Below are 72,089 nucleotides of genomic sequence, written 5' to 3' on the forward strand. Positions count from 1 at the left end.
CCTGGAATGGTTGTGAGCCTCCATTTGGCTGCTGAGAACTAACCTGGATCCTCAGTAAGACTAGCTAGCCCTTTCAGCCACTGAGCCCTCTCTCTAGCTCCTGTTTTAATTATTTAAATGAACCATTTCTCCATAGTTTTAGTGCCCCATGTGCTAATCAGAGATATACTGGAACATGTTCTGATTTCCAATCTAGGGGGCCTTCTGTAACCACAGACAATGCTTCTACACAGTTGACCATGGAAAATATCCAGAAGAAAAGCATTGTGTTGCTGATACACGCTGTGAAGTTTGGGCCACAGTGTTTGTGTCTGTGTGAGTGTGTGTGGCCTGCTCTTCTTGTGATTATCTCCTCAGACTGTGTGGCAGCTATGTACATAGCATTCCCATCGTGTTAGCTACTGTATGCAATCTGGAGATGCACAGCACCCCATCATGTTAGCTATTGTACAATCTAGAGATGACTGGATACTGGAGGGTGTGCTTAGGCTGTAAGCAAACACTGTGGCATTGCATAAGGGAACTTGAATATTCATCTCTGAGTTCTGGTACCCAAGGAGGCAGTTCCCAGAAACAATGTATCATGGCGTTCAGAGCCAACCATATTGTATCTGTGCTGCCTTTTGACAGACAATGTGATAGACCTGTGTTGAAATAGGAGCGGCGGAGCTGCGTCCCCAACACCCCGGCCGCTTGGCTAGCTTATGCCAAAAATAACAACACACAAACTGTATTCATTTAACTGCTTGACCCATTTCTATCTAGCCTCTTCTAGGCTAACTCTTGCACCTGGACTAGCCCATTTCTAGTAATGTGTGTAAGCACCCCAAGGTGCGCTTACCGGGAAGATTCTAGCCTAAGTCCATCATGGGTTGCAGCTGCCTGGGAGAGCAGAGCATGGCGTCTATGCTCCAGAGAGCAGAGCTGTCGGGTCTGTCCAGGAGCAGAGCAGAGTCTGACCTTACTTCCTCTTCCGCCCAGAATTCTATTCTGTTTACTCCTCCCATCTATGTTCTAAGCTATGAGGCCAAGCAGTTGGTTTATTATAATTAACCAATGACCTTCCTCCATCAGACCTGGTCAAGATATGTAGACGTCTGTCTTTGTATGGGTCAGCTGAAGCTGTGTAACAGCTTCAGAATCAGCTTCATACAGTGATCACCATTTGTTTCTTGAGTTTCTGGGTCCACCGAGAAGCTTTGTCTCATGTGATAGGGTTGAGTTGAGTGGCTCCAATCCATGTGGCTCTCTTCCACTCTTGGTAGGAGCAACCAAGTGTGGTTTAACTCTTGGTTAAAAAAGAAAAGGAGCCGGAGAATAAACTTGAGTATGAACCCATGTTGTGATGTGGGACGTCCTTCTGTATATGTATTGCTTTTATTGGTTGACAAATAAAGTTCTTTGGCCAATGGCTTAGCAGATTAAAGCCAGGTGGGAAATCCAAAGAGAGAGAGAGAGAGAGAGAGAGAGAGAGAGAGAGAAGATGGAGTTAGAGAGATGCCAAGTAACTTGCTGAAGGAGAAGGACACCATAACTTTATTGGTAAGCCACAGCCTCATGGCGATAACCCAGATTAAGAAAAATGGGTTAATTTAAGATATAAGAGTTAGTTAGGAATACTCCTAAGTAATTAACCAAATAGTGTTGCAATAATTCTGGTCTGGACAGCTGGGAAATGGAATGAGCAGTCTCAGCTTACAATGTTCATTCCTCACTAAAGCCACATGGCTAAGCAGAAGGTCTAGGGTTGAAGAGGTCCAATCATCTTTGAGGTCCTTCAGTCACCCCCAGAAATTGCTAAATCTGGCACCTCGTGGCTCAGTTACTGCAGTTTTAAAATGGTGTGTTTGTGTTGGTGAGCGTCGGCACACGTGAGGAGCCCAGAGGACAACCCTGTAGAGCCGGCTCTCCCTTCACCTTCGTGCAGATGGCTGTGTCAGTGGCAGACAGTGTGGCAGACAGTGCGTGGTGACCACTGCCGCTTGACGAAGTTCCAGTACTGCGGCAGTGCCGACCACCCTTCTCCAGTACTTTTATTCTTATTTTTAATGATTCTCAATATTAGTGCCTTTCCTCTTGGGAAGTTTTGTGTGGGCTTTGGTAAAGGATAAAAATGTGTACAGTGGTAGCCTCTCTAAACAAAATAATTCTCTGGAAAAAAAAAAAAACTCCCACCACCGCGGACCCAGAAATTCCACTGTGCCCTCCTAACCACACCGAGAACAGGAACGTTAGAGATTTACTAGACACACCTGGTCCCAAGGATGAAATGCCTATTCTGCCAAAAGGGAACTTATGGTCCTTCCCTAACATATGGCCATAGTGACTTAGAACTTTTTAAGGGCAATGCTAGCCTCTAGGCTCCCCCGTCCCCCTCCCCGTCCCCATTTTGCCCTTGGACCTTTTTCATGCCTTCGCAGGAGACAGCATTAACAGCTGGGTACAAACTCGTTCTATTTTTAACCTCAGAATGACTCTTTATTAGCTTCAATTCAAAATCACTATTTTTTTAAGGCGAAACCTGACAGAATGTAAAGTTTTAGTCTTATGAAAGCTGCTAACTTATTATAGACTGCTAGTAAATACAAGATAGTTAGTAATCCTTAAAGTACTATATTACAGGGATATTAATTACAGGGATAAGCCTTGTTTAGTTCCCTGTATATGTTTTCAAAGTCAAACTTAAAACAAGTAACAAGAGACAAACTTTGTCTAATCAGATAAACCTAGACAGGCCTCATACTTCCGAGATCTGCAGAATATGCATTTAGAATAATGATTAAAAAGCTTATTAAATTAGACAGAGAGTCCGAGATCCTAGCAGTAACCCAAGGTCTTCAAAGAAGATTATGGGACACCATGATGTCTCTACCTGGATTACAACGACGCTGACCACGGGGGGAGGCGCCCGAGTGCAGCACCTGCTGCCAGGATCTGGACCAGACTGTGGGCAAACAGCAGGACACTGGGGAACTGATTGCACCACTTTTCCTAGACAGAATAAGGTCAGCCTTTTCCATGGGGAAAAATCACCTTACGGGCCTGGCTAAGACTGTAAGACTGCTGTTCTGGATACTTCTGCCTCCAATGCTATGGAGACCTGGGTATGACTAACTGTATATGGACTCTGGTCCCTGTCATTTTTAATAGATTTGGAAACTACTATATATATATATATGTGTATATATATATATATATATATATATATATATATATATATCAAGCCTTGCTTTTCCTAAAGCTACTAGGTTTCTTGACTAAAAAAATGTTTTTAAGATATATAAATGTCTGAGGATATAAAAGTTAATAAGCTTTGAGGGTTTAAAAAAGTGATTTAAGATGTAAATACATCTTAAGATATGGAAACTGTTTCTGATCTCTTTCCCCATCTGTGATATAGTTCTGATAAGCTGATAGAGCAATGACTACTTACCGATGGGACATAAGGTCACGATTTTGGATTTATTCTGGTTGCCATTTAAATACAAACTTAAAGGTGTTTCTCGTTAGGCCAAAGACATCTCTGTCCAATCCATACCTGGCTTTCTGGACATCAGAAAAATATACATGCTTCTAACCAAAATCTGTAGTTTTTTTGTTTGTTTGTTTTTGTTTTTTCGAGACAGGGTTTCTCTGTGGCTTTGGAGCCTGTCCTGGAACTAGCTCTTGTAGACCAGGCTGGCCTCGAACTCACAGAGATCCGCCTGCCTCTGCCTCCCGAGTGCTGGGATTAAAGGCGTGCGCCACCACCGCCCGGCTGTAGTTTTTGCTAGGACTCAAAAGTTATGAGTCTATGCCTGCGTTTACTGATACTCATTATCGGCTTTTATCATCTATGATATGGATTTTATACGGGCCTGAAAGTTTCAAATGTATTATTTTTCCTTAAGTACATAAATTTTAACTTCTGTTCCTAGTTTAAACTTATCTCAGTAGGCTTCCACTTGGCTGGCAGACACATCTAAGCGTCGGTTGCTGGCTACAACCTGCTCCGAATGACTGTGAGCCCTGGACTTGCTGACAGCTGATGTGGACCAGTCCAGCTGATGCGAATGCTCCCTGTCTCTTCAACAGGGTCTGTGAACTAGATGCTTCTGATGAGTGCCCCATGGCCTGAACTCCCTCCTTACCTTTGGCCAGCCTTTCAGCCTGCTTGGGCCCTGATGACAACGCCCCAATGTCAGCTTGAAGTAGCTGCAGGAAGAAACACGTTGTCCCATGCTCCCTGCCCAGGATAGGTTGAAGTGCTGAGACAAGGGAAACTCCCTGACGTGGGGGACAGGCTAACTACCAATAGTGCCTATTGATAACCCAGAAAAATAGGCCCAGAGCTGTCAATTAATGGATTTATAACTAAAATGGTCCAGAGATCACAAATCTACAGACCCCTTAGGACTGAAGATACTTTGATACTTATGAGTTAACTGTCAGGAACCCATGATTGGGTTACTAGAACATATAGTCACTACAGGGCGGGTAATGAAGAACCAAAGTTCCTCCATTTTCCTCTCCGCCTCCATCTGCATCTTGTGTAAGCTATTTCCCATAAAACATTCCAGTCCTCACAAAAGGCTAGGGGCAAAAGTAACAGGGGAGCCGCCCGGAGAGTACAGATAACAACCACAGAATGTCCCCACCTGAGGGTCAGGAGATAAGAAAACCTGACGAGCAACAGGTGAGGTTTGAAAGTTTCTGAAAAGTCCCTAGACGTGAGCCAATCAGGATTGGACACATCACCCCATATCCTGCTAATGTAAGTTTTCTGTTTTTTTGTTTTTTGTTTTGTCTTTAAAGAATGCTCTCTAGAAGGGCGGGTACCTCCTCTCACTGCTGGCGAGGTCCCTGCCAGCTTGTAACATGCACCCAATAAATCTTGCTTCTGCATTTTAGTGAATCAATCTCCCTGGAGGTCTTTTGGGGTCCCTATGGACTGGGTATAACATGCTGTGTCCACACCCAGGCCAATGCAGGATAACATGTTGGGGTAGCTTCTGTATTAGCTACTTTTTTTGTCACTGGAACAAAATACTGTCAAGCAGCAACTTAAATGGAGGTAGAAGTTGGGGGGATGGGGTGGTAGTGGGGGTCGGATCTTAGCTTACAGCTTGAGAGGAGGCAAGGAGGTGAGGGTTACACGTTGCACCCACAGTCTGAAAACAGTGGAGAATGTGGCTGGTCAGCTAGCTAGCTTTCTCCTTTGTGGATGGGACCGCAGCCCACGGGAGGTACCACTCACACTTTAGGATGGGTCTTCCTGCCTCCATAAAGCCTGTCTAGATCCTCCTCACAGACACAGGCTTGTGGTTCTGTGTCCTCTATGTCCTCTCAGGCTGACAACAACAGACTATAAAATGGAAGGAAGGGACAACCCTTCCCATGTCCCTGAAAAATTTTTGCGCCCCATAAAACCTCTCCACTGATGCAGTAATTCAAATCAGACCAAATTAAACCAAATTAGGAAAAAGCCCAGGTTTAATGGATACTAATGCTCCCAGGTGGCCTTCTAGCCCCCAGAGAGGAAATGGGGAAGGAAGACCAGAAAAACCAGTGTTTGTGCTCTGTTTAAATAGCCTGTGGGAGTGGTCTTGAGCATCTCTGGGGAGGGGTCATTGTTTTGCGAGCTTTCTCGGGGTGGAGTCTGGACTGAGGCAATTCACAGGGGAAGGGGCTTGGGATGGAAATTTCCACTAAAACATTCTTTGGGTATATGGATGCCAGGGGCTGGGGTGAAGCCTTAACCCAAACAGTCCCCATTTTTGGTCTGGTGTCAAACCTTCCCGCCTCCCCAGTCCTGGCTGCTCCAAGGCTGTGGGATGACTTCTGCTCAGGAGATGGTCCGTCATACCCATGGGCCCTTTCAGTTTGAAGAGAAGGAACTGGAACGCCAATTAAACCAAACATCATTTATACATTTTATTTTTCTAGATCCCATTTTTCCTAGGAACCCTTTTTGGGGTCATAAGATTGCTAAATTTCAAACCAGGACAAATGACTGAGGTGTCTATTTAGCATACCAAAACAGACCTGGCCTCCGGGTTCTCCCAGCACCCCTCAGTCCTTCCCTGCCCTCTACCCAGAACTCTCCAGCCCAGGGGCTGTCCTTCCAGACATTTTGGACCTTTGGTGTCCCAGCTGCTGAACCTGATTTGCTCTCTCTTCATTTCCATCCCCTGCTTCTCTCCCCTCCTGGCCTAACTCAGTCAGGTCACGCCCACTCAGGACTCACCCGGATGTGCCCCTTCCTCTGGCTCTGCTCTTCCTAGGTGAGCCGCGTCCTTTCCTTCCCTTTTTATTTCTTTTTTAAATCATCAGGTGTTCTCTAAACTACTCATAAAGGCGGAGACCTTGTTGATTCTTACTCGGTTTAGGTTGGATTATGTAAATGCATTTAGTTAATAAAACATTCATACTATATACTATATGCAGTTATATTATATATTACAACTTATATGTCATATACAACATATACAATAACTCATATAACATATATCACGAGTTATTGTATATGTTATATATAATTAAATATAACACATACATGATATTATATGTGTGTTATATTAAATGTAGCATAATATATACCTTATATTTAAATATATGTTATATTTAATTAATAAAAATTTAAAATTTTATTAATTCTACTAAAAATAACTGAAAGTAATTTTACTAAAAAAATCCATATGACTTAGTTCTGACAATGACGGTATGTGTACCAGAATCACACTATAAATGTAGCTTAACACGTCCACAGATTACAAAGCCACATTGAACCGTCTAAAGACTGGGCTCCTCTGTGGGCAGGTACACCTTAGGCTCCATAATCTCCGCCATGCTTCTCATCCAGGATGGAAAGTTCAGGCTCCAGCGGAGAACAAACCAAACCAAGAGGGTGAGGTGGGCAGACTTGCCACCCAGTGCCAATCAGTGCGGATCTTCCTGTGCTGCTGGGGTGCCCATGGTCTGTGACCTTTGGGCTCTCAGCCTGGTCCAAGGCTGTGCTCCAGGAACCCAGGAAGTGGCAGACCACGTTGAGTACTTGCAGAGCTGATGTGTGCTCCGTGTGGGTGAATGGAGCTGGAAAGGAAAGGGCGAGACACCTCAGGCCCCTGCTACCTGCGAGTTTGACCAGGCTTTGAGGACAGGCGGGCCATGGGACAGACCCACTTTCCCAGCCAGCTCAGGACCCCAGGGAGCGAAGGTAGGTCAGGGCCATCTGTATTCACAACGGGGCTGGAACAGTTCTTTCCCTGCAGGTGATGACGCAGAGGGAAGCGGAGCAGACGCGGACGTTATTTTAGGACTTTCTCAAATTGTTCTTACATTTGGGAATTGTTTCTAAAGAGAGTGTTGACGCTGAGACGCATATGTCTACATAATACACACATAGTTAATTTTTGAAATTAAAATATAATTTCATTATTTCTACTCTTTTTGCCCTCAACCCTACAAATGTGCAACCCATCCTTGCGCTCTCTCAAATTTATGGCTTCTTTAGCTGATGCTACATATACACCCCTAAATGTGTAAATACAGCCTGCTTGAATGTATAATGATTTCAGGGTTGAGATATTTGAATATGTCTTAGATTTGTCTGACTCAACAGCTCTCTATGTGATAGGAGGTTGTAAAAATTCATTCTGGACTTGCCAGAGAAAGGGGCCCTAGGCTTTGTAGAAATTCTGAAGAGATTCTTTTCAAAGCTTGGCGATGTTTTTTACATTATCTTTCTGGTTCACGTAAAGACACGGGCTGTTTAGTCTTTCTGAGTAAGGGGCTGTTGTACCCTCCCCCACCATCCCTAACCCCACGCTATGGAAACTGCCCACCTTCCCTTTTACTGAGCCCTGTCTGCTAGGACCTCCCCTCCAGACACTGCTTGCACCCCTGGGCCCCAGCTTTCTGTTCCCATGGAAATCGCAGAGTGGGGGAAGTGGGAAGGTAGAAGGGTAATCATCTTGTTTCTTTTTCTCTCCCTATAACAAATATTACAGACAATGTCATTATGAAGAAGAATATTTCATTGCTTATAATCAAGAGGCCAGCCTTTCGACCTCTCTTCTCCCTTGTTTTGAGGCAGGGCCTTGCTCTCTAGTCCGGGTACTAGGAATCACTCTCTAGTTGGCCTGGTACTTCCAGGCTGGCCTTGAACTTGTGGCAGTTCCTGAGTGCTGGGAGTCTAGGCACAAATCAGCACGTTAGGGCACATCTCCTCATTCAATTCTCTCCGGAGCTTTGCCGGTTTCCTGCTAGGACCTGACCCATCGCCTTCCTGAGCCGTGTGTTCCTGGACACGGTCCAGTTTTCTTCTCCAGCATCCAGCTCCATGCAAGTTGATCCCCCTCCTCTCGCGGACCCCCTCCTCTCGCGGACTCTGCTTTCCCCTAATCCCTGCCCGTCGTGCCCCGCACCCGGGCTGCTTTTGCCCCTCACGTTTTTAATCACGGAGCGTGTCTACAAACACGAAGTGCCCATCTGGCTGTTGATTTGAAAAGTAAAGTGAACCTTTACTGATTGCCTCCATGTGTGCGGACCCGTGTGAGACTCTATCCTGTACGGGATCATGAACCAGAGGCGCTTACTGCTGTGCCGAGGCTCTCGGCTGGGGATGAGGTCCATTCTCCTGCCTGAGTTCCTCCTTCTTCAGGCCCTGTCAGCAGAGCACCTCTTGCTTTGCTGAACTTGGCTTGAACTTAGCAGAAGGTCGGTGTGTTCTAAAAACAGCTAACATGACTTCAGGGGTTTGAACTGTAGTAGAGTGCTTATTGCTAACTCATTCATCAGAGACACTTGCCTGCCTCTGACGGAGCCACTGTTATTCACTGCGACTCTAAAAATTACCACTGGCTCCCTAAAGGGCTCAATTTTAGACTCAGTGTCGTGACAATACAGGACTCATTTAAATCTGGAGCAGCAGGACTTTTTCTCGTTTTATATCAGAAATTGGAAAGTAGGAATCACTGTATTTTATTCCCTACCAAAAATGTAGATAAAGCTTTATTGAGCGTAGGGCCAGATACAGCCAGGGTTGTGGCTGCTGTCCTGAAAACATTGCTATTCAATGGGCTCCTCAGAGAGCAAAGAGGATGGAGCCACACACAGTGTGGGCATCCTACAGAGCCAGTTTCAAAGGCTAGCTGGGTGACCTTGGCACTCGCCTGAACTCCCCAGCCTCGGCTTCCTGTGCCATGGACGTAAGAGACACAAGGCATGAGGTCTCAGCAATCCTCCCTCCATGATTCAGCTGCTAAACCTAGCCTGACACTTTAGCAGAGACCACAGTGTCACTTAGGAGAAAATCTGAATCACTGTTGGCGACCGGGTGGGAGCAGAGCGCTGGGTGAGGCAGAGATGCCCAGGGCTAGGTTAGCCTGGGACACTACCTGGCTTGAGACTCCCACAGCCCTTTCCTAACCTGGGACCCACACCCTCAAGGAGCTGCACACACAAAGAAAGCAAACAGGTCATTTTGACCCGGCTACTCTTAGTTAATTCTCTTTTTCTGTGAACAAACAGCTTCTCAATACTTTCCAGGGACCAGTGGCTGTGTGCTGACCCAGCCTGAGCTGATTCGGTACATGGTATACTTTTGGTAGGTCGTACTGTGTCCTCTAAATGAACTTTTGGGGGAAAGCCCCTATTTACCATCTCATGACTATGCATGAGTGGTATGCATATGATTAAAACCAGATTAGGGGAAATGCACAGTGAACAAGAAGCCTGTCAGTTAAGACAAAAGACCACCTTATCTCACCCTTAGCAACGAGCCCCCAGTCCACAAAAAGAGGCCCAGGCCATAACCAGGTGTTTTGGAATACTCAGATAATCCTTACTGTACCGCAAAGGGTGGACTCTACTTACTACAGCTAACCTCGAATAAAATCCCTCCATAGCTGGGCGCATATCTTTGAACAAGATACCAACATCCTGGAAAGACCACTCTGCAGACAGAGACCATCGGCAGCACACTAGTGAAGGATGCAGGGGACCAGGGATGGTGGTGGAAGCCATCCTCAGCCTTGAGCAGAGAAGGAGCCAGGTGGTCCTTGGTTCTCAAAGGGCAGTGCTGCTTCTGTTTGTCACTACAGAACCTTCCTGAAGGCAGACTTGGACCTTAGAGGGAGCTGCTCAGACACATACACTGAAAGGCATCCTAGGGAGTTTGGGGCACTGTCTCTGGCTGAGTTTCTCTATGAGTAGGCTTAAGCAAAAGTGGCTGCTTGGGTATCCTCTTCCTGGTCCGTGACTTGTAGATTCTGGGTGGAGAGTCAGGAATGGGTGGCATTTTCCTAGCGGGGAGGGGCAAGGTTTTTGTGTTTTGCTGTTTAGAGTAGTTGGACTGACAGTGTTGTAACAGAAAATTATGGCCAGTTACCATTTATATAGAGAAAGAACTATACACTAGATGCATCTCATATGTTAGGTAACCAAGAAATAGCAGGGAGGGATGGAGAGGTGTCTCAGTGGCTAAAGTTCTTACCACACAAGCATAAGACCAGAGTTTACACCCCCAGAACTCGTACAAATGCCAGGTGGGTTGGTGACCTGCTTGTAATTCCAGCACTTGGAAGACAGAGATGGGAACTTTAGAGCAAGATGGCTAGCCTTCTTCTCTGAGTCAGGGAGCTGCAGGTTTAGGAGATGATGGAGGAGGGTCATCTTTCTATCTGTTGTTTCATTGGTTAAGTAATAAAGAAACGGTTTGGCCTCTGATAGGACAAAAAATTAGGTGGGTGGAGTAAACAGAACAGAATGCTGGGAGAAAGAAGCTGAGTCAGTGAGTCGCCATGATTCTCCCACTCCAGACAGACGCAAGTTAAGATCTTTCCTGGTAAGCCAGCTCGTGGTGCTACAAGGAGAGACCCTGCCTCAGTGAGTAAGGTAGAGCGCCATCAAAGGAGATTCCTTGTTAATCATCTAATAGATGCTGTGACAAGACACCATAGTCAAGGCAACTTAGAGAAGAAAAGTTTACTGGGGGCTAAACAGTTTCAGAAGGTAAGTCCATGACCATCATGATGGGAAGTATAGCAGGCAGGTCCGGCCCTAGAACAGTAGTTGAGAGGTGATATATGAGACACAACTATGAGGCAGAGAGCTAACTGGAAATGGCATGGGCTTTTGAAGTCTCAAAGCCTGCCCCTAGGCACAGGCCTCCTTCTAGCAAGGCCATGCCTCTTGATCCTTCTCAAACAGTTCCAACAACTGCACCCCAAACATTCAGACATGCCTCATAGCATATGTGAGGATGTTGGGAGACAACTTTCAGGGGTGGGTGTCTCCTTCCACCTTCTCATGGATTCAGGGGTCAAACAGGTCATCAGGCTTGTGTGGCAAGCACTTTACCCCCGAGCCATCTCGTTGGCTCCAAAACTGGGTCTTGCTATCTAACCATGGCTGGCCTGGAACTGGGAGTGATTTCCCCTCCCTTTGACACTTGTATACTAGGGTTACAGGCATGCTCCAACTTGCTCACTGGATATGTAAGCCAAATACAGTGACACGTCACAAATAAAACATTATCATTAATTGAAGATTAAATAATACATTTCACACAATAGATTTTCATACAACGTAATTTCATATTCTGATCACAGTTTCCCATTGTGACGGTCTGAAAGGAAATGGTCCCACAAAAGGAATGAATGGTACTATTAGGAGGTGTGGCCTTGTTGGAGGAAGTGTGTCACCGTGGGGGCGGGCTTTGAGGTCCCTTTGGCTCAAGCTTCTCTCAATGTGACAGTCAACTTCCTGTTGCCTGCAGGATGTAGTAGCGCTGCCAGGTCCAGCACCACATCTGCCCGCACGCTGCCATGCTCCCTCTGAAACTGTAAGCGAGCTACCTCAATTAAACGTTTTCCTGAAAAGAGTTGCTGTGGTCGTGGTACCTCATTGTAGCAACAGATGCAGCCCTAACTAAAACATCCTTGGCGTCAGGTCCTTCCAAGTTCTCCAATGCCTCACCCTCGCAACTCCACACCTTCTTTCAAACAGACAATAAAGAAAATAGACAAGAATAAAACAAAATGAAAAAAAAAACAAAAAAATCAAGAAAGAGCATAAGAAATGCACACACATACATGTACACACACGTACATATACACCCATGCACACACATAAAACTCAGAATCCAAAACTATAGTACACAAGCAAGGATCAATAGGGTAAAAAAATATCCAAACAAAGAATTATGAGACAAAAAAAAATCTTATAAAATTCCGTTGAGTTCATTTTTGTTGGCCTTCTTGGCTATCTGCTGCTGGGCCTGGGGCCTGCCCCTTAGGTGTGGTTTGTACACCCAGTGAGACTCTCTTGGAGAGACTAGTTTCTCCTTTTGAGCGGTTGTTAACTGGAGATTCCTTCTTGGTTGGGGATGGGAGCTTGTGTCTGCTTCTCTGTATCAGCACTGGGACTCCGTCTGGTTTGGAGCTGTGCAGGCCTGTGTGTGCGGCCACAGTCTCTGTGGGTCCCTATGTGTCAGTCCTGTCGTGTCCAGAAGGCCTAGTTTCTTTGGTGTCCTCCAATCCCTACGGATCATACAGTCTTTCCACCCCCTCTTCCACAGTGTTCCCCTGAGCTCTGAGGGAAGGGATTGGATCATATGTTCCATTGAGGGCTGTGTTCCAAGGTCGCTCACGTTGTCCAGGTGTGGGTCTCTGCCTCTGATGAAGGCTGGGCTCTATCTTATGGAGTGAGCCTTAAATCCAGTCACACAGAGGTTGGTTACTCCCACAATGTTTATGCCACTCCAACACAACATTAAATGTGTTCTATAAACTCACGCTTTTGTCACTGAGACCAGTATAGGATTCTCTTCCCCGCCACCCAAGCTCATAATTGCAACCGTGGAAGCTGGTTTTAGTTTTTCTCTCAAATCGAACATCTTCAAAATCCAAGTTGAAGTGCAAACTGAGCATGAGAAACCCCTGCTCAGCTTACTTCATAGTCCTTGTATTACTCACGGTCTCAGCAGGAAATGGTTTTCACCCTGTTCCAGGAAGATGAAAACTCGCTAAGCTATTTGCAAAATCATAGGCAAAGGAGGAAACCCGGACAGGGGTGGAACGCCCCGGGCTAGGAAGGTAGAGTTTGTTAACACCTCAGGGGTGAGGGCGAGGTGAGGAAGCAGTCGCCAGAAGCCAGAGGATGACTGCACACTTGCTGCCTGGAAGGAGCAGACACCACTTCCTGAAGATTAAGAACAGGAGCCCATCCTCCCTCTGCTCCTTCCTTCTATCCTCTTCTCAGGGCTCAGAAGGAAGGTCTCCTCTGGAAACCACAAGGCAAAGAGACCTTTGTCAATCTGTCAAATCAGCTCCCAGGGCAGAGAGTGGGCCAGAGGAGTAGAGACGGAAGCCGGAGGAACCAGCAGACACATCCCACAGCCTGCACCCCTGTTTTAAGAGCACAAGAAGAATGTCCCCCCAGCTTGGGTGACTCGCGAGGGCCACAAGGTAAAGGGCAGTGCTCTCCCAGTTCCTCGTCTTTCCTGCTTCCCTCCTTTAGATGAGGAAGTGCATGCCTCATCTTGCTTTAGATCTGGAGGTGAGGGGCTAGGCTGAGCCTTGTCCAGGAATCTCTGGTGTCGGGGTCGGCTGTGGAGCCAGGATGAGTCTGCAGCTCTAGAGGGAGCGCAGCTGTTGAGGAAACAGCAGAGCCAAGGGCGCTTTGGCTTTGAGTCACACTCTCAGGTCAAATACTTTCTCAGCAAGGACAGAAAGCAACAGTGTCTGGGAGAACCTGGAGCAGAGGTGCAAACTCCAGTCCATGAATGTCCAGGAGGATTCCTGCCTGGGAGAGTCACACAGCTGCCGAGAGCTGCCTGGGACCTCCGGTCACTGGTGCGCCGTATTCATCCTGCTTCCAAAACATGCTCCTTTCTCCAGTCTCTCCTAAGATCTCTGTCTCTGTCTCTCTCTCTGTCTCTCTCTCTCTCTCCAATAATTATTTTGCTTTATGTGTATGACTATTTTGTCTGTCTGTCTGTACATATGTGCGTCACGTGTTTGTAGGACCCTCAGAGGTCAGAAGAAGGTACCAGATCCCCTAGCACAAGAGTTACAGATGGTTGTGAGCTGGCTTGTGGGTGCTGAGGAATAAATCCAGGTCTTCTGCAGGAGCAGCCAGTGCTCTTAACTGCTGAGCCATCTCTCAGTTCCCAAGAAGTTCTAAGAGAACACACCCATCAAGTGAAGTGTGGCTGGGGGTATTAGTGGCTAAGCCTGCGCCTGGAGCCCAGAACCACCACTGCGGGGCATGTGGGTTACGGCATGCGGCTGTGGGTTACAAGAGGTTTACTAGTCTCTGTTTCTATTGTTTAGCTAGAAATCACAGGCAAAGGAGCTTTGTTGGGAGGCAAAAGGTATTTGTTTAACCACAATTTGAGACCACATGAGCCAGAGTCTCTGAACCGCTAAGCATCTTGGGCAACCCTTCACCACAGACGATGGCTACCTGGCTGTGCTCAGCCAACTTTCCTGCGTTTGCCCGATCTGCTGCTGCTCCTCCTCGCCCAGGAGAGACAAAGCCAGACTTTCATGCCACCCTCCCTGCGGTGTCTGTTGCCTTAACAGAAGCTGTTTGCTCAGGGTGATGGTAGCCGGGGCTCTGTAGAGGTGAACGCTGCATTTCCCTTCATCAGAACACTCGGTATCCTTGGTATCCTAGGCAACCGGGGGCACCCTGACCTCCTCTTTGTCTCTCGTCTGCTACAGCAGTAGCTCAGTTTCCTTCTTTGTAGTTTGTCCAGCGAAGCAGCAGCAGCATCCGTTTGCGCTGTGAGTGAGGCTGACTGACATTTTTCAGTGGGTTGTCGCTGGGTCCCTGCCAGCGGCTACTGCTGATCTGGGCTCTCTGGTAGAACGGGGTACCTTGTTCCAACCTGATTTCAACCCAAATTACCTGGATGAGAACAGCACTTCAGCAAAACGTTTCAGTTTAAATGTAGTCTATGCTCTGTAGGGAGCAATGGGCACCCTGCACAGGGGCTCCCAGCTGCAATTCAGAGAACATAAAAAAAACAAAAACAAAATCTGTCTGTTACCTGTGGACTATTCCATGGGATTAGTTTCTAAGGACAGTGTCATTCCAGGGCTTTAGTCCCGTCCTGAGTTCACACAGTGAGCCAGGAGGAGTATCAGTAGTAAAAGCGTTTGCTGTGCAGAAGTCCCACAGCCTGAGTTCAAGCCCCAAACCTATGGCAGAGAACTGAGCTGCAAAACTTGTCCTCCGACCTCCACATGCCTGGCATGGTAAATATGTGAGCTCTTTCAAAAATGAAGCAAAAGAAAAAAAAACCCACAGAAAAAAAAGGCAAAAGACCTAGTAAGACACAAAAAAAAGGCAAAACAAAGCAAAATAATAATTTAAAAAGTCCACGAGAATAGCATTTAGTTTATCTTGTGTTGGCCAACCACTTTACACTTTAAATGCTACCCAGCCACCTAGTCGGCACCACCAGCCTGTCTTTCTTCTTTCCTAAAACCTCCTTGAGATTCTAGCCGGCACTGTGTTCCCTCACACCCCCTGACAGTCATGACCTCGCCCTCTCCAGACAACACACACTGCTCAACTTCCCTAGCGCACCTCTGGCAGCCTTCCCCTTTCCACTTTCAAGGCATTAGGGATGCTACAGAAACACTGAGGGCAGTTATGCTAAACGGGGCTTCCCTGGACCAACAGTGCCTGCAGCATCCGGGGGACGTAGAAACACACATCATCATCCGCTCCACAGCCACCAAATCTCGGGAGCGCGCCCGCACCCTCTGGGATTTTTAACAAGTTCTTTCTGTAATTCTGGTGCATGAAGAATTAGCCTTAGAATAAGATGCCTTTCTTGCTTCCTTCTTTAGCCTTCTGTCTTGCTGACACTGCCAACACATTTCTCTCTGCTCTGCTATCTCACCATGCGGAACCCAGGGTCGAATCTGGCCAAGTTTCCCGTGGCTCTGGAATCTGCAAGAGCCTAGAGGTCCACACTGCTGTTTAATGTCAAGATAAGCCCTCGTCTCCAGCACAGCAAACATCAGGAGCTTCCTGTATCCCATGGCTAAACCCCGGATGTAACGACAGACCGGGTGCACACACTCCAACATCACAGCACAGAGGCTCTGTGCCAATGGGTGTCCAGTATCTATCCCGTCTTCCCTCTCTTGAGGGAAGGTCTGTAAGTCCCAGCAAGCCAGGTTTTCATCATTGTTTTGTAACGAATGAAAGCTGGTTTAAATCCAAGGCTGTTTCTAAGGTCTTTCTTTCCAGAGTCAGCTTTTTCTTTTTCTTCTTGGAATCAGCTCTTGTGTGGATTGGGTTATTAGCTTGAAGTTAGAGCTTTCTCGGGTTAGGGGAGGGCAAGGGGAAGGCATGGTGATATTTTCTGAGGTGACCTCATTGTCCCCCTCCCGCCCTAGTCCCAGCATGTCACACAGGTAGAGGGGTTTTGTAGGAGATAGATGGTACCCTGGTGACATTCAGCGAAGCAGAACGCACCAGATGAGGGGAACGAGAATCAAATAATCCCACACTAGCTCTGAATAGGGTATATTAAGTTTTTTTTTTAATTAAAAAGGAAAACTCATAGAACAGGAAGGGGGTCCGACATCCAGGTGTGGAGCGCAGGAAGAGAGGGGACGAGTGGGCAGGACTGCGGCTTTTTGATACCCTAAAGTCACACCTCAACCCGGCCCTGCCTCTCAAAGGTCATTGGCTGACAGAAGTTTCCCATCACCTCATCTTTTTGTCTAAATAAAAGGGTTCCAAACCCAATACAAAACCATATACAATAAGAATAGACCACCAGCATAACCAGTGGGTAGGGTGCTCATCACATGAGCCTGACAACATGAGTTTGAACCCTAGAATTCACATAAAGGTTGACAGAGAATTGACTCCAAAAGGCTGTCCTCTGATCTTTACTTGTATTCTGTGGGGCGCCTGTGCCCTATCCCACCCATTATACAAATATACTCGATATGGATAAATTAAAAATAAATAGAAAGTATAGGATTTTACCTTCCTAATACATGTGACTTTTTTTTCCATTAAAAAAGCTCCTTTTGTATTAAGATATTCCATAGGTTATTTTGATCATAATTTCATTGTTTTCTCTGTTAAGACTAAAGTTCAGGGGCCAGGGAGATGACTCAGAGGTTAAGAGCTCTAGCTGCTCTTCCAGAGGACCTGAGTTCAATTCCCAGAAACCACATGTTGGTTCACAACCATCTGTAATGAGATCTTGGGCTCTCTTCTGGCAGGCAGAACACTGTATACATAATTAATAAATAAATCTTTTTTTAAAAAAAGACTAAAGCTCAGTAGGTTCTGTTTGAAATGGCATGTTTAAATTTCCTGTCTTCTTCATAATAATAATAATAATAAATTATGCAATATAATTATCATAATTAATATCACTCAGTTACTATTACACATTTACATATTAGAGTACTACTCATCGGTAAAAAAGAATGACATCTTGAATTTTGCGTGTAAATGGATGGAACTAGAAAACACCATCCTGAGTGAGGAGACCCAGACCCAAAAAGATGAATATGGTATGTGCTCACTCATAAGTGGATACTAGTTATAAACAAAGGATATTGAGCCTGTAGTTCATGATCCCAGAGAAGCTAAGTAATAAGGTGAACCCTAAGAAAAACATTTATGAGTTCACCTGGAAAGCTGAAGTAGATTTAATCGCCTGGGTTGGGAGCATGGGGGTGGGGGGGGGAGGGGAGGGAGGAAGGGGAAGAGAAGGGGAGAAGGAAAGAGACAAGGGGAGCTTAAGGGAACGGGATGGTCGAGATGAAGGATAGACAGAGATGAGAGCAGGGAAAGAGAGACCTTGATTGAGGGAGACATTATGGGGTTGACAAGAAACCTGGCTCTAGAGAAATTCCCAGAAATCCACAAGGATGACCCCAGCTAGGACCCTAAGCAATAGAGAAGAGGGGACCCGAACTGTCCTTGCCCTGTAGTCAGATTGATGAACATCTTAAATATCACCATAGAACTTTCATCTAGCATCAGATGGAAACAGAAGCAGAGACCCTCATCAGCGCACTGGACTGAGCCAAGTTGAAGAGTGGGAGGAGTGAGAATATGAGCAAAGAGGTCATGACCATGACACCCACTGAAACAGTCTACCTGAGCTAATGGGAGCTCACCAACTCCAGCTGGACTGGGAAGGAACAAGCATGGGACCAAACTAGTCCCTCTGAATGTAGTTGACAGTTGTATGGTTGGGGTAGACTGCGGGGCCACTGGCAGTGGCACCAGGATTTGTCCCTGCTGTATGTACTGGCTTTTTGGGAACCTATTCTCTTTGGATGGATACCTTGCTCAGCCTGGATATAGTCAGGAGGGCCTTGGATCTTCCTCAAAGCAATGTACCTTACTCTCTCTGAGGAGTGGATGGGGGTGGGGTTGGAGGGTATGTGGAGGAAATGGGGGTGGGGAGGGAGTGGGAACTTGGATTGGTATGTGTAATGAGATAGTTTGTTTTCTTTTTTAATAACAAAAAATAAAAAAATAAAATTAAAACAAAACTTGCTAGAAATCATAACATTTTGTGACTCATGAGGTATGTCAGTTTAGGGTGATTTGATAGCTTTAAATGTATTACATAATGATCAATGTCTTAAAGATAATAGAAAACATAATGAAACAACAGTTACAAAGTAAAACCTTGTCACACCTTGTTCTTCTCTTCTGAAAAGTGACAATCTAAGGTAGTCTACGTAATCAACCTCAACCTCTTACTAGGTTCAATCTATCACAACATGCATGGTACATATGCACACGCACAAAAATACCTGTCTTCTTAACAATAATAAATTATGCAATATAAGCATCATGATTAGTATCATTCAATTACTATTAATTTGTAATTATTGTTGTAATTATCAATTATTAATTAATAATAATTATTAGTATTGCTATTTTTAAATATTTATTTATTATGTATACAATATTCTGTCTGTGTGTATGTCTGCAGGCCAGAAGAGGGCACCAAACCTCATTACAGATGGTTGTGAGCCACCATGTGGTTGCCGAGAATTGAACTCAGGACCTCTGGAAGAGCAGGCAATGCTCTTAACCACTGAGCCATCTCTCCAACCTTAGTATTGATATTTTGTTTGTCAAAATATTCATTACTGAAAGAATTATTAAAATATCCTACCATGCTAGCTGATTTTCCCTCTGAGCAGCAGTGTTACTTTTGTTTTATATGTATTTATTTATTTATGTTTTCTAAGACTGGCTTATATAACCAGGCTATCCTCAAACTCACTATGGTGTCTGTGGCTGACATTGAACTCCTAACTCTCCTCTCCCTGCCCGTCTAAGTCCTGGGATGACATGGCTGGGTCACTCTGCCAGGCTCGTTTTCTGTATGTTATTTACATGCATATGTGCACACACATGCATGGAGGTCAGAGGACAATCAGCAGGAGGTCCTCCTACCACACGGATCCCGGGGACTAAATTCAGATCATCAAGCTTGACAGCAAGTGCCTCTAGCCACTGCGTCATCTACTTCCCAGGCCCACGCTTTGAAAACTTTAATGAACGTTATTAAGGACGTGCAGTTTCAGGGTTGCTGACCATTACTAACCAGCTTAGCTTTAACAGTTCAGTTGATCAAACTTCATTTCATCTTACATTAATTTAATCATCATATGGTAGGAGTTTGACAACACTTAGTACAAGATACCACAATCTGGATTATCTTCAGCCTTCATATAATGCCACAGGAAACCCCATTTTATTTCACAAAATTACCATGACACCTTGATCTGCGTGGGAAATTATTAAAAATGTCACACACAATTGTCTCCAGGCTATGAGTATGACTATGTATAAAAGGTAAATGAATTTGACTTGGTCCCACCCTTAAGCTGCTTCATTCCAAAATGTTCCCACATGGCTGAAACTCCTGCTGGCATTTCAGATAAGGGATTACCAGCCTGTGTGTTAATATTAATATCCTTGTATTGGTTTTCTTATTATTAGTTCAACAAATTAACACAATAATAATATATTAACACCAATATTGTAGTAGCTCAGGACATTTTAGGACAGGGCAAAACAGCGTAGAGGTTCCTCCAACTTGTATTCTAGAAAAGGCCATTTCAGGTTCAACTAGAATTTGATCTCCTTGATGGGGAATTCCATGGAAAACTACCCAGTCTACTCAAGGAACCTGAGGTCAAGATGCCCCAGCCATCTTATCTCAGTTTCTGTTAAACTGTGTGTGCTAACTAAGCTCTCCTTCTAGTTAACTGTTGTGAAATAATCCTTTTGTATGCTGTAAAGATTTGTCACTTGGATTGGTTAAATACAAAGTTGAATGGCCAATAGCTAGGCAGGATTTGGGAGGCAGAGAGGACACTGGGAAGCAGGGTGGAGAAGTGGGAGTCACCAGGCGGATGCAGAACAAGCAGCATGGTGTAAATGAGCCTCAGGGCAGCACACAGATGAAAAAGAATGGGTTAATTTAAGTTATAGAGGTAGTTAGAAACAAGCCTAAGCTACCAGCCAAGGTTTCATAATTGTAGGAAGTCTCCATGTGATTGTTTGGGAGCTGGCAGGTGGGACAGAAAAACCTGTCTACAGTTAACTGCTTATCTTAGCTTCTGTTACACTGCCTGCTTGATCAAACCCCCTACCATAAACACTCTGGACTACACTTGGGTTCCAAATACCGGAGTGCAGTCCCAGCCATCTGGTGCTGTGGGAGCTACTTCCGCTCCTTCAGCCAATAGACTTGAAGATACCAGCCCACTTGGGTGTGGTCTCATTTGCTTTAAAAAGCAGTGGTAGCCCTGTGTTCGCTCTCTTGCTTCCAGCTCTGCTTCCTGATTGCACAGAGGGCTGTTGTCTGGGGTGGTGATCTGTAAGTTTTTCCCTTTAAATAAATAACCATTCTATTAATCATAATTCCAAACTGGTGTGGGATTGTTTGTGACTTATGCTTTCAATCTGAAATAAAGACTTTCAATTGGCTATAAACTGTGTCTGAGAAGGTATCTCTTGTGGGTTCCCTATAACATTTTGGAGGCCCCAGTGACATTCTCCCAAGACTGAATTCCAATACTTGGGGCACTGTTGGGGACCCACACCCTTTTAGCCTGGCCAGCTTATCCCAAGAAATGTAAAATCTCTGCCTATTCTCTCAGCTCCATGACAAGGAGGAGGCAATAGTTCCCTGATCTGTGTTCTCTCTCCTTGCTGCCTCCCCGTCTACTCTAAACAGCTGGTTGTGCCAGAGAAGGGAAGGTGGAAATAGTTCCCCAAATCATATGGGGTGGGGGAAGTGGAAGAGTTCACCCCCATCCCTATTCATGGTTTATGTCTCCTTTACCAGCGACTTGTCTAATTGGAAGATACTCCTCCCCAATCATCCATTTATGGAGAAGCTGCAGGCCTTTATTAGCCTTTTAGAAACTGTGTTAGGGTAAGAGGGCATTGGACTTTTTTTTTTTTTACACGTTATTGGGAGGATTAAGGGTGTCAGAAAACCTACCACCTTGTCCATGGTAAGTCAGATCCCTCAGGGACTGACGAATCACCTGCTGGATTTCTGGAAAGGCTCCATGAGACATACTGGTTATTTATTTTCATAGACCCAGATGCCCTCAAAACCCAGTGAGCCACTGATATTGCCTTTGTCCTGCAGTTGGCTCCAGGCATAAGGAGAAAACTCTGGAAGTTAGAGAGATTTGAAGTGGATAGGTCTCCACTGTTGGAGATTGCTCAGAAAGTTTACAGCAGCCAAGATTTAGCCAAAGACAGACTAGGATGGAATTTCCTGCTTGGTGATCACTGCCCTCAGGGAAGCAGACAAGAAAGAAAATGGGGGGAAACAGACCAGGCAAAGAGGTCCAGGGGCTCTCCAGCGTTGTTTGATGGGACCCTGAGTGCAGCTTAGATAACAGTATCCACAGAGCACCCTGCACAGATGGTCTCCTTACAACTCAGGCCACTAAGGAGGAATGTTGACAGGAAAAATAGGTCTTTTAGTGATGTGGGAGTGTCATATATCAATCTGTTGATTTCATTGGTTAAGTAATAAACACACTGCTTGGCCTCATAGGTTAAAGCATTGGTGGGAGGAGAAAACAGAATAGAATTCTGGGCGGAAGAGGAAGTGAGGTCAGACTCTGCTCTGCTCCCGGACAGCATGGATGGAGGCTAGAATCTTCCCGGTAAGCGCACCTTGGGGTGCTTACACACATCATTAGAAATGGGCTAGTCCAGGTGCGAGAATTAGCCTGTAAGGGTTAGAGTTCATGGGCCAAGCAGTTCTTAAATGAATACAGTTTGTGTGTTGTTATTTTGGGCATGAGCTAGCAAGCGGCTGGGGTGTTGGGGATGCAGCCCCGCTGTCGCCGCTCTTATTTCAACATTTTAGAACCCATCCAATTCCCAGAGTAGAGTCGCAGTGAAGAAGGCTGGGCTGTGTATCTTTCCGGTCATATACCTAGGCTATAACCTAGGGAGGGACAGCACATACTTTCCCATGACCATAGTTTAGCTGTCCAATCCAGACTCCCACATCAACAAACAAGCAAACAAACAAACAACAAACCAAAAAAAAAAAAAAAACCAAATGGTTTGTGGATTTCTGGGAGTGGTTAGGTACTACTGGCTATGGATGGTAGGATTTGCTGAGACAGCTAGGCCATTCTGCTAGCACCAGGGGACACTCCCTCAGACCCAGTCTGAACAGAGAGCCTTGGAAGCATTGAAAAAGACCCTGGTGTCTGTCCTGGCTCTGGCCCTCCCAGACATTGCTAAGCCATCTGAATTGCACATGGATGAGACCTAGGCATTGCCTAGGGAGTACTCATGTACACTCTGGGACCCTGGAAAAGATCAGTGACATATCAGTCCAAGAAACTTTACCCTGTCATAGCTGGGTGTCCAGTGTGTATAAGGGCCATAGCTGCCACTGCCTTGCTGGTAAAAGAAGCTGACAAATTAATTTCAGGGCATGAACTGTTCCTGACAGTTCCACATTCTGTGGAGGCCCTCTTGAGGGGAGCACCCAACAGATGGATGTCTAACACCTGGGTGACCTAATATCAAGCCCTATCTAGATTGAGCCTGCATTTGGTTTTCACAAGACATCAACCCACAACCCTGCCAATCTCCTGTTAGATGATGATCTTGCAGAACCTCTACGTGACTGTCCTGAGGTGTCTGTCCCAAGCCATTGATCAGGCTCGATCTGACTGATGTTCGTTAGCAATACTAAATGAGGTACGGTTCATAGATGGGATCTCTATCATCCCAAATGGAACCAGCATGCAGGGGCAGTGGTGATGACCCAAGATAAGATTATCTGGTCATAACCTATAAACAAGGGAACCTCAGCTCCATGAGCTGGACTTTTGGCATTGAATCAAGCAGTCTACTGTTGTTAAGACAGGACTATCACCATATGCACTGATAGCTGATATGTTTTTATCACAGCCATTCTCTATGGAGCTCTACACAGAGGCTTATTCTTAGTTATGAATGCCTGGCCTTAGCTTGGCTTGTTTCTTGCCAGTTTTTGCTAACTTAAATTATCCTGTCTACCTTTCCCCTCTGGGCTTTTATCTTTCTTACTTCTGTATATCTTACTTTCCTCTTGCTCTGTGGCTGGCTGGGTGCCTGACCCCTGACATCCTCCTAGCCTTGTTCTCTCGTTGCCTCCCAGAATCCTCCTATTTATCCTCTCTGCCTATCAGCCCCATCTATCCTTGCTCCAGCCTCACTATTAGTCCACCCATCTCTTTATTAGGACCATCAGGTGTTAAGACAGGCACAGTAACACAGCTTCACAGAGTTGAACAAATGCCGCGTAAACAAAAGTCACAAACCTGAAAACAATATTCCCCAACATGGGGGACTCAGTTCCCAGATAGATTTAGACTTAAGCAATTTGGAGAATTCTATTTCCAGACTAGAGAGTCACATGAACTCCCCCGCAGAGGTACTCCTACAAAACTGAAGGAGGCCGGATCCTCTTTTTTTTTTTTTTTTTAAGATTTTATTTTTTTATTATGTATACAGTGTTCTGCCTCCATGTATGCCTGCATGCCAGAAGAGGGCACCAGATCTCATTACAGATGGCTGTGAGCCACCATAAATGGTTTCTGGGAATTGAACTCAGGACCTCTGGAAAAGCAGCCAGTGCTTTTAACCTCTGAGCCATCTCTCCAGCCACTGGATTCTCTTTTTTAATGAATCAGGGAGGACTTTGCACAATCTTTGGAGAAGCTAGCTGTTTCTGTGCCAACCAATCAGTGGTAATTAGTAAAAACCTTGTCATGTTCAGAAAAGACCTCAAAGGAAGGAAGTTTGAAAAGAGACATAGACCAGATCATTGGTATCAGTCTCTGTTTACCTGGTCCCCATGGCTGACTGCCTCACTGTCAGCATTAGCTGGATTGATTCTGAGTCTCATCAGGATAATGATGGGACCCTGCATCCTCAACTCCACGGCCAACTACATCAAAAGGAGAATAAGCTCAACTAAGCTGCTAGTCCCTAGGACCAACTGTGCCCCCCAGAACAGGACAAGTCAATGATTTGAAGCCTGCCCTTAGAACGAGTGGGGAATGTAGTGGGATAAGACAGAGCAGAGGTTCCTCCATCTTATATTCTAGTTGAGGTCATTTCATTTTAACTAGAATTTGATCTCCTTGATGGAGGAGAATTCCATGGGAAACTACCCAGCTCTACTCTAGGAACCTGAGGTCGAGATGCCCAGCCAGCTTCTATCAGCTTCTGTTAAACTGTGTGCTAAGCTCTCCCTACAGTTAACTGCTTAGCTCAGCTTCTGTTAAACTGCCTGCTTGAGCAACCCCCTGCAGCAGCCACATGAGATACCAAGATGTGGTTTTTGTCTTTAAAAACCTCTTACCCTAAACGCTCTGGGCTACACTTGGATTCTAAATACCTGGGTGTAGCCCAAGCCTGTTGGAATAGTCTTTCAGTTGGCTACACATCTGAGTGATATCTCTGGGGGCTCCCCGTAACAATGATTTAAGTAGAGTTCTGCAGATGAGAAGCCTGATGTGGACTCCAAAGGGCTGTGTTTCTCTCTCCAGGCTTTGGGGAACATCTCATTCTTTACCTTCCCTGGCTTCTAAAGGCCACTTACACCTTGTGTCCCTTTTCCTCTGTCTTTAAGACCAGCAATGTCCAGCCAGGAATGGTAGTGCATGCCTTTCATCCCAGCACTTGGGGAGACAGAGGCCCTTGGATATGTGTGAGTTTGAGGTCAGCCTGGTCTACAAAGCAAGTTCCAGGACAGTCAGGGCTACACAGAGAAACCCTGTCTTGAAGAAACAAAACAAACTCCCCCCTGCAAAGAAAATCAAACCAAACCAAACCAACCAACCAGACAAACAAACAAACAAACAACAGCAACAAAAGGCCAGCAGTGTAGTCAGGTGGTGGTAGCTCGCATCTTGGGAGGCAGAGGCAGAGGGGTCTGAGTTCAAGGCCATCCTGGTCTAAGAGTGAGTTCCAGGACAACCAGGGCTGTATAGAGAAACCCTGTCTCAAAACCAAACCAAAACAAAACCCCAAACCAAAGCAACAGCAGACCAGCAGACCCCTCCCTCTTTCCAGTCCCTGGCAATTGCTCTGGGCCTCCTGGATGATCTGGGATAAGCGCCCTCTGTGCTGGTTAAGAGAATAGCAACCTTTATTCTAGGCAGTTTTGATACCCTGTGGTCACAAAATGTCTTCACAGGTCATCTTGCCCACCACATCATAGAAGCCTTTTCTTTTTGTTAGTGGTTAAACAATAAGGCATTTAGTTTTAGTCATCCCAAATCTCAGGTCTATTGAAACATATGTACAGGGTTGAAAATTTGAATTTTAAAGAGAAAACATTACAAATTTTTGCAAGCCTTCAATTAAGAATGTCCTTTGCTAACCACAGACATAGTTGTGGGCCACATAAGGCTTCTAGATCAATAGCTTGCAATCTCCACTTTGAGTTAGCTTCTAGAACCACCCAGGTGCTTGCTTATATGCTCCTCATTCTGAGGCAGCTCCCATGCCCCCGCTAGACCAGTGGTTCTCAACCTGTGGGTCGTGACCCCTGTGTGTGTGTGTGTGTGTGTGTGTGTGTGTGTGTGTGACGACCCTTTCACAGATACTTAGATTGTGATTCATAACAGTAGCAAAGTTACATTCATGAAGTAGCAATGGAAATAATTTTATGGTTGGGGGTCACCACCGCATGAGGAACTGTATTAGAGGGTTGCAGCATTAGGAAGGGCTAGAACCACTGGTCTATACAAACTTATTAATAAAATGTCTCACTTCCCAAATCCTGTGTTTCCAGTTGTCTCCGAAATACCCTGAGTGACATGCTCACACACCTTCTCACTGATATATACATGAATAACACTGTAGTCCTTCCTGACTACAGTGGACCCTCGCAGTGCAAGCCCCTCGCAGCGGCACGGCCCCCGGGGACAACTGTGCACAAACCCGATGCAGCAATGCGGCAGCAGCTTGTGCCAGACGCAAACCCTACCGCTAAGCCACACCCCCAGCTCTGTGTAAGTCTATTTTAAGTTTGTCATACAATCAATGCCTATTTCCAGCCAGATTATAGGAATTTTTCAGCTGCAAGAGCCCTTAGAAATTATACAAGCCAAGCCCTTCCCTGTGTAGGGTTTATAGACAGGAGCAAATTCTGGTTCAAAAGATTTGCTGAAGGTCTCAGCTAGCTGGGAACCAGCTTGCACGGTTTGTAATGATAAATTTGATGGCAGACTTGGCTAACTCTCTTCTAGCTCATCTTTGACAGTAAGAACAATTTTTTTCAAGACTTGAGTTTTCCAAAGATTCTCATTTATTTTAATTAATCCATGTACATGCACGTGTGTATGGGGCATGTGGGTTGTGGGCGTGAATGCAGTGTTCACGGGTGCCAGAAGGCACTGGATGCCCTGGGCCTGGAGTTATAGGTGGTTGTCATCTATGTAGGATGGGTGCTGGACCTGAACTTGGGTTCTTTACAAGATCAGCATATGCTCTGCTAAGCTCCTTCCAGTTCTTTATGTTTACCCGTATGTATGTGTGAATGTTTGCATGAGTGTTTGCCGTGTGTGTGTGTGTGTGTGTGTGTGTGTGTGTGTGTGAGTGTATGCTGTGTGTGAGCATGTATGTATGCTGTGAGTGTGTGTGTATGTGGATGGCGTGTACGTGTGAGTGTGTATGCTGTGTGTGAGTGTGTATGTATGCTGTGAGTGTGTGTATGTGTATGCTGTGTGTGTGAATTTCTTCATGAGTATATGCTCTGTGTGTGTGTGTAATGGTCTGCTCTGTCCCTTTAAGAGACAAGCCATGCCCACTCCCTCCCCCATCCTCCAAGGCAAGCTGATCTTCAGCTTCCAGCCTGAGTCCCTTCCTTTTCCCATCTCCCTCTCGAAGAGGCAGCTTCTGCCTCTCCTTTCTCTCCCTCTCTCCCACTTCCTCTCTCTCTCTCTCTCTCTCTCTCTCTCTCTCTCTCTCTCTCTCTCTCTCTCTCTCTCTCTCTCTCTCTCTCTTTATGCTGTATGTGTAAGCCATGTGTGAATGTGGGTGCGTGTGTTGAGAGAGTGTGTGTGCTCCTGAGGAGGACAGAAGAGGGCTTCAGATACCTTGGAGCTTAGTTTATAGGTGGCTGTGTCTGACATGGGTGTAGGAACTGAACTCAGGTTTTCTGGGAGACCAGAAAGAAGACTTAACCGCCATGCCATCTCTTTAGCCCCACAATATGATGAATGCATTTTTATTTTTTTCTGCTTTTTTTCGAGACAGGGTTTCTCTGTGTAGCTTTGGCTGTCCTAGAACTCGCTCTGTAAACCAGGCTAGCCTCGAACTCATAGAGATTCACCTGCCTGTTTCTGAGTGTTGTGATTAAATGTGTGCACCACCACTGCCTGCCTGATGACTGCATTCTTACAGCAGGACTACTGCTCGAACCTAACAGGTGAGGAGAGTACAGGAAGACTTGGGGTTTGCAGGTCTTTTATTATCTATTGCCCAGGCTTTAAGGCTTAGCTTGGCATTAGGACAGAGACCTGGGTTCCATTTGTTGTGCAGGCTTTGCATCTTCTGGATGTTTTTAATTCGACTTAGTTTCCAAAGTTGAATTGTAACCATTGCCTCATGTCTTGAAAAAATAAAACTGAGCCAACGTCACATGTTCCTGTCTAGGAGAAAGGACAGTACCTCCTCCTTGGGGCCACCTCCCGGGAAGGTTTAAGAGCCAGAGGTTATAGAGTCCTGTGGTAGGGGACAGGCAGGCAGAAGGGCAGCAAAGTTCAATCAGTACCATGTCTCCTTCTGGCTGTACCATGTGGTTGTCAGGGTTAACTAACCTCTTCTGAGACCTATGAAGATAACAGCCCCTCTGGGCAGTTGGTGGGGGCAGTGACACCAGGGATAGACTCCAGGAACCACTTGTTTCTTTAAGATAAAGACTCCTCAGCATCATAAGGTTACCCTGATTAATGAAGTCCTCTAGTTCCTCCCACCCATCTGACAGAGGGAGGCTGGCTTCAATACTGACTGTCCTCTGTGGAGCCACTGTGGTCCCCGGGGGAGGATGGGGCTCCCTGCTTTCTCTGGTTCACAAATTTTATGGATCCACAATTTCAGCTCTTGGCGACTTAGTTAGGGCTTCTATTGTTGCAATGAAACACTAAGATCAAAAAGCAACTTGGGAAGGAAAGGGCTCACACATCCACAACACTGTTCATCACTCAAGAAAGTCAGGACAGAAACTCAAACATGACAATCCTGGAGGCAGGAGCTGATGCAGAAGCTATGGAGGATGCTGCTTACTGGCTTGCTCCCCATGGGTTGCTCATCCTACCTTCTTATAGAACCTAGGACCACCATCCCAGGGATGGCACCACCCACCATGGCCTGGGCCCTCCCACATCAATCACTAATTAAGAAAATGCCTTACAGGATGGAGGTTTTCTTTTTTTTCCCCCCAAGACAGGGTGTCTCTGTAGCTTTGGGACCTATTCTGGAACTCACCTGGTAGACCAGGCTGGCCTCAAACTCACGGAGCTCTGCCTCCTGAGTGCTAGGATTAAAGGCGTGCGCCACCACTGCCCAGCATGGAGGCATTTTCTTAATTGGGGTTTCCTTCTCTCTGATGACTTTAGCTGTGTCAAGTTAACATACATTATACAACGCAACTGACCCCTTGGCAACTTGACACAAACACATCGCCATTAAGCCACAACCTTTCCTTTCTCATTCATCCCCAAGTTCTCACATTAAAAACACAAATACCTTTAAAACTCCAAACACATTACAATTCAAAATCCCTCAACTGTAAAATAAAGAATAAGTTAAACAAGTGCTTACTTCAAGAGGGAAGAACCAGGGCATAGTCACAATCAAATCAAAGCAAAACCGAACTCCAAAAGTATACATAAGTCGATAACTATCTGGTTATAGATCAATATCAGTATAAATGGTCCCAATATCTGGGATTCACTCACAATCTTTTGGACTCCTCCAAAGGGTTTGGGTCACTTCTCTGGCTCCGCCCTCTGCAACACACACAGCTTGTCTTCTAAGTTCCAGTTAGCTCCTCTCCACTGCTGCTGCTGTTCCTGGTGGCCATCCGTGGTACTAGCATCTCCAAACTGCTGGGATTTTCCACTGTAATGGGCTGCATGTTCACCAATAGCCCCTCATAGGCTCTCCTCACGGTGCCAAGCCTCAGCTGCTCTCCATGACCCTTCATGTCTTCAAAACCGGTATCATCTGGGTGACCCTTACACTACCAAGTTCGGCTGCTAGATCACCAGTCTAGGGATGGCACCACCCACCATTGTCTGGGCTCTCCCCCGGCAATCACTAATTAAGAAAATGCCCTGCACGGTGGAGGCATGTTCTTTATTAAGGTTCCCTTCAGATGACTTTAGCTTGGGTCCAGTTGACCTAAACTATCTAGTGGTGGTCCAGGAGACATGAGGCCCCGGGGGAATGGCCAGGTCATCTGCTCTCCTCCCTGGAGAACATCAGGCTTCAGGTTCTGAACAGGGAGGGCCTGAGTTCTGCCCCTTTGTCAACCACAGAGAAAATACCTTCTCCTAAGGACTGGAGTCCCTAAAGAGAGATCCATCTTTATTTTCATGTTTAGAGAGATCCACCTTTTCTTTATTTTGATGTTTCACTTCCGAAATAGAGTGACTTCTAACATGGAGCAGCAAGCTTTTTATCATGGAGCAGCAAGCTACAAAAGTAGATGCAGGTAACAATTTCCCAGAGGCATCTCCGTGCACGCACCAAGCGCACTGCATTATGGTCTCTGTGCAAAGGATTCTAGCAGGCAGATTGCGCGTGAAGTGAGCTGGCGGCTTCACTTCGGTGGGAACTGCCAAGTATTCAGATCTTTCAGGAACTCACCCAGGCGTCTGGGGAAGGCTCTGTTTTTATTTGCATATGGAATTCTGGGGGCTGACTCACTCTCTGAGCCGCCCAGCTCTCCAGCGCTCAGCTGGCCTCCCTTGTGGCTTGGGGCTTGTGCAAACCCATGCTGAGAAGTCGGGGCCAGGCTGGGGTCACGGGCTGGGACAGCTGAAGCCCAAGGCCTGCTTTGTTCTCCACGAACTAAACAGCCAGGACGGCAGTCTTCACGTCAACATCCACAAAGCCCCCGCCTCCGTGGAGGATTCCAATAAACGAGGAAGGCTTAGCTTTCTGTTTAGAATTCCAGCAACAAGCGACAAATGTTTGAAAAACGTTCCCAGCGCAGTGAAAGCAAAACCAGGCACCCAGATCAATAAATCATTAACTTGAAGAACGGACTTTCGAGGCTCACTGCCTGGCTAGCTTTGCCAAGTGACAGAAGGGTCACTGACTTCATTGTTGAAAGGAAGTCGGTAATGATTTCCCGGAGCACCCGAGCACTCTGGGCCGCGCTTGCGCTGATGGTGCATGGCTCAAAAGCAAGGCTATATCGCCCCCTCGTGGATTCAGCGTGCATAACCCATGATGCGCGAGCCCGCCTAGCAAAGTGAATACCAATTGACAAGGGAACAGAAATCAGGGAGCGTCTCGGAATGACAGTTTTATTTTTATCTTAAAACTTTATTGAAATGTAATTTTTTTTCCGGTAAAAGGCAGCAGAAATATGTACAGAGCACATGACATGTGAGAGAAAATTACTGACCGCAACAACACAAGGGGCTGGCTCAGATTGGATTGGATGGTTGTACACACACAGAAATCAGCAGCATGCCACAGAACTTATTCTAGAAAAGCATAACCAAATGAGTATATTAAATATTGGCGCTATGAATACCCCTTTTAATTTAGCTTACTAAGTTAATTTCCGCTGGTTTATTACAACATATTTGACAAATTGAATGGCATACAGCTATAGCCTTTAACTTGACACGTACATGCTGTGTATAAGGAGATCAAGTTATGTGGCATATTCAACACGTCATATACTTTTCCCCCCATGAGAACATTTAGTCTCTTAGCAGTTTTTGCATCTTCAGTGGCATGAGTTTCGCCCTGAAAGCCAGGGGATGGAGTGCCAGGTTCTGCTGTGTGTGTGTTGAGCTGCCCGGCTTATTGTCTGAGCTAACGGTGGCCCCCGACCTTTCTGGTGGCCCCTGACCTTTACAGTGGCCCCTGACCTTTACGGTGGCCTCTGACCTTTACGCTGCCCCAATGACGTCTGATTTGACCAAGCTAATTCAATTGGGTGTCTGCCAATCACTCCTGAGGGACAGCTGCCTAAAATCCCGTCTCTGCTGTATAGGTGACTGGTATTGTACTAAAGCCACCTGGGTGACTAATTTAGCAACCTCTTGTTTGGGTTAGCACTGTGGTAAGAGGGAGCCGCCCACTCCAAACACCACTAACAAGTCCCTATCTGTCCCTTTCGTTATAACCTAGAAAAATGGAACACAATAGAATGTAGGCCGTTCGTTTGAAATAATCATCATTCCATTTGAAAACCTAAACCATCTCGATACTTTTGTCCTGATTTGCATGGAAATAATTGGTGTAATAAGGTTTCCGGGAATACTGAAAACCCGGGCAAATTATCAATACCAAGTAAGGAGCCGTGAGACGGCTCCACGGTCGAGGCATGGGCTGTGTGAGCATGCGCAGGCCAGTCCCATTCCTAGAATGCGTATTAAGGTGAGAGGAGAGACCTGGCTCCATGAAGTTGTCTTATGACTTCCACACAAGCACAGTGGTGCCCCCAACCCACCCCACGCAACAACAACATCGACAACAATGTTAAGAAACTTGAGTAAATTATGAACCTAATGTAGTAGTATCATGAGCTGTAAGGGGGGAGTTATAAAAATAGTAGCAAAATCTTCTGAAGGAAAGTAGTCATACTCCTGAAGGGTAGCCCGAGAGTGATTTATTTCTGCATAAAGTAATTGTGACTATAAATGAACAGGCACAGGGCCCAAGTGAGCACCAGTCTGGTTTCAGAATTTGGTTATTTTAAAACAAATTCTAACAGCCATGCGTTTGCTATAGTGTGGTGTAGGACGCATAACAAACATGACACCCGGGAGGTGTGAAATGTGTTCAGTGAATAAATTTGAAATGTGTCTGCTTGATGAAAAGACAGATCGGGCATCTATCAGTAACAAGGCAGCGACTTCTCCCTGTCTAATCAAATACAAGTTAGAATCGACCTGTGTAGACTGTGGGGTTCATCAGTTCTCGAAGGCTTATAAAGATTAGTTGGTCTTTTGTTTATTTGGTTGGTTTTACGAGACAGGGTTTCGCTGTGTAGCTTTGGAGCTTGTCCTGGAACTGCTCTGTAGACCATGCTGACCTCGAACTCAAACTCACAGAGATCTGCCTGCTTCAGTCTCCCACATGCTGAGATTAAAGGGATGCGTGTGCCACCACCGCCTGGCAAGATTAGTATTTTGAATGAACTGCTGCAAAGGGATTACATTTCCAAGTGTTTGGTAACCAGTAGAATCAAAGCCCTGTTAAAGAGACAGTGTGATATGGCATGCTTCTGTCTGTAACCACGACTAAAGGTTCTATGGTGATATTTAAGATAATCATCAGTCTGACTACAGGGTAAGGTCAGTTCAGACACCCTCTCCTCTATTGCTTAGGGTCTCAGCTGGGTTCATCCCTGTGTGTTCTTGGGCATTTTTCTAGAGCCAGGTTTCTTGCTAACTCTATAATGGCTCCCTCAATCAAGATCTCTTTCCTTGCTCTCATATCTGTCCTTCCTCCATCTTGACCATCCCATTCCCTCAAGTTCTCCTCCCCCCCCTCTACCTCCTGCCCCCTGCTCCCAAATTATTGTCTGATTCCAATTTGCAGGTGGGTCTATATATGCAGATCTGCTGCATAGCTAATTAATAAATGAGCTTAATAAGCTTGCAGGACTCAGATCAAGTTATGAAAATAAATTATAGCCACTGTAGTGGCGTATTTCTATTATCCTGGCATCTGAGACCGACGCCAGCTTTTGTTACATTGGGATACCGTGTCTCAGAAAAACAACAACAACAACAACAAAATTGTACTTTTTTTATCTGATTAAGTAAAGAAAAATAATTTGTGTGTCTGTCTGTGGATGTGTGTAGATGACCTTGAAGTCCAGAGGCATCAGATCCCCTGGAGCCTGACTTTCAGGCAGTTGCGAGCTGCTTGGTGTGGATGCTGGGAACTGAACGAGGGTCCCTTCCAAGGGTATTATGTGCTCTTAACCCCTGAGCCCTCTCGCAAGCCAGTCTCATTCCCCACTGTATTTTCATGAATGCACAAGCAAAAATTTAAGAAATACTACTTATAAATAGCACAAAATTAAAACTATTTAGTGACAGATATGACTACCTATGCAAGGATTATGCACGAAGAATGATAAAGCGTGGCTGAAGAGAACAAACATGATGGAGCGCCTCAGTCCACTGGTGGATGGACCTTTGATGGAGCATTGAAATCAGTATATTGGAGGGGAGGATCTAATTTCCTGTAGGAGGATGTGGGATGTGGATACACACTAAGTCACGGGCCAGACTGTGAACAGAACCTAGGGCAGCGGTCTTCTGAGACGAGGATGGAGCTGAGAGCAACGAACCCCAGATATTTGCGTTACTGAGCTTCCTGATTGCACCAGGAGAGCACCCTGAGAAACTGACCTGCACCAGGGAGCTCTGAGCAAATCTACTCTCAGGGTGTTTGCATGATGACAAGCCATGAAGTGGCGAATGTCCCAGAATACATTAAACAGCTTGTGCCTACATATCTGGAAAACCCAAGCTCACTCAAACAGACACCTCAGCTCCTGTGTCATAAGACACTATTTAAAACAGCTGAAGTCTGACAGTTGGGTGAAACGTGACTGAGTTGCACACTCTTCATTTTGGCTTTGATTTATTTATATACTTAGGTTGTGGTTCCTTTTATAGGAACTCAGAATACAGAGATCCTAAAATGAATGGGAACTTGCCAATTTGAATGATCAAGCAAAGACTGCTGAAATTCTAGAAGAAAACGGGGGAGTATGTTCTTGGCCTTGGTGGAGTTTTCTTCCTCTCTCTCTCTCCTTTCTTTCTTTTTTCAAAATTAGTTTCATTTGAAATTTATAGATTTTCTGTTTTGAGACAGAATTTCCTTACATAGCTCAAGATGGCTTCGAATTCACGATGCTCCTGTCTCCGACTGCAGAGGTCTAGTCTTACAGACATGCACGTGCCCAGTTCTTTGCTATGGTTTTCTTAAATATGACACAAACATCACAGATCTTTTAGAAAGGAGTCGATAAAATTGACAGCAGAATTTAAGTCTTTTGCAACTCAAAAGGCACTGTCAATAACACAACAGACAGGACAGTCTGGGAGAGTGTATTTGTGACCTGTTTCTGGCAGGGGACTTGCATTTTAGCTATATAAAGAACAGTCACGATTCAACAATAAGGAGATCGTAAAGCATCCAATAAAAATGACCAAATGATTCCAACAGGTACTCCATATATAGACTAAGCACATGAAAAGGTGCCAGTCTTTAGGCAGTCAAGTAAATTAAAATGACAATGAGACATTACTGTGTTCTTATGAGGATGGTCATACAGCCGTGGTTAGGGTCTGGAGCCGCTGGAAGGCCCATGCACCGTTGATGGCACAACCACGCTGGAAAAGAGTGTCTTAAAATGGCATTCATATGCCAATGGTGCCACCCAGTAAGACCCCTTCTAGGAAATCATCTAAGGAAACTAGAGTGTCTATGCAAAGACACATGCCTGGGTATCTATGGTGGCTTGAACTGTGATCACAGAATACGGAAACAGCAAAGCTACCTATCCAAAGGTGGACACATCGCAGCATATTTTCTCAACAGAGATTTACTTACAAATAACATAGCACGAGGTATTAACAACCATAACAACATGACGCAATTGAAAAATTATCATGCCAAATGTAGGAAGCTGGGTAACAACCCCCACCAAAACCCAAGCACATACCATATGGTTTTATTTTTAAAATAAAATTTGAGACATTCATGGTAATCTAATTTTTTTGTGTTAGTTGGTACTGGGGAATCAAACCTCGGACTTTGGGCACATTAGGCAAGCACTTTTTTCTTTCTTTTTTTTCGTGGCAGGGTTTCTCTGTAGCTTTGGAGCCTGTCCCAGAACTCACTCCGTAGACCAGGCTGGTCTCGAATTCAATAGAGATCTGCCAAGTGCTGGGATTAAAGGTGTGCACAACCACTGCCCGGCTCATTATCTTTTTAAACGTGTGTGTGTGTGTGTGTGTGTGTGTGTGTGTGTGTGTGTATATGAGAGAGAGGTATGCACTTCTGTGTACAGGAACACACTGTGTGTTCCTGGGGGGTCAGAGGACAACCCTGGATCACTTTCACCTTGTTTAAGGGTCACCTTTTGTTCATTACTAAGCACACTGGGCTAGCTAGCCCACACACTTCCAGGGGACAGCATTCCTTACATGGGTTCCGGGGATCCACACCCAGGTCCACGCATCCCGTCTGTGGGTCCCAGAGATCTACACTCAGGTCCTTGCATCCCGTATGTGGGTCTCGGGGATCCACACTCAGGTCCTCGCATCCCGTATGTGGGTCCCGGGGATCCACACTCAGGTCCTCGCATCCCGTCTGTTGGTCCCGGGGATCCACACTCAGGTCCTCGCATCCCGTATGTGGGTCCCGGGGATCCACACTCAGGTCCTCGCATCCCGTATGTGGGTCCTGGGGCCCACACTGAGGTCCTCGCATCCCGTATGTGGGTCCTGGGGCCCACACTGAGGTCCTCATGCTGTGTGGCAAGTGCTTTACCTACCGAGTCATCTCCCAGCCTAGTGTTCACTACCTCGATCGTGGGCGTGGTTCTAGTTTGCGCAAAAGCCACTATGTAACGGAACCAGAGTCCATTAAATGTTTTATGTCAGCCTATTCTATTTCAGTTAGACCTCAGCAGAGCTCTTGGGAAATCAGTGACCATACACTAGAAGGTGGAGGATATGTTCTGAGGCCTTTCCTAAGGCTTCTGAAATTTCAAGCCAACTGTTGCTTGCGCTGCCCATAGCCAGATTTTGGTGTCAGAGAAACAGGCACTTGTGACACAGTGTTTCTGTCCAGGAAGCTTAGAACAACAACACATTTACTTTAAGAGCATCAACCATGTACAAATTGTTGCCTCGCTGCACCCAGCATCAAAAGAGGAAATTGCTGTAATCGTGGATCCAAGTTCCTCTTTCCAAATATCAGGGAACCAGTGGCGTAATGAGCTCTGATTTTTGAAAACCTACTTCTCCCCGAAATGAAATATATGTATATATATATATACCTCATTGCTGCTTCAGAAAATGAACACAGATGGCAAATCAAATGTAGGGATCAGGGACGTTCTAATCCCCAACTGCGGTTTCTAGCTGTCAACTTCAAAATACTAGACGGCTCTCCTAACGCGTTTTAGATTGAGTTAAAAATAGGGTTTCTCATCAGAGTTATTGAGAAAGATGACAATCATTTCTCAAGTGACAGTGCGTCCGTATGAGCTCGCGAGGAGAGGAAGCTGCAGCGCAGGCCCAGAAGGATGTCCTCGGGACACATCGCAACATCAGCTGCGGTTCCTTCTCCTCATGCTGCCTAAGCAGCCGGGGAACCTCCCACCCGCTTGCCCCCTGAGAAATGGCAATCTATTTTTAGAAAGTAGTCACGTGTTATTTCAGAGAGGAAACAGCAAATGAGTAATTTTTCGTTTATTTTGAGAGATTTATTATGTTGTTTTATGTGTGCTGTGTGTGCGTGTGTGCATGCGCACGCTCATGTTTTCATGTCTGAGCACGTGTAGATGCATGGCATGCATGCAGGAGCTTGTGGAAGCCAGAAGAGGACACCAGATTCCCTTGGAACTAGAGTTACAGGCAGCCGTGCGCTGCCCACGATGGGCGCTGAGATCTGAATCCAGGTCCTCTTCAAGAGCAGCAAGTGTCCTTCACCACTGAACCACCTCTTCAGTCCATAAATTATTTAATTAATTTATTTATTGTATTTGTGTGTGTGAGTGTGGAGGTGGAGGATGACCTTCTACTATGTGGGTCTGAGGGATTAATCTCCAGCCATTAGGCTTGGTGTCTTTATGAACTAAGCCTTTCCCCTGGTCCCCAGCAAATGGCTTTCATTTTCATATTTTAGATTTTACTTATTTTTGTGTGTATGTGTACTACACGCCTGGTTCCCGTAGAGGCCAGAAGAAGGCAGTGGATCTCCTGGAAACCAGAGTTACTTATGGTGGTGCTGGGAACTGAACCGGGTTCCCTGGAAGAGCAGCAAGTACTCATAACTGCAGAGCCATCTCTCCAGTCCCCAGCAAATGGTTTTTTTTTTTTTTTTTTTTTAAATAATTTGGCCATGAAGATGGCTCAGTGGAAAAGTGCTTTCCACTCAAATGTGTGGATGGGAGCCGAGTCCCAGCATGCATACGAGAAGCCAGTTGTAGTCACAAATTCCTGCAATCCCAGTGTGGAGGAGGTGGGGACAGGAGGATCCTTAAGGCTTGCTACCCAGCCAGTCTAGTGAAATCAGTGAGAGATCCTGTCTCAAAAATAATGAGGTGGAAAGTGATTGAGGGAGGGAGATGCTCAGTGTCAACTCTGGCCTCTACACGCATATGTACATGTATATACACGCATGCACACACACGCGCGTGCACACACACAGATCACCTGTTTGACAGTTTATGCTCTTGGCCTTCTGCTACAGCCCTGAGGGTGTTTTGGCAACAGTATCATGATGCTTAAGTCTCTGAGGGGTCACACAAACACAGGTTGGAAGGCAGAACCTGCAGAGCAATGAGTAAAGCTCTAGGTTAGACCTTCCCCACCGATTACTGACCGCTGACCCTGTCAATGGACCCATTTTTATCATCAGTAAAATGGGTATTTGAGAAATATTGGCTTGCTGGTCTCATACATGGGCATAACTCAGTCTCAGTGGATGGAGCAGAAAACTCTTTGTGTTTGAGGGAAGCCTTATATTTTGTGAAACAGGTTTTGTTTTTCTGAGAGGTTTGCCGAGTTTTGCCAAGGATCGAAGGATCGTGCTGTTTGATGCAACGTTGCCCAGAAGCATGGTGTCCAGAAGAACACAGAAGCAGATTTACTCTGGTGGAGTAAGGTGTGGATTTCAACCTTCAGTGTTTCCAACCAGACCCAAACCTCCTTCAGCACAATATAGTCCTCTCTCTACCAGGCTGACTCCTTTATCACTAAGGTATGTGCCTTGCTCAAATACCAGGACAAAGTGAACATTTTTATCATGTAGAATCTCAGAGGCCAAAGTTGTGTTTGCTCTCAGGTCAGACACAGATTTACTGCACCATAGTGAATAGACAATGTGGCGTGGTAGTAACAGAGGTGTTGGAATGGGTATTTAGGATATCTTTATATATGTCTTGGTTCATTGAGGATTGAATGCTGTCTCTAAAATGTCTATATTAATGAATAGCAACCTTCCCTGTGTTTTGAAGGCTACCAAGAAAGCAATGCATATTGGGGTCTTTAAAAGTTCAGCTCCTAAGGATCCCTCTCAGGGTTCAATTAAAGACACCACAATAAGCCAAAGGAGCTGGAAATCTGAGGGTTAAGAAATCTCATATCCCCAGTCATACACACCCTTATAACTAGCAATTTTCCAGCCCTAGCAGGTTCCAGGGCTAAAAATCAGGTAAGAGTTTTCACACACACACAGACACACAGACACACAGACACACACAGACACACACACACACACACTCATGGCTGTCAGCTCAAAGGTGGGAGTGGCTAATGAACATCAGGTGAACCCCTTAATGGAGAAAGTTAGTAAGAAAGGAATTAAACCCCAGGGTATCCTAGAGGGGAAGGTTAGTGCACTACGCTACATTTTAGATGGCAGACAAGCGAGTTGAAAAGTTTATTTTCAGTAAAATTATGAATAGGGCATGGATTGTTTTTTAAATCAATGTGTCACTTTTTTTCCCCCAGCATGCATAGAGGATACTGGGTAACCAGGCAACCTACGTAAACAGTCAGTGGGAAGTTGATGGCTCCCGATCTGATTAGCACATTCACTAGATGCTGCAATTTTTATGGGCCTAGGCCCGGAGTTTACATCTATTGCTCTAAGTGGTAGAAACAAAGAAGAGACCTGGGCCTCTAAATATCTAAATTATCAGTTCCTGGGTTTGCTGTTATCAGTTGCTCTGATCGTGGGCGGGTGTAGTGGGTCAGTGCCTCCTGCAAGGAAGTGAGTCTTTCTCTGGAAGACTGCAGTTAATTCTGCTGTCCTTGAGAGTAAAACACAAGCAGTAAATTTCCTGAACGAAAATCACCAGTAAAGTTTGGTGAAAGTGAGCGTAAGGAGTTCAGAGTCTTTTAGTAAAGTTTAGTTTGGGGTCATTATGTTCCTTGTCTATAAGGGAGGTAAAACCAGGGCAACAGCTTGGGCAGGCAGTGATTCTGTGTCCTTGGCTCTGTGAATATCTCAAATAGAATGCTCTTTCCTAGACCGTAAACACTGAACAAATGCCTGCTGCTAGATATTTGCAGGAAGGCAGATCTCTGTGTTTAACTCAGAATAAGAAATTAGGGCCTGGCAGTGGGAAACTGTTTTTTACACACAGCTAGGGGAATGCAATTAGTAAGCCTCAAAGGCATAGGAAACAGTTCTGAAATGTGGGAATTAATTCTCAAATATGTAACAGAAAGGGAGTTAGTTACAGCGAACATCTATAGCAAGACAGCCATTTTGTTCACAAAGCGACAATGCCAAAACCCCTTGCCTTTTGGTTTAACATTTATCAAAGACTTTGGTTCTGATAAGTTGATCATGAAAGACGGCTGAGAAATTACTGTATAATGTTGAGGCTCACAGCAAATTCAAGTCCGTTGTGTGAGTCATTCATTATGCAAAGCTGGAGAGAAATAATGAACTTCGTTTGAACGTGGATGTGGGTGAAAAAACATCCCTTTCATCTTAGATAAGACATTTGAATTCCTTGATGTAAATTGTTATAATAAATAGTGACTTAGTGACTAATAATGAAATTATTCCATTTTTTTATTAAAGGAATTTCTAGTTTATCAGCCCAGAGTTGTTTATTATTTTGTTTTATTTTAAGACGAGATCTCGTGTAGGCCAGGATGGCCTTAAGTTGACTATACACCTAAAGATGACCCAACCAAGGATGTCCTTGAACTTGGCTTGATCTTTCAAGTACCGGATTAACAGGAGTATACCATCTGGTTTGAGCCTTCTGAGAATGGAACCCAAGGGTCCTGCAAGCTAGGCAAGCACTCAATCAACTGAGCTACTTCCCTAACCTTACATAGATCTTCTTGTAGGGCAAAGACACCATGTCTTTCAGGAGGAAGTGACCTTTATCTCTGCCCTTGCTAGTTTTATGTCAACTTGACACAAGTAGAGTCATCTGAAAGGAGGGAACCTCAATTGAGAAAAGGCTTCCTTAAGATTCAGCTGTAGGGCATTTTTTAAATTAGTGGTCGATGTGGGGAAGGCCCAGACCATTGTGGTGGTTCCATCTCTATAAGTAAACAGACTGAGCAAGCGTCCTTCTATGGCACCAGCTCCTGCCTCCAGGTTCCTGTCCCTCTTGAGGTCCTGTCCTGACTTCCTTCAGTGAAGGACAGGGATGGGTAAGTGTAAGCCAAGTAAATCCTCTCCTCCCCAAGTTGCTTTTGGTCATGGTGTTTTATCATAGCAATAGTGACCCCAACTATGACAATCCCTGTAAGCCATATAGCCTGCTTCTCCTAGATAAATCATCTTAGTTCCCACCTTATTTTTAAACTTCGAAGGGCCATATAGATCTCACGAAGCTGAGGTCTTCAAAACCTAAAGGTTGCTGTGTTTTTCTCCTGACATCCTTTGTTGCAGATTAAGACACAGTGTGTGAGGCTCTGGCTGGGCACAGGGCCAGCTGCAGGACAGGCTGTGCAAACCCTTGTTTTCAAGGATCTGATTCTCTGGGAAGGGAATTTAGTCACGTGGGCTCCGCCTCCTCCCTTCTGTGACTTTAGTCATCAATGTGGAGACAAGGAGACAGATCTGAATGCCTGTGGCGGAAATAGCAGGCGGTTTGGAGCAAGAAGGCTGTTTGGGAGCCTTTGGGCTATATGTAACTTTGGGGTTAGGTGGTGATTTTATTTTATTTGTATGGGTGTTTGCCCTGCATGCATATCTGGCAACCATGTGCATGTCTGGTACCCTCAGAGGCCAGACAAATGTGTTGGATTTCCTGGAGCTGGAGTTACAGGTGGTTTTAAGCTGCTGTGTGGATGCCTGGAATCAAGTCTTGGTGTTCTGGAAGAGCAAGCGCTCTTCAGCACTAAACCGTTTCTCCAGCTCCAGTTGGTGGTTTTAAATTCTATTTTTTATGTGTATTGTTGTGGGGTATCCACCAGAGAAGACTACTTGAACAAGGGTTTAAGCCAATAGAAAATCTTTATTAGCCAACTGGCAACTACACCGGATGTTCAGGTTCCTTGTGTAGCCCAGAGACTTTCTCAGGTGAACTCTTAAGCACAGAAGCCATATCCTGGGTTGACATGCTTCAGTTAATAAGAAGCGTTATCCAGAAGTAGAACCACAGAAGCTGAAAACCAAGCTTAGGACATGTATAGGTTTCCCCAGAATGAAGGACTGTGATAGATTAGGTTTTTGTTTTGGCAGGTGGTGCTGTCTATGTGCTGAGCTTTAAAGCCTGATTGGGACTTCCATCATGGAGTCAGTTGTGCTAAGGTCTCGGATTCTGTTACAGTTTGCCTGCATGTGTGTGTGTGTGTGTACACCATGTGCATGCCTGGTGCCCTGGAGACAGAAGAAGGCATCGGATCCTTTGGGATTGGAGTTGGAGTGGTTTCGGAGATGCCGTATGAATGCTGGGAAATGAACCTTCATTCTCCAGCATTACGCCCTAAGTCATTGAACAGTCTCTCTAGCTTCTAGGACAGAGATTCTCAACCTCCCTAACACTGTGACCCCTTAATCCAGGTCCTCATGTTGTGGTGACCCCCAACCATATCATCATTGCTACTTCATAACTGTAATTTTTCTACCTTTATGAATTGTAATGCAAATGTCGTTGGAAACAGAGGTTTGCCGAAGCGGCCGTGACCCACATGTTGAGAATGGCTGCTCTAGGTAGTGATGTTAAGGCAGCATAAAAAAGAAGAGAAATTCAGGGGACATGGGAAGAAAAGGAGGCCTTTCCCCCAGCATCTAGTTTGAGTTTCTCCATAGCGGAGAATCAAGAATGTCAACATAACTGCTGAAAAGTGAAGACAGCCTCCTGTCACAGTCTGCTTCATGCATCAACTTGACACACTTGGAAGAGAGAACCTTAGTGGAAGAACTGCTTCCATCAGAATGGCCGATGGCCACATCTGTAGGGCATTTCCTTGACTGCTAGTTGATGTGGGAGTGGGCCCCACCAGTGGGCAGTGCCGTCCCTAGGCAGGTCGGTCTGGGCTATAAGAAAGGAAGCTAAACTGGGCAGTGGTGGTGCACGCCTTTAATCCGAGCACTGGAGAGGCAGAGGCAGGCGGATCTCTGTAAGTTTGAGGCCAGCCTGGTCTACAAGAGCGAGTTCCAGGACAGACTCCAAAGCCTATCTCGAAAAACAAACCAAAACCAAAACCAAACCAAACCAACCAACCAACCAACCAAACAAACAAACAAACAAACAAACAAACAAAATGGCAGCTGATCAAGTCAGTAAGCAGTGTTCCTCTGCTGTTTCTGCTTCTATTTCTGCCTTAAGCTCCTGTCCTGGCTTCCCCTCATGAAGGGTGGTGATCTGTCTGTAAGGGGAAACTATACTCTCTCTTCCTCATGTTGCAGTTGCTCATGGCTTTTATCACAGCAACAGAAAAGCAAACTTTAGCTCTTAGAGAGTGGCTATTCCCTCTTGAGATAGCTCAGATGAGAGAGTTACAGACAACGGGCAGTGTTTGCTGAGGCTGGAAATATTTGTCACCTTTGGTTTAGTCCAATCTGGACTCTCTCATTCTCAGCCTGGACTAGGCCCACACTGAATCAACTGTACAGCTTCTTCTTCCTTCCCTCCCCCACCCTCTCTCTTTCCAAAGACATGATTCCTCTGTGTAACAGCCCTGGATGTCCTGGAACTCGCTCTGTAGGCCGAGCTGGCCTCAAACTCAGAGAGCTCCACCTGCCCCTGCCTCCCAAGACCTGGGATTAAAGGTCTCGATTGCTTCCTAGTTTGGGCAGTTGACAAACAATATTGTCATGAGCAAAAGTGTGTAAGCTTCCGTGTGGACATACGTTTTGATTCCCTTGGAGCCAATATTAAGGGGTATGACTGCTGGAGGGTGTGGTAAGAGTCTCTCCCCTGGGAAAGGAACTGCGGAACTCTCCCGCAGTGCCCAAGTGTGTTTTAGTTTCCAACAGCGTGCTGTTTCTCTCACTACTGACACCCACATCCCCTGGCCGCTTATGCTTTGGTTTGTGTGTTTTGATGAGGAAGAGCTATGCTGGGTCACTGGCAATCGGTACAGTCTTATTTTTATGTTCTTTTAATATGACCTCCAATCATCCGGGCCTCTGGAGAGTGAAATTGGAATGGACTAAAGCAAAAGCTGCTAGGCTCTGGGTTCTGGCTGCCAGAATTTGTTTTCTGCAGTGATTGAAGTAGATTAGGAAAATTACGTTTTCTAACATTAGCCTCTCAAAATAAAAGCACATGTTACTTAAGTGTTAATATTCTCTGTATACTGTTTCCTATACTATGGAAATATGGATAAGGCTTAATGTTCAAATGTCTCTCTCCATAGGAATATATATTTTATTTATTTATTTTGACAAGGGCAAGTGACAAAGAGTCTGTGATGGCTGATGATTTTGAGCATCAATTTGATTTAATTCAGAAACATCCAGATGGGACCATGAACAACCACACCTAGGCATTAGTAGGGACACCTTGTGCGACCATTATCTATAGTGGTATATTATTTGTGTTTTAATAAATAAAGCTTGTCTGAAGATCAGAGAGCAAAGCAGCCACACTAGTCAGCAATACAGGCCAGGGAGTGGTGGCACACGCCTTTAATCCCAGGACTCCGGAGACAGAGGATCTCTGTCAGTTCAAGGCCTCCCTTGGCTACACAAGATTGAATCTGTCTGAAAGAGGAACAGAGCTCACACAAAGGTGATCCCAACTGCTGGGATCACATGCATTTAATTCCAGCACTGTGGAGGTGGAGGCAGGAGTGATGTGGCTGAACACAGAGAGGAATATAAAGGGGAAGAGGCAGGAACTCACTAGAGTGTGGAGTCTGAGGATTTGTGGAGACAGGATGGGGGGAAGGGGAGAAATGGGGAGAAGGGAGAGACAGAAGCTGCTTCTCTATGGAAAAGAAAGGGACTCAGGCTGGAAGCTGAAGATCAATTTGCCTCGGTGGGTGGGGGACCTTTATAATGCTTGTGAGGAAAGTTGCTAACAGGGAGTGGAACCAGCCCAAGAGAAAGAAGTGCATGGCAGTCAACAAAGCTGAACGGAGTTGGAGATCTGAAGAGTGTTTGGACATCAGACATGGAGCTGCAGAGTTTGGGTTCGACCAGCTGGGTTTTGGTCTTGTTTTGGTCCAGTATTTCTTCTGTTTCCTTCTTGGAACAGTAATGCACATCCCGTGTCATTCATGTTGGAAATACACCCATGATACATGATCTGCTTTTCATTTTGCCTTTACAGTTAAGAGATTGTCATGAGTCCCAGAAGAGACTTGGAACTTTTCTGTACTAAGGGGACTTTTGAAGTTGGACAGAATGCATTTCTGCATTATGATATGACCAAAAGCTTATGGGGGCCAGGGAGTAAAACATGGCGGTTTGAAAGAAAATGGCCCCCATAGGCTCACAGGGAATCGCACTGTTAGGAGGTGTGGCCTTGTGGGAAGAAGGAAGAAGTGTGCCACTGGGGGGCAGGCTTTGAGGTGCCAGATGCTCAAACCAGGCCCAGTGTCTTCACTCTTCCGGCTGCCTGTGGATCCAGACTAGACCTCTCAACTCCTTTTCAGCACCATGTCTGCCTGTGTACTGCCATGTTTCCTGTTACGATGATAACAGACTAAACCTCTGAAACTATAATTAAATGTTTTCCTTTATAAGAGCTGCCAGGGTCATGGCTTCTCTTCACAGCAATAGAAACCCCAGCTCAGGTACCTGGTAGGGAATTTTAGTGAAGCACCTGGGCTATCTATGGTGGGTCTCTGAAGTCTCTTGAGGTGTGTGCTGTAGTGCCCTCTGCAGGAAGTCGCGGGGATAACGCTACAAACGGAGGACAGAGCCGGTTGTGGGCTGTAATTCCTGGGTAGAGTACTTGCCTAGGATGCCTGAGGCTTTGGCTTTGATCCCCCTTATCGGAAAGTTCCTTCTTGATGCTTTGGCCTTCCATGTTCCCTCCAGTCTCCCCCGCAAACATCAAGCTAACGTGCAAAGGGGAAATGCCTGCAGGGTCAGTTCTAGCATCGTGAAGCCGAACAAGGAAAAGTGCTCGGGGCCGAGGAGCAGGAAGGGCCCAAGAGCTCAGATTCTGCGCCCCACACGTTCAGGGATCAGCAGCCCTCGGAGCTGAAGATTACAGACGTATATCTGTGGTCACACGTTTCCCGCTCTACTGAAAAGTGACCATATGATACAGAACAAAAAAATAAACGTTACATTTAACACCCTTGTGCGGGCAGTGAGGAGGAAGTAAAAGCCTGCGACTTTGTTCCTGAAGAAGACGAGGTGGCCAGGAGGACGGCCTGCAGGAGCTGCTGGAGGATGCCTTTCTCACAGGTTTCTGTCTGACTCATGCTGTTTGTGCGGCGGGGTGATTGCCATTCTTTCTGACATGGGTGAGACGGAATCTCAAAGTAGTTTTAATTTGCATTTTCCTGGTGGCTAAGAATGTTGAAGGCTTTTCAAAGTTTTCATTGACCACTTGTATTTTTTTTTTTTTAAAGAGCTTTCTCCCCTTTTCTGACCGCAAGATTTCGGGTTTTGATGTTTGATTTCTGCGGTTCTTTATGTAGCCTCTTGTTTCCCTGTCTACCGTGTAGCTGGCAAAGACTTCTCTCCTGTTCTACGTAGCCTCCTGTCTCCCTGCCTACCAGGTAGCTGGAGAAGACCTTTCTCCCAGGCTGCAGGCTCCCCCACCTCTGGCGATTCTTTGCTGTGAAGCAGCTTTTTAACTTCATGGAGTTTCATCTGTCAATTTTGGATAATTTCTTGAGCTATTGAAAAAGTAGGTTCCCACCCCTGACTGGGGAGCCACACTGGGGACTGAACCTAGGCCCTTGCTCATGTTGGGACATGTTGTGCCACTCAGCTCCAGCCCCTATGCCACCACCTACTGCAACATGACAGCCACGTTCCTGGTTACTGACACTGCTTAAACCATGGCTGCCACATCAAGTGGACATATTTTGTCTTAAAAATCAGATCATTTTAGGCATTATCTTTTATTCTTTATTTCTATTTCCTCTTGGTGTTGGTTTGAATATATAGCTTATATATTTAGATGATCTATTAGTCAACAGGGTGTGACACTATTTGGGAAGGATTAGAAGGTGTGGCCTTGGCCTTGTTGGAGGGAGAGTATAGCTAGGAGTGGACTTTGAGGTTTCAAAGTCCCACATGAGGTCTCTCTCTCTCTCTCTCTCTCTCTCTCTCTCTCTCTCTCTCTCCCCCTATTGTCTGTGCATCAGGATGTAAATCTCTCATGGGGTTCTGGCACCATGCCTGTCTACTTCCTGCCATGGTGGTCATGGACTAACCCTCTGAAACTGTAAGCAATCTCCCTAATTAAATGCTTTCTTTTATAAGAGTTACCTTGGTCGTGGTGTCTATTCACAGCACTAGGGCAGAAACTAAGACAGTGCTCATGGAATTTACTTTCTTTTTTGAAATATTAAAACATAGATATTGAAATCATCTCCGAGTCTGTCTTTTTCACTAGATTGTGACTGATTCTAACATGGAGCTTTCCTTCTCTATTTCCCTGTTCTCAGCAAATCCTTTAAAGTCTTTCAAGGTGGTCTTTCTTTCTTTCTTTCTTTCTTTCTTTCTTTCTTTCTTTCTTTCTTTCTTTCTGTTTGTTTTTCCCTTGGAATGACCAGTTGAATCGCCTCTCGCTCCAGCGGTAGACATTTTATTAGTTCTGATTAGATTACCCTCGCCATTAGTAAGTACAATGTCTTTAAATAAGAAGTTCATTTCCCCTTGTTACAAACCTAGAGTCAGCCTCTGAGTTCTTAACCACACACGTCTGACTTCTGTTCCGTTTGTCTTTCATCTTTGGGACTGAAAGATGCCTGCTCTACGTGCCTGTGGCCAGTGTGTCTTGATACCAGGAAAGAGGAAGGGTTAGGTGGCCAGGAGGGGCAGAACCCTTCTTGTGAAGTGCTACCTTTTCAACCTGGAAGCCTGCCCACGTTTCATCCCTAAAGTAGGCACCGCCTACTGCCTCAGGGATTTCAGGTGGAGCCTCATTGGTTGAGCTGGTCAGATGGCTACATTGAATAATACTGGTCTTGGGTTAGAAGGAACAAGGATGGGGAACAGCTGTTGGGAAGGCTGCTGGTGACTTCCTCTTTCCATTATTCCTTATTAGCAATGCCAAGCGTCTGTTAGCCTCCATTACATCATGATACGCCAGCCACACGTCTCTTCCATCTATCCTATTTCAGACCCATCCCTTCAGATGTAGGATATGCACTGGTCTTGTCACCAGCAGCAGATATGGCCAGCCAGGTAGCCTGATCATTTCTTTCCAGAGACCCCACTCTTTCCTCCACCCCACCCCTATCCACTCCTCAGAAAGGGTAAGGCTTCCCATAGGGAGGCCACAAAGTCTGACACTTCACCTCGAGGCAAGACCAAGGCCCTTCTACACATAGGCTGAGCAAAGTATCCCTCCAACTAGAATCTTCTCCTAGACAACAGTTCAAGCCCTAGGATAAATCCTGGTCCCACTGCCAGGGGCCCCACAGACTGCCCAAGCCTCACAGCTGCCCCCCACATTCAGTGGGCCTAGTATGCAGGTTCCCCTGCTATCAGTCCAGAGTCAGGGAGCTCTCCCTAGCTTAGGTCAGCTGTTTCTGTGGGTATCACCATCACAGTCTTGACCTCTTTGCTCATATTATTACTCCTCCCTTTCTTGGACTGGTCTCCGGTAGCTCAGTTTAGTGCTTAGCTGTGGATCTCTGCATCCGCTTCCATCAGTTGCTGGATGAAGGTTCTATGATAACAATTAAGGTTGTCATCTATTGATTACAGGGGAAGGTCAGTTTAGGCACCCTTTCTACTACTGCTTAGAGTCTTAGCTGGGGTCATTCTTGTGTATTGCTGGGAACTTCCAAGTGCCATGTTTCTCACTAGCCCTTTAATGGCTCCCTCAACCAAGATGTCTTTCCTTCCTCCCCCTCACTGTCCTTCTCCCTTTTTGAGCATCATATTCCCTCATACTTTCCTCTTCCCTCCCTTTCTCCTCCCCCCCCCCATTTCATCATCTGTTCTCCACCCTCCTAATTTTCTCAGGAGATCTTGTCTGTTTCCCCTTCCCAGGGGAATTCATGTTTGTCTCTCTTAGGGTTCTCCTTGTTACCTAGCTTCTCTGGGGTCGTGGTTATCCTTTGCTTTAGATCTAATATCCACTTACAAGTGAGTACCTACCATGCTTGTCTGTCTGGGTCTGGATTACTTCACTCAGGATTTTTTTTTCAAGATCTATCCATTTACATGCAAATTTCAAGATGTTACTTTTTTAAAACCTCTGTGTAGTACTCCATTGTGTAAATGTACCACATTTTCTTTATCCAGTCTTTGGTTGAGGGGCATCTAGGTTGTTTCCAGGTTTTAGCTATTAAAAATAATGGTGCTATGAACACAGTTGAACACAAATCCTTGTGGTCTGAGTGTGCATCCTTTGGGTATATGCCCAAGAGTGGTATTGCTGGGTCCTGAGGTACTTTCCCACTTTTCTGAGAAACTGCCACACTGAGTTTTAAAGTAGCTGTCAGGATACAAGATCAACTCAAAAAACCCAGTAGCCCTCCTATATACAAATGATAAAGGGGTTGAAAAAGAAATCAGAGAAACGTCACCATTTACAATAACTACAAATAACATAAAATACCTTGGGGTAATGCTAACCAAACAAGTGAAACTTTTAATCTTTGAAGAAAGATAGCGGAAGACATCAGAAAATGGAAAGATCTCCTGTACTCTGGGATAAGTAGGATCAACATAGTAAAAATGGCAAACCTACCTACCAAAAACAATCTACAGATTTAATCCAATCACCATTAAAATGCCAGCACAATTCTTCACAGACCTCAAAAGAACAATATTCAACTTCATATGGAAAAACAATTAGCCCAGAACAGTCAAAAAATTCTCTACAATAAAGGAACTTCTGGAGGAATTACCATCCCTGACATCAAGCTTTATTATAGAGCTACAGTAATAAAAACAGCTTGGTATTGGCATAAAAACAGGTGGACCAATAAAATTGAAAAGAAAACCCTGATATAGATCCATATACCTATGAACACCTGATTTTTGACAAAGAAACTAAAATTATACAATGGAAAAAAATCCATCTTCAACACGTGGTTCTGACATAACTGGATGTCAACCTGTAAAAGAATGCAAATAGATCCACATCTATCCCCATGCACAAAACTTAAGTCAAAGACCTCAACATAAATCCAGCAGCACTGAACCCTGCTGATGAGAAAGCAGGAAGTAGCCTTGAACGTGCGGGCACAGGAGACCACTTCCCAAGTATTACTTGCTGGACTCAGTTCTTTCCCTTCACTGCCTGGGTCCTAGAAGTGGAACTCAGGTTGCTAGGCTTGGTAGTGAGCGCCTCCCCCTCTGAGCCAGCTGGGCCAGCCAGCGACTTCCTAACCTTTTGAGATAAGGTCTTCTGCCCGTCAGATTGCTCCTAAATAAACAAAATAACTGTACCAAGGATGACCTTGAACTCTTGACCCTTCTGTCTCCACTTCCTAGGAGCTAGAGTTACAGTCCTGTACCACACCACCACACCAGGTGGTGTTAACATGTACATTTCAAATGTTATTTTCCGTTCATTAAACATGACAGAGTTATTCACTCTCTAGGTAAATGTTTCCTGGAGGAATAGAGGGTCTGTGGGTAGATGCTGGCAGAAGAACCCAACAATTCAGGCAGGAGGAACAGACCCCCAAAACCCCGTCCTAAGGACAGAGATTTGCTGTTATAATCTGAATTAATAATGGCGTGCTGTACAGTCATGCCGCAGTGAGATAGGATTTTGCCTACTGATTAACCAACAAATCCAGCAGATGGGGCTCTAATATTCTTTTGGCCCAGTGACTGAAAAAATTAGGTATTTACTGGTATCTTTAGAGGAAAAAACACGTATACAGCTACCATATAACCTCCTAGAGAATCTTCCTGAGACAGGATTAGGAGTTCCGAACAAACATCACCGTTGTTTAACGTCTTCTGAGCCCCAGGGGGGACTTTAAAGAACGAGGTCAATTTGCTGAAGAACGAGGCATCCAGTACGGCGCAGTTCAGGTACTGAGTTAAGGAAATCAAGACACATTGATACACGAATGGCTGCCTTATTGCCGAGTGCTCTTCGGACTTGCTGACGTTACTTAAGGTGCGAATTGCTTCAGATTAGGTGACGTCATTACCAAACCGTCACAGCTGCAGTGCTCTCTGCCCACTCTAGGTATTTGGATAAATTGTGCTTTGAGTACTGGGGGGAAAAATGAGATTTTCTTTTCTTTTCAGCGCAGGATGCTAGGGTCTCCATGGGGCACATTGTGCTTCTGTTTTCCTAAGAATTCGATTTCTGAAGCAGGGCCCTCTTCTTGGACTCCTTCCTATGACTCATTTCTGTTGTTCAACCTGGAGCTGATACCAGCTGGGATGACAGACACGAGTCCTAACGTGGAGTGGGTGGCTGAAGCCTTGGCTGTGTTGGTTAGGGTTTTGTCACAAGCTAGAGTCATCTGGGAAGGGGAACCTCAACGAGAAAATATCTCCATTAGACTGGCCTGTGGGCAAGCCTGCAGGGTATTTTATTGATTGCTGAGGGATATGGAAGTGTTCAGCCCACTGTGAGTGAGTGGTGCTGTCCCTGGCAGTACTTGATTCTGGGATCTCAGAAAGCAAACTGAGCAAGCCCTGGGGAACAAGCCCTTAAGCTGCCCCCTCCATGGCTTCTGCTTCCCATCCTGCATCCAGGATCCTGCCTTAGCTTCTCTGATAATAACCCAAGTTGATTTCGGTGATGGTGTTTTATCACACCAACAGAGAGCAACAAAGATGACGGGCTCAGGATCGAGTCAGGCTTTGTATACGATGCCATCTAGTGCAACCCAGAGCTGGACCAGGGTGTGTAGCTTGGTGTCCCAGGATGGCCAGGCATGAGACATCACCATCGAGGGCCACAGGGTGACTGCTAATTCTCACTCACCAAATGTCTTGGAATATTAACTTGTTTGTCTTGCAGACGACTTTGCTCTAATCACTCATGTCTGAACACGCCGGGCTTGCTCTAGCCCAGTGCTGACTGTAGTTGTCCCCTGGGCAGGGTTTGGTTCTCTGGACACTGCTTGGCTTAATCCCATGTTTCTTTCAGGTATTTGCGGATATTCCACTCCGCATTGAGGTATTCCTTTGCCACCTGGTTGAAATGGCCACGTGACCATCTATGGAGCTGGATGTATTTCCTCCTCTCACTGGTAGGCAGTAAGCCCCAGCCATCCTGTGTCTACTCCCCATGGTGCAGGGTCACGGTTCCACACAGCCGTCTCCAACTTTTTACATGTGTGCTAAGACGCATACGTGATTGTGTGGCCACTGCTCTGATTCACTAAGCCATCTCTCCGGCCTCGCCTTTTCATATCCCCAAACAAAGGCTTAACTCGCTCAACTCTACCAGTTTCGTAGTTTTGATGTATTCGTGCAGTGGCCGGCAACTGAAAGTCTAGAAGCAACGCATTGTGCTATTTCATGGAAACAGCATGTTTATTTACTATCTCAACTGCACTTGCTTTTAAGAACATCTCACAAAGTTGTCTTGTTTAGACCATTCCAAGTGACAGGGATGTGAGATTAAGAATTTGCAGAAAAAGTTCAAGACATTTACTAGTGTTTCAACAGAGGCACTGAGCGAGTTTGTTAGTCTGGTTTTGTGTTCAACTTCTTTAAAATGCTGTGTATTTCTGGACCTTCACTGAATCGCAGTTGAGCACACAGTGAAGGACGTAGTAGGAAGGGGAACCAGTCCTTTGACTTCTCCAGCCCTCCTCTTGCTGCAAGGGTACTGATATTTCCGGGCGCGAGAATGGATCACAAGATACACAATAAAACCCACCGTAAGAGTTTTATTAACAGACGGGGAGGGATTAGGAGGTAGAGCACAGGGCTGTCTGGAAACGTGCACTGGGGTTTACCTAGCTACGGCGCTAGGTAGATTACGTGACCACAGTGTGTGTAGATTACTAGGGTTTAAATCCTGGGTGTGGTTGCGAAAGCACAGCCGTAGGACCCTGAAGTGCTAACACCTGGGGTGGCTGAGCATTTTGCCTGAATGCTGACCGCAGGTGAGCGCTGTACGCGGTGGAGATTCCAACAGGTACCCACCTGACTTCGTCAAGTGCCAATCCAGGACATGTCCACTCAGTCCTTGAGCATGTCCCAGCACACTTGCCTTTTTCTAAAATATTGATCTGTCTGAATCTGCCTTTACCACTTGAGCTCCATGAAGATTCAGCGGATACGTGTGTGTGTGTGTGTGTGTGTGTGTGCATATGTGTGCCATGGTGCACTTGAGGAGGTCAGAGGCCAATTTATGGAAGTTGATACTCTCCTCCCACTGCGAGTTTTGGGGTTAAATATGTCAGGCATGTGCAGAAATTGCTTTTTTTTTTTTTTAGCATTTTGAGAAATTATTCTACTGTTTCCCATAGAGGTCAGCCCATTTTATGTTCTTGCTCACAGTGGGAAAGGGTTCCAATTTCTTCACATCCTTTCCAACCCTTGTTTTATGTATTTTGGATGGTAGTTTTAAAATTTGTTTTGGTTTTAGAGACCCTACTGATAGGAATTTTTCCTGAGATATGCATCTGAAAATGGGTAAAAAAAACCCCCTTACTAAACATATTTCAATCTAAAGCAGTTATAAAACACATTTTTATAAATATAAGTATGTGGATAATCTACTTAGTTCAAGGGGAACCACGGAAAATGTGGTGAGGGAGACCAGAGCAAGCGAATTGTCAACTATTCTATTCTGCATTCTTGCTGTATGTTGGGTAAAGTTTTAATTAAATGCTTTCCTTCCTAAGAATTGCCATATAGAATACTAAGACACATGGTTTGCTCCTCAGCAGATAAATACAAAACACTATTTAAAAACTGTAATATAATATAATATGACTGTATTGTTAACGAATGACTAATACAGCTAAGGAAACTGATTGGAAAGTCCAACTTGGCTCCTTCAGCACTGACGCAAGGTCAAGCCAGCACAGGTTAGCCCTCATCCCAGCTGCAGGGAAACGATGCTTTTGTTTTCTTGCCTTCTTAAGTTATTCCCAGGTTGTTTTGTGAGCCTTGCTGTTCTCCCCAGAAAGCATTAGAACCTGAACAACAAACCCTTCCACACTCTCCTGGTTAGCATGTTTTGAAATACAGGCTAGGCTTATTGACAGATAGCTCACCCCACTTTAGAGAAACAGAAAAGATTAAACTTTATTACTTGTCAGATTTGATCAAAAAGACAATACACCATTTCTCATGTACTTTTTTTTACTTAAGGCAGTTTTAAAAACTTTTATTATTCTACCTAAATGTGCATAGATATAAAAGTAGCGAGAGCATTCTTAGGTTTACACCCCTTATAAAATGACTCGTTACGATAAGATTCATAAGGTTAGCACAAACAGCAATTTAAACAGTGCGTGCTCGGTGGGTGGATAGCACACTTGGGGTGTGGGGGATAGCGTTGTTTTGCTGGAACTACGTTGCAATTCACCACCTGCGTTTAATAACAAGGTTTCTGTGCTTGTACGCCCGTGGGCCGTGTGGCTAATCCATTTTTCTCACCACGTTGTCCTGTGTAAACTGTGACAAACCCGTATGTGTATAGAGAGTCAGTGTAACATCACGATGTTTTCGTTTATCGAGAGTTGCTTAGTTTGTGGGTGCGTCTCCGTCCTCCCATGAATGGACAGTTCTTGCCTCCAGCATAACTATAGACGGAAATGCGAACGGGAGTGCTGAGACCTGGAGAGGTTCTTGATCACGAGGAGATCATCTAATACAAGCCATGGCGTGGAAACACACTGAAACATCAGAGCCTTTGCAGTTCCCTGAAAACCCTTGGGTGTCCTTGGGGGTACGAGGAGGTGGACCGTGTATAATGTTCTGGTAGTTTGCTCTAGACAGTATTGTGTGTTATCTACATGTAAGCATTACCTTGATTTCAGACGGAACAAGAAGGGTTCTTAACATTTGTTCAACTGGAGAAGACAATGTTTGGTGTGCGAGGTCCTTCTGTCTATGTGTTGCTTTCATTGGTTAATGACTAAAGAAACTGCCTTGGCCTGTTGATAGGGCAGAACTTAGGTAGGTGGGGAAAATTAAATGGCATGTTGGGAGAAAAGGAGGCGGAGTCAGAGTGAGACACCATTGAGCCGCCAGAGTTGGACGCAGAATCTTGCTGGTAAACCACTGACATGTGGCGATATACAAATTAATAGAAATGGGTTAAATTAATATGTAAGAGTTAGCTGATAAGAAGTTAGAGCTAATGGGCCAGGCAGTGATTTAATTAATATAGTTTCTGTGTGCTTATTTTGGTTCTGGGCAGCCGGGACAAAAAAGCGGTTCCCTTTACGAATGTTGTAATTGGAGAGCTAATTAATATGCAAGTGGGCATGGGCTAATTTGCCTTTTCTAGAATCATTCAGATTAGCGATACATCCTGCAGAAAATGACAACGTGAAGGCAGGAGGCTGGGTCCCGTAGAGACCTCAATGAAGGGCACTTCTTTGACTTTTACCTGGGAGACTGGACACAGGTAAGACCTGAGTAAAGTCTGATGCTCAGTGTGACCTGTTCTTGGGCACAATGGACCTCTCGTAGCTAGCGTCTTTGGGTTAATCTGGGCCTGAGGGTGTCCTGCACCAGTGGTGGTATCACAGCTGTGAGAACACCCCATGGCAGAGGATACTTTCTGAGGTCGAAGATCAGCATCCTCCCTCCACGGAGGCAAGCATGAGGCCCATCCCCGAAGCTTTGTTCCTCTTGACCATTGGCTGTTGTTTCACAGAGTAAACTGGGATCAAAACACTGAATGAGAGACCTTAAGGATATAAATATAAAGAGCTGTTTAGGAGTAGAGCTTGTGACTAAGCTTGCTAGCATCACCCTCTGCTCAAGGGTACCGTGCATGCTTTCACAAGCCATGGAGGGAAGTGGGATCTCATGGCTCCAGTCCCACTGTGACCACTGTGGGAAACCAAGAGGTAGACGAGGGGCCGAAATTGAGTTCGTCATGTCAAACATATCTCAGTGGAGAATTGCGTGGTGTGAATAAATGTTCAAGAAGTTTAGAGGGACATTTTAGACCCACGACCCATCTTCCTGTTGACAGTCTCTTCCCTAATTTTTCAGTGTATGTGTGTTCTATGCATTTGTGAGCATGTTTGTGGGGGTCAGGGGTTGATGTTGGATATTTTCCTCTGTCATTTTTCTACTTCACTGCTTTGAAACAGGATGTCTCAGTGAACCTGGAGCTCACTGGCTATGCCGGCTGACCCAAGGTCCCAGTGCCGGGATCATGAGCAGAACTGTTGCACACACCTGGTTTTTTACGTGGGTGCTCAGGATCTCACTCAGACCCTTGAGCATCAAGCACCTTGACCATCTCCCCAGCTCTTTCTTCTTCTAGGCTCATTTCCAGAGCTACTTTTCCCTGGAGTTTTCCAAAATCCCCCCAGAAAGGAGTTCAGCTGCTTCTCAGCCCTTTGACCCTTTGAGGGACCTTGCTTTGCCTTGTGGCCTGATCACCAGTTTGCATGAGAACCCACTTAAAGGCTCTACAACTCATGATTTCCTTCAGTTTGAGTTCTCTAATTTGCTCCAAAAATTTTAAACAGAAGTTGTCAGAACTTCCAAAACTCATGAGTTCTACATTTATCTTTTTTATTTTTTGAAATGAATATGCATATATGTTTTATTGTATGATGCTATAATTGTTCCAGTTTATTGTAAGTTGTTGTTAATCTTTTATTATTCTGAATTTACAAATTAAACTTCTTTATATATTTGGGGCTCAGTATCACTTGTTTGATTTAATAACCTGTGATGACGTGTTTCTACCTACATGCAACATCTCTGTCCAAGCTCCTTAAGTAAGCCATGGTTTAGTTTGCTTTAAAAATAGTAGACTCTGATATGGCCCCTCCTACATTCTTAGTTTCGGCTGATATTACTGCCGCCTGTCTTCACCTCTTCCACTGGGCACTGGATTTCTACACACAGATTTTGGGTGGAGGAGACTGGTTGGTCTTAAACGGTCTCGCTTGCCTGGACTGTGGTCGACTCTCATAATGCAGGCAGTTGGCTTATGTTTGCTCAGCTTCGAGTTGGCTCTCCCTGCTGTGTGGACCAGATTCCAGGGGCAGCGAGAGAGAGGGTGAGCCCAGACAAGCAAGCATGTGGACAGTGGGCTGGAGCTACTCATATAACTAGGGTCACACATGAAGAAGAGCGGCACATGGATGCTATCTCTCTAGAGGAAGAAATACAAAGAGATCATAGCCAATATTTATAATTTCTCTCAAGGCTGTTGAAGAGAATTTGTGCAAGTTTAGAGTACTCACGGCCCAGGCTAGCGTTAGGAATGTGGCGGCAGCCTCAGTCACTCGTGACCTAGGAGGTTCAGCTGAAGCTGTGTAAGGAAGCTTGGGGACCACTCTTTCCAGGTTACCTGGGTCCTGTTAGATAACTACCCACCTACACCTGAAATTCTTTAACCCGGGAACCTTCCATTTTGTATTTTAAAGGGAAATGCAAGGGGATGCCTAGCTCTACCTTCCTCCTGCCCCTCCGCTCATGGTAAATATCAGCGTACATACATACCTTCTTTAGAAGTCATTGTGAGCCCCAATCCTTCCCAGGAGTCCAGATGTACGAAATGTTTATGGTAAGCAGGGCCGCCAGGAACAGTTATGTGGCTTGCTTCTCAAGGCATTGTCTACTCCGAGGGGTGACAGCGTTTCTAATTCTCCAGTGTTGCCTCAGCATCAAGAGGTGAGGAACAGAATGGAAAAAAGAGCGCTTTAGTGTGTGTGGAGTTATGATTTTGTGTTCAATAGAGCCATGTGTTCTGTGAGGGTGATATCAATGTCCACTCTTCTTCTTGTTGGCCAGTGGACTTTGAGAGTTGGACAGTGTCCCACTGAGCACAGTGCCGGAGGGAGCTCAGTTAATAAGCCACTATTCAGCACTGCACACTAGCCCTGTGTGGGAAGTGGGTGGGTGTGAATAGAGCAGCTGTCCCCGGCTGGGCAACGGCGTCATCCTTATCTGCAATGTCGCCATCAGCCTCCTTTCAGGATCTTCCTCCCCCTTCCTTCATCCTTTCTTCCCCTGTCTTCCCTGGGTTTCTACCATAGGTACCCAGGAGCTTGCACAGCCAGATCAATGTCACTCGGCAACGTTCTGGCAGCACACGGTCACGTTAGAAAGACAGAAGGTGTCAGTGTGATTCTGAAGAAGGCAAGCACAGGTCATTGTCTTGAGGCTTGAAGTCTTGACATGTGAAAATATTAATGTGTGAAGTTATATGGTGCAGCCTAATTCATGGGCTCAGTGTTTCAGGTTTTGGTGAAAATTCTTGTTTTCTGGAACAGCAAATGGGCCTATAAGGCGAAAGCACACACACGGGACAGGATATAAGTGACCTTCAAAGGCAGGGGGCTACTCTTTTTTATTTGGTGGAAACAACTCTCACAGACTATTCTGATATCATGATTGGGGAGCTTGGGGCTCAGATGAGTGAGTACTACTTGGGACAGGGAGTGAAGAAGCCTAGCAGTTGTTGAAGCATTTCTTCTGGCACAGCGTCCCCTCTGTGACCTGGCATTCAAGTCTCTGCAGGTTCTGATTTATCCACCCCCACCTCTCTGGTCTTCATCACTCTCTCCCTCAGGAGCTGGAAGGTGAATCAGCAGATCCAGTGGCCAGTGGGTGAGTGAGGGGGTGCTGGCCTGTCTGTCATTGTGTTTCTCACCCCCAGGGGAGTCCAGAGTCTGTCTTCTCTTCACCACATTAACTAGACAGCCTGTGGGCCATGAAAACCAAGTCACAGACTCAGACACAGAAAGCCCTGAAGGTTGTCTTCCCAAACCCTGGCTCATTTGAGTTTAAATTATGGTGGTCCAAGAAAGTAATGGTCTATTTTCTCTCGCTGTAACAGGATCTTGGGGCCTGGGTAATTTGGAATGGAAAAAGGTTTATATCAGCTCACAGTTCCAGAGACCAGGAATTCTGGTGGGTGTGCTGTTAGTAGCTGCTCAGTTGTATGGTAAAGATTTCATATGAATTCAATTTATGGTACACACACACACAGACACACACACAGACACACACACACACACACAGATTCTAACTGGCATCCATCTCAGGCAGAGGATCCGTGGCTTCTCCCACTCTGCCCTTCTTCCCAGCAGTTAGTTCTGTCTTCTCTACCTACCTAAGTTCTGCCCTATCAGACCCTTGCAGTTTCTTTATTCATTAACCAATGAAAATAACACATGAACAGAAAAACCTCCTACACCAGTAGTAGAAGAGTTACATCCTGATCCATGGGGGTAGGGGTGAGGGGAGAGGGGGGGAATAGAGAGATAGAAACAGAGAAAGAGGGAGAGAGGGAGAGGAGAGAGAGAGAGAGAGAGAGAGAGAGAGAGAGAGAGAGAATAGATCGGGCCTGTTAAAAGCTTCTGAAATCTCAAAGCTCACCCCAGTAGCTCATATCCTCCAACGCATCTCCAGCTCCTACACCTCCTCAGGTAGGGCCACTTCCTGATGATAAGCATTCAACTATAAGAGCCTGTGGTAGCCATTCTTATTCAGACCACTGAGGTCTGAATTATTATATTAAAAAAGACTTCCTTGTGCCTTAGGAACACTGCTAACCAGACCACGTCTCCAGCCATTCATTCTGCAAAGCCTGGCTCCAAAGGCGGTGCGTGTTCTGTAAGGGCTGCCGGATGGTCCCTGTGCCGTCCCTAGGAGACTCAGCGTGCTTTCCTATCAAATCTTCCACTTCGGGCTGGCATTTCAGAGCTCTCCAGGGAAGCAGGCTGCTCTGGGGTGGCAGCTAGACATGCCCACAGACTACTCGGCCTCATTAGGGAGACTTTGGTGCTGAGGTTGGTTCACCTTTCACACAGCCTTCAAAAATTCTGGTGTGTGTGTGTGTGGAGCCGAGGTCAGGGCAGTCACCCCAGAACATCTTTAAATTGAAGAGTAGCTGTAACCTCTTTCCTTTGGGCTCATTTAAAGTTAAATTTACCATAACTGGGTAAAACTAAAATAGAAAGGCCATTGCCTTCATATAAGTAATTTAAAAATAATGCTTAGATAGCACATGAGATATCCTGGTTGTGAGGGCTAGTCATTTGTTTAGAAAGTTACGTTACAAGAATGAAGAGGAGATGGCTCAGTGGGTAAGATAAGGACCTGAAGTTACATCTCCAGCATGTATGTTAAAAAAATAAAAGCTGAGCCGGGCGGTGGTGGCGCACGCCTTTAATCCCAGCACTCGGGGAGGCAGAGGCAGGCGGATGTCTGTGAGTTCGAGGCCAGCCTGGTCTACAAGAGCTAGTTCCAGGACAGGCACCAAAGCTACAGGATGAGCAAACACGAACCCTGGGGACAGTGACTAGCAGTGCGACCGAGCAGGGGCAGTTTTTCCTGAAGTCTTATCTTCAGCTGATCGTTCCCGCTAAGTTCTGTCAGTCTGGGTGTTGCCCTGGAAGCACTGTCATTGGGCACTGGGAGGGGAAGCTGAACACGGTGGCCTAGGGAAGGCAAGCCTGAACCTAATGGAGGAGGAGAGGGATGGAGATGGGAGGATGGGCCAGGTAGATCCCTGGGTACCAACCACAGGTAAGTATCTCCAGCTGTGTGTGTAGGAACCGTCAAGGATCAGCCCTAGTGTGGGACACGGTATTCCAGTGCCATCATACATTGGGCATGGGTTACAGCGGGTCCCTACACAGTTCATGTTGGGCTTCACCGGCCACTGCAGTGGTGTTAATATACTTGCCTCGTGTATTGAAGCCATAACAGCCAAGGACTGTATTTAAACATAGGGTCACCAGGAGGCCATTCGGGCACCCTGGCCTCCTGAATTTGGGCTTCCTTTTCTCAGTCCCTCTATCACATTCTTGTCAGTCTCCAGGTGAGCCTGCGTGGGTCTCCTGGTTTGGAGACCGGCTGTCCAGCACAACACAGTGCAGGGCTCTGTTTGGAACTGTTTCGTAACAAAAGCTAAAAGGAGACAGGTACTAGAATATTTTTCTTGGAGCATCAAAATAATGTGTTAATTTAAGGGGAAAAAAAGATTCACAGGTGACCTTGTGTAATATTCAGCTTTTGAAATGCCACACAGAGCCGTTATCTGTTTTTTAGCCTTACTGGGAAATGATTGTACCCAGCAAAGATAAAAGACTTCCAGCTGGGATAGCTATCCTATAATTAGTGATGTGTCTTTAAAAGAGAAACCAGAAATTATTGGAGACAGTGATGTAAAAATCTCTACATGTCTACAATATGTGTTTTGCTAACATGACAGGCTGAGCCCTACATATAGTACTGAACACACACGCACACACACACACAGAGACACACACACTACACACACACACACACACACACACACACACACACGCCCGCTGGCTCAGCTTCTCTTGGGGTACTAGAGAAAGCCGTTTTTCCTGCTGATCTCAATAGGATTCACTGCAGAGAGCTTCTTAATTTTATGAATTTCTGCCCAAAGCACTCAGAAGTTTTGTCCTGGTGCTACGTACGGTATGGTGGAGGAAAACGGTGAGCATTATCTACAGTTGACCTTAGAGGCCGTAGACCCTCCTCCTTCCCCTCACCAGGAAGCTCATCCCTCCCTTCCTTGGTGCTTCTAAACCATGGCTTGTACCATTGCTCCATTTCCTGTGCGGTAGTGGTAAGTGTGCACACCGTTCTCCCCATGAGGTCACTGGTGTCGGTGTTTTGCTCACTAGAGAGGTTCCCCACACAGCTAGTTAGGGAGATTGGAAAAGAAAATGCTGACAAACAGGTCTCTGTAGGGGTCTGATTCTCTGTATCCAAGTGTCCCAAGAGGCCTGTCAATCAGGCAGTGAAATGTCTGTGAAAGCTAGGAGGAGGGCAGGGTGGGCCGGGAGGACCTGCGGAACCTTGCCAGGTCTGTCCCCAGAAATGAAAGGAGAGAGGAAGAGAAGCAGGGATCTTCAGTTGATCGGAAGCTGTGGTGCAGGAGTTGGGTGGGAGCCAGCCTCGCCTTCCCTTGGTACTCAGCACACACGGGAGCTGTGTGATGAACACCTCTGTGCTGGAGACACCTGAGCAGACAGGTGGGTGGATCACTCTCGTTTGACCTCTGCCAGGTAGAATTGAAAGCAGTGGCAGCTGGGGCTACCGGACCACTGTAGTATAGTGGTACACACACCCCTGTCCTTTATATATAAAAATTGTATTTATTCGGATATACTGCATGATACTGTAATGTATTACATAAGGATGCGTCCATACAAGTAGATACTGTATGCTGAGCATTCTCCGCCCCAATACTCCTTGCCTTTCTCTTTCATATTTCTCTTTTTCTTTTGCCATAGTCTCACTGCGTAGTTCAGGCTCTCCTGGAACTCACAGCCCTACTGTGATTCCTGGAATTGCAAGCATGCGCCAGCATGCCTGGCTCTGATAGGCTTTTCTGAGGGACAGCTCAGGGGCTCCCTTCCTAGCTGCCACTGACCTGGGGGGGTTCCCTCTACACCATCTGGTTCCAGCTGGCTGGGATATGGCAGATTCTGTTCAGTTCCCAATCATCTCTTCCTTTTATCTTCAAATCCAACAAGTTTAGGGACAGAGCTCCTCAAATCTGCTCACGCTTATTGCGCCAGCTGGGGATGTTCTGTTTATTTTGGTAAACAAGAAGAATGAAGACAAGCACTGTGTGAGGGAAGAAGAGAGATGGAGGAGCAGAAAGGGCTGGTCTGGACAGAGTGAAGTGTTAAGGGTGTGGAGGCCTGACGTCGGGTAGGGCCATTTACCCACCCAGGTCAGAAGGACTTAAGCTGTCTGTAGTCAAGGACCAGCGGCAACCAGTGCTGAAGAGGCTGACCCCAGGAGCCTGGCTCTTTATCGCATATCTTAAGTCTCTGGTGCAGAGCAGGGCCTATTTTGTCAGACTGGCTCAGTCTTTAATAATAATAATAATATAATTATCATAGATATAAAAATATAATAGTAATAATAAGAATGGAAGAACTTAGGCTGCTTTGCATAAATATTAGTTAATCTCATTACTCGGATAAAATACTTAGCAAAAAGGAACTTACAGAGGAAGGATTTACTTTGGCTCACAGTTTTTGGGGGCTACAGTCCATCATGGTAGGGAAGGTATAGTGTCTGCTGGCTTCACAGTGGCAGGAGGACATGGTGGCTTGTTTGCACCTCGGTAGCCCAGGAGGCAGAGAGAGACAAGGGCTGAAGTGGAACTAGGCTATAGCCCTCTAGTCCTGTCCCTCCAGCTATGTCTCACCCCCTAAAGGTCCCACAACCTCCCCAAATAGCACTGCCAGCTGGGGACCAAATATGCAAACACAGAAGCCCATTGGGGGACATTCTGCATTCAAAGTAGACAGATGTCGCCCTTCTCTCCTGGTCACACCTGAACTCCTGGTTCTGGAGGGTTCCCAAGGTGTTGGAAGCCACATAGAAAGGAAACCATTGGAGGTGGTTCTGTCCCATCTGGATGTGTAGGAATTTGTCAGCTGGCTAGAGTTGTCTCCTTCAGAGGGCTGTGAGGCAAGGCCGTATTCCAGATCTCTCTCGTTGGTTTGCATGTGGTTACCATCCCCTCTTCCTGGTGTGTACATGGGCATCTCCACTTCGAGTTTTCACTTCATCTTCTTGTGTGTCAGACGGTTCCTGGCTGTTGGTTGCAGAAACACCTCACGCCAACGCTTGCTCAGGGAAATCTTCCTTTGTGTATGGACAATCTGACTTACTGAGTTATGGCCCACACCCCTGGCCTCATCTTAGCTGATGGAAGTTGAAATGGCTGATATTTGCAAACAAGGTCACCTGCATTTCAGAGGCAAAGATTTCAGCATATGAATTTGGGGCATGGGAACATGATTCAGTTCAATGCAAGCTCTTAAAAAAGGCTCCCTTTCTTTTTGTCTTTCTGTTGGCACAAATTAGATGATGGTAATGACCTGGCTATGGTGAAATAACCAATATTATAAACTCTAGGGCTACTGGATACCGGCCTTCTTCTTAGCACCACAGAATTAATGCTATCTTTGTTTATTTGTCAATGAATGTCATGAAGATAAGATAAGATACAGGCTGTTACAAGGTAGAATCAGTGGATCTAGTTAGAGGCTATGGTCAGTGACCACGGCAATGAATTTCAGCCTGGGGGCACACCTGCGTCTTTCATGGGGAGAGTGGTCTGATAAAGGGAACGTATTTATTAACTGCTCTTCTTAGGCTTCATTAGTAGAAATGTCACTAGGGGTAACTCAAGTTTTCTCTTGGTGAAACAGACACTCGCTTTGAACGTGAAGCATGGATTAAAACCTTTTCCAGCCAGCAGACGAATCAGCCACACAGGTTGGCTCCAGGGCTTTCTCCTGGTCTCAGTGACGCCACAGGGTTCTTCTGAGAGCCAACACTCAAGCATGCTGCTCTCTGGCCACAGCTGACCCCACTCTTGAGTCCTTCAACTGAAGAAGTTTGTGAAGATTCTTTCCATGATGAATGATGTAGAACTAAGGTCATGATTATGATGCCACATGATTGAGGTTGTCACTCTTGTGCCTTTCTTCTGGAAAGAGTAGCTGATGGCGGCCATCCCACTTCATCCACTTCTTCCCAGGGGGGAACCAAATATTTGTGGTATAATCAAAGGGACTCCAAGAATAGCAGAGAGCCTGATAAAACATCTGGGAACCACACGAGGAATGTGACACAGTGACCTTGAAATGAGCTTGCCCAGTTTAGAGGCATCCTTAGCGGAGAGGCTGTTGCTGTAAAAGTAGGCTGCTCACAAACCTCCTTGCCCTGTAAAAACCTCTTCCAAATATGCAGGCTCATTTCCTCTCTCTCTGAACTGCTGTGCAGAGGCCAGAAAAGAGGTCTCTGTTGGCTATTGGGGAGCTAGGATTTCATAAGAAAAAGTAAATGGGGACAGGCAGGGCATGCATCAGGGCATTTAGGGGGCCAGGTATTGGGTTTGTTGGCTGAGAAAGGCTCAGAACCATTCACAGCCCCAAATCTTCTGCTTCCAGGCCCATGGAGGTCGACCTTCACCTGTCAAGAGGATGCCAAAGCTGTACTCTTTGGGGGAAAATAAGTGTTCCTGTCAATCCAAGCCCACAGGGAGATTTTGTGGTTAAGAGTGTGGAATCTATGCTATTATATCACTAACAGCAAAACGGGCAGAGCCTGAGGATATCAGGCCCAGTGAATTAGAGGCAGAGATATATGTTACATGCACTCTGTTGTTACAGGTAGAAGCTGAGCTAAAGTGAGTGTTAATGTAAAATAGTGATGACCAGAGACCGGGAAGGTTGGGGGGTAAATCATGGTTGTAAAGATACAGTTCCATAGGAGAGAGACGGCCTAATGTTCCTCAGCAAGAGGGATGCCGGCATCTCACAATAGCCTGCTGTATATTTTATGAATAACTCAAAGAAAGGAACTCAACGGCTCTAACCCCCAGGAATAACAAGCAAATGGAAAACTAAATTACCCTGGTTTGCATATATGCATTCATGAATGGTTACCACACGGTACCTCATAGATATGTATAATAATGGAGCTTGGATCAAATATCAATTTTTCTTGAATTGAAATTTGACCTTCCCATGACCATGGACAATTTGACTTCTCTGAGCTTTCTTAACTGTTAAATTAAAAGAATACTAATACCTATTTGTAAGTTCTAAGATAATGTATTAGTATTTGCAAAGAACCAGAGGCATTGTTTCACATGTACAATGTTCTGCATAGGTGTGTGTGTGTGTGTGTGGGGGGAGCTCACATGTTCAAATGTGTGCAGTCAGTCTGTGTTGGGTTCAGGCGGTACCTCTGGCTTAGGGCAAAGGGCAGAGGCATCTTGCTGGTGACCACTTGGCCAAGTAGCCTCACTCTTGGGTCACAGTGCCCCAACCTGGGCTACTCAGAGGCTTGTGCGTGTTTGTTGTCATGGTTCCCCAGCATTATCCATCAGGGGGTCCCCTCACCTCTATATCTCCCCTCTTCTGGGTTCATGTCCTCGTGCTAATGAAACACATCATCTTGGAGCCTCCTAGAAAGGGTGCCTGGGGGTGGCTGGGTAAGATCTGGAGACATTGCATTTATGAAAATCTATTTTTCTCTCAAAGTTAACTGACATTGAACTGTAGGGCGTTCTAAGTCAGAAACCCTTGTCATAATTTCCTCTGCTGGTTGAAGGCCTTGCTCTCATGTCCCTTTGACTCCTGTGTTGCTGTGGAAGCAGCAGGAGCCGTCTGATCCCTGACTGCCTGTGACCGGCTTGTGCAAACTTTGAGACTCTGTTATCCTCAAGGTCTGAAGCTTATCACTAATGTGAGAACATCTGGCGGCTCTTTCAGTCAGCTGTTAGGAGAAAGTGGTGAGTTCCCGCGATGTGAAAGCTCCTTCCTTCAGTTCTGCCATCTTCTTTCCTTCCTTTCTTTTTCTTTTCTTTCTTTCTTTTTTTTTTTTTAAGATGGGGCATTCTGTGTCTCAAGCTGCCCTCAGGGTTGGCAGCTAGGTATTTCCTTGCATTATTCCATTGATAATTTCCTTTTTATCTATTTTACCCAGTTTTAAATTTCTTTTTAAGATTAAACGATCACACTGGCCTGTCCACATTCCCAAACTTCCTTTCATGTTTCTCCACACCCCAGAGTTTGTCAGTCTTATCTCCCAACAGTTTTTTCACTTTATTATGATTTTCTAAAAAGAAAACAAACTTTTTTTTCATTTTACATACCAATCCCAGCTCCCACTCCCTCCCCTCCTCCCATCTCCTCTATCTACCCTTCCCCGCATCTAACCCCTCATCCACTCCTCAGAGAGGGTGAGGCACATTGCTTTGGGGAAGATCCAAGGCCCTCCCTACCATAGCTAGGCTGAGCAAGGTATCCATCCAAAGAGAATAAGTCCCCCAAAAGCCAGTACAAGCAGTAGAGATAAATCCTGGTGCCACTGCCAGTGGCCCCTCAGTCTGCCCCAGCCATGCAACTGTCAACCACATTCAGAGGGATTAGTTTGGTCCCATGCTTGTTCCTTCCCAGTCCAGCTAGCTGGAGTTGGTGAGCTCCCATTAGCTCAGGTGGACTGTTTCAGTGTGTGTCCCCATCGTGGTCTTGACCTCTTTGCTCATATTCTCACTCCTCCCACTCTTCAACTGGACCTCGGGAGCTCAGTCCAGTGCTCTGAGGTGGGTCTCTGCCCCTGTTTCGATCAGCTGTTGGATGAGGTGGGTTGTTCCCTAATTTTCTGAGAACTTACCATACTGATTTCCAAAGTGACTGTACCAGTTTGCACTTCCACCAGCAATACAGGAGTGTTCCCTTTACCCCATATTCTCTCCAGCATAAGTTGTCATCAGTGTTTTTGATCTTGGCCATTCTTACAGTTGTTTTGATTTGCATTTCTCTGATGACTAACGATTTTGAGCATTTCCTTAAGTGTCTTTTGGCCATTTTAGATTCCTCTGTTGAGAGTTCTCTGTTTAGGCCTTTACCCTTCTTTTGATGTCAAGTTTCTTGAGTTTTTTTTTTTTTTTTTTTTTGTATATTTTGGAGATCAGACCTCTGTCTGATGTGGGGTTGGTGTAGATATTTTCCCATTCTGTAGGCTGTTATTTGTCTTGTTGACCATGTCCTTTGCTTTACAGAAGTTTCTCAGTTTCGGGAGGTTCCATTTATGTATTGTTGCTCTCGGTGTCTGTGCTACTCGGCTATACTTAGGAAGTGACCTCTTATGTCAGTGCATTTAAGTGTACTTCCTACTTCTACGAGGTTAAGTGTGGTTGGCTTTATGTTGAGGTCTTTGATCCATTTGGACTTGAGTTCTGTGCATAGAGATAGATATGGATCTATTTTCATTCTTCTACATGTTGATATCCAATTATTTCAACACCATTTGTTGAATATGCTTTCTTATTTCCATTTTATATATTTTTTGCTTCTTTGTCAAAAATCAGGTGTTCATAGGTGTGTGGATTGGTATCTGGGTCTTTGATTTGGTTCCATTGGTCCTCCTGTCTGTTTTTATGCCAATACCAGGCTGTTTTCATTACTATAGATCTCTAGTAGAGTTTGAAGTCAGGGATTGTGATGCCTTCAGAAGTTCCTTTATTGTACAGGATTATTTTGGATACTCTGTGTTTTTTGCTTTTCCATATGAAGAGTTCTGATGAGCATTGCATTAAATTAATAAATTGCCTTTTGTAAGATTGTCATTTTTACTGTGTTAATTCTACCTACCCAAGAGCATGGGAAATCTTTCCATTTTCTGGTGTCTTCTTCAATTTCTTCCTTCTAAGATTTAAAGTTCCTTCATACAAGAAATCAGATATAAACTATAAATAAAATATCTTGGAATGTTTGTAAATTTCTAAGAACCATTTTCCTTTCTTTCTTGAATCTTCTTAAAATCCAGCATTCTGTCATTGTATTTAGATACAAACTTTTCTTATCTCTCTAAGGAGACGAAAGCTGCTTTAAGCTTCCCTTTCTCTCTGAGTGGTATATGGAAATATCAGCTAATAATTTTTGGATCCTGGATTGAAGCTTTGGCAGTCTGACATCAGAGCCAGCTCTTTGGACCATTCCACTAAAATGCCTTTGTTTAAACAAACACTGGATGCTTGCCAGCCATAGGAGCTGATTGGACACAAACATCACATCTTTCTATTCTGAAACCCTACCAAAAAATAAATGAGAAGATTAAAAACAAAACAAAACAAAGACAAACTCATGAGAGAGAATAAGATGGGTAATAAAAGCAATGAAATATAGGAAATTGGACTTTTATAAGAAATCAGATAATTCAGGCAGAAAGTTTAACACAGCCCACACAGAAGTATTCCTGTTTTCTATAGAAAAATCTGATGGATAGCTATAGAAAACAGGAATAAATGATCACAATCTGCCCATCGTGTAACTCAGGGGTAGATGACATGTTAGAAACTCACAGCCCAGGTCAGCTAGCAAATTCCCATAGAGTCCTGTTGAAAACAGCATGCAATTACTAAAAGCACAACTTCTCTATTATGGTGAAGTTAGATAGTGGTCCACCCTGGGCTGGGTCTTATTGTCTTGATCTTATCTCCTGTCCCTGTGATCAAATATCCCAGAAAAAGCGATTTTAAAGGGGAAAGGATTTACCTGTCCTGCAATTCCAGGTTCAAGTCCATTGTTGAAGGGAGGTCAAGGCATCAGGAACTTGATGCATCTCTGTCACACCCACAGTTAAGAGCAGAGAGAGCATGCTTTGTGTGCATTCTTGCCAGTGTTTGGTTCATGGTCTCCTTTTATAGCCAGGACCCATTTAGGCTGGGTATTCCCATACCTATTAATGGAATTACGGCTATCCGTCAGGGATGTGCCCACAGGCCAACCTGACCTGGATGGTCACTCCTGTGTCAAGTCAATGACTGAAACTAGCAATCACAGGGATCCCGACAAAACCTTAGTGACCTTAAAGACTTATTATTGATGATGGATGTCTAGTAGTTAGCTACAAATCAAAGCAGAATCAAGTAACGATATTAGCAGAGCTACAAGAGACGGAGCTCAACTGCAAGCTCGGCAAAGGGAATGACTGAAACCAATCAAAGCCAAGACTTCCCAGGTGGAGGGGCATTTGAGCTTGGTGATTCTGAGATTGGGCCAGAGGTGGTTTCTCTGTGTGCCAGCTGGTTTTATGTAAACTAGACACAAGCTGAAGTCACCTGAGAGGAAGGAGCCTCAATCGATAAATGCCTCTACAATACCCAGCGGCAACATTTTCTTAATTAGTGATCAGTGGGGGAGGGCCCAGCCTGTGGTGGGTGGTGTCACACCTGGGCTTGTGGTTCTATAAGAAAGCAGGCTGAGCAAGCCATGAGGAGCAAGCCAGTAAGCAGCACCCCTTCATGGCCTCTGCATCAGCTCCTGCCTCCAGGTTCCTGCCCTGTTTGAGTTCCTGTCCTGACTTCCGTTGTTGATGAACAGCAATGTAGAAGTGTGAGTTGAATAAACACTTGTTTTATAGTCAGTGTTTCACTGAAGCAGTAGAAATCCTAATGAAGACACCATTTGAAGAATCATAAAGGGAAGCCCTAATATGAAAAAAGAAATGGTCCATGCAGGTCTTGTCTGGCATTCAGAAAGGTTCATTTCATCTTTGGCTGTATCTACAACAGAGCTGAACAGTCTTAAATTAATTCGTTGGCTGGTATTATTTCACAAGCAAACTGATATTATTAAGGATAAAGATCATCTCCTTTCTTCTTACTTTTTCATACCACACTTTATCACATCATATCATTATGTCTGTATTTCCCCTATGATCAATTTGTCTCGCAAAGCCAGTTCACGTTAAGTTCTCTGCAAATACTTGATTGATGCAGGAATGTTTTCCTACTTAGAAGAACACATTTTAATGTGGGAAAAATTCAAGTATAAAGGGAAAGCCATAATAAGGAAAACATTAGAATTCTAGGACTGCCAAAAAAATATCCTTGAACTTGGCTACGAGTTTTTAATCTTTTCAGTGGATGAGTCTAGAAACTAAACAGAAAACAAAGCCCACATGATCAACAGCAGATATTTGTATTTAATAGCAATCGAAAATTGAGATACTCAAGAATCTCTTTCTTCTTCCAAGGTGCTCCCATGAAGACGTCTGAATTTGGAGGTTCTAAGAAAGAACACTGGTGGAGTTCGATCAATTGAGGGTTTGAATGAGCACTAGGGCTCCCCAGACCAAAGAGCTCATTGCTTCCTGTTCTTCAGATAATAGTAATATCTTAGTGGCTCTGTTACAGGATGAACTCGTGGAATCATTAAGCTGGCCACTGGATTGCTGACGAGATCCTTTCCTCAGAATTGGGGTCCACATAGAGGAAGCCTTGTATGTCTTTCTTAGCTGCCTTCTAGAAGTCAGGTTCTATAACATCACTACTTCACAACACGTAAGAACAAATGCCAGCTGTCACGTCCTTCACTTGCTTGACTGTTGTCCTGTGGTACAGGGAGTCCGTGCATAAACATGTTCCATAAAACCAAAGCAGAATCTTTGTTTTTAGAGGATTTGAACAGGGATGGGATCATGGTGGATGCTTTTCTCTGCCTAGAGAAAGGCTGAACAAATCTTTATGCTTCTGAGGGCAATAACGTGAAACCTCATAAAGAATACGTCTTGGCAGACCAATTTAATTTTTTCAGGGACGTTATCCCAGGCTGGTCGATAGAGAGGAAGCCAAGTTTATCATCTGCCCAAACTTTGCAAAGACTATAGGTCTGTGCTTATGAGAACATTCATCAGGCAATGGAAAACAAGTGCTTCAGGGCATCTGAGTGTGGACGCTGCTGGGATGGAGCACAACGCTTCACCAAGCTATGCCTCTGCTTCTGTGTGGGATATGACATAGCTCCCAGGGTGCTGTGGGGAGGGCTGGGGTGTGACATGGGTTTCTGTAAAGCCAGGGGTGTCATCAAGAACAGAAGGGAGGGGCAACAGTATCTGCCGCTTGTCACAGTTCTTCACACGTGTGATGTACATTGCTGGGATTTTATGGCGAGGTGTGGACAGCCACCCCTTCTTTCAGCACTGCTAACTCCATGGTTATGGTTTTGAAGGGTCTTAGCCATTTTGCATCTGAAAGCTGGTTCCACTCTCTTGTAACATTCTCGTATGGACACCATTGAGAAATGAGTGGCCTCATCCACCTTCTTTTGTGGTAGCCGTGTTTTCTTAAGAACCACAGTACTTCTTTTCAAATATTCTTTTTACACATAGTAGGTGATCAGGGAACTCGAGGTTGAGACACTTTTTGGAATTCTGATGGGAAGATCATCCTATGTTCTCATTCTAACCAGAACAAGTGGTGTCCATGGGGCACTGTCCCTGAGACATGCTCACTAGTGTACTCTTGCCTGTGGTCAGGGAAGTCACTCTGTTTCCTTAGAGATGAAGAAAAATAGCAACAA

This window comes from Alexandromys fortis, unplaced genomic scaffold, assembly GCF_014885135.2.
Source record: "Alexandromys fortis isolate MF-2015 unplaced genomic scaffold, M_Fortis_MF-2015_v1.1 scaffold_66, whole genome shotgun sequence".
In the NCBI taxonomy this organism is placed as follows: Eukaryota; Metazoa; Chordata; class Mammalia; order Rodentia; family Cricetidae; genus Alexandromys; species Alexandromys fortis.